The 72,089-nt window shown below is 37.5% G+C and overlaps 1 non-coding gene across 1 annotated transcript; it reads right to left on the bottom strand.

Moving 5' to 3' along the window:
• Positions 1 to 51,104: 51,104 nt before the first annotated feature.
• LOC141635113 (small nucleolar RNA R71) lies at positions 51,105 to 51,211 on the bottom strand. Its single transcript, XR_012539818.1, has one exon. It is a non-coding gene; the product is annotated as a small nucleolar RNA R71 (small nucleolar RNA).
• Between the last annotated feature and the right edge of the window lie 20,878 nt (positions 51,212 to 72,089).

Consider the following 72,089-nt stretch of genomic DNA (forward strand, 5'->3'; position numbering starts at 1 on the left):
GTTGAATTATGATAAGCATGAAGGGCACGTTATTTCCATCGGAATTAACCGTGTTCCTGAGTTGTAGTAGTTGATTATGGATTTGATACATTATCTTTTTCATATACTATTTATAACTTCATCGTTTTATTTCATATTTTGTTTTTCATGTGGATTGTACTGACAACATTGAACGACACAAAGTGAACTGAATTACATTATATTTGTTTTGGTACGTAATCGCCCATATGAGCTGATAACTCTGGCTATTATATTGTGCAGTCGATTAATGGTGGGTTCAACGAGCCATAAGTCAATCAGTTGGCTGATCGATCACAAATACGGGTTATAACGATACCTCATAGGATAATTTTTGTGACAACGTATTGGAGTCCTAAATGTTTAAAAACATTCGATGCCAGGTGACGTCCATTGTGTTTCTAGAGTCGATTCTTTTGACTATCGACAGTCTCTTGAGATTAAGGCAGTTTTTGGATGACTTTGGTTTCTTTCTCATGGTCTGCCGTAACAGAAGACTAAGTAGATTTTTTCTGGGTCATTTCATACTGTGCTTACATCTGCAGGATTCGAGTTGAGAAAAATATCCAACCTTTATCAGGTTTAGTTACTTCTCAGGGCCATTCGAGGAGTTGTAACTGAAAATGCATGGCCATGTTCGAATGAAGATTCGTTTATCAGTTAAGTTACTCTCTAGTCGGGGAAACAACTCTTGATACAGATCACTTGTAAAATACGACCTTTGTTAATACAGATTTTGCAAATTGTTTTACATTGAGTGGGAGAAATATTAAGATATGAGAATCGGTTATCGCACATACACTTGTGAGTACAAGTGGGAGTTTGTTGGAGCTTGTGTCCTCCACATTTAGTGTGATAACATTTATAAATCTCTTATAGGTTCACAAGGGTATACTTCGTATTTTATCAGTTGATTAACGATTACCTAATAACGGTTGGCTTGTTGGAAAGTTTGACGTTATTATCATACTGATGGCGGTGCTCAACTGGTCCCTTAAAGTCATACCTAAAGGATGTGTTTGAGAGATGTGATTATGAAAATGTAATCACATTGATGCCTAATATGACTAAAAGGTTAGTTCATGTATTTGACTAAACAGTTAGTCAATGTGATGATAAGACGATTATTTAATGTCGATTAAATAATATTAGCTGAGACGAATTAACTATCAATTCATAAATTGAATATAATATGTTATATTTAATTAATGTATATAATGTTAGCTTTAATGAATTAAGATGTTAATTCGTAATTATATGTAATCGGTTATATTTAATTAGCTAATTATAAATATGCGATATTTATAGTTAAAGTACATATTATACGATATTGTCATAATAAATTATAACAGACTAGCATTAATAAGTCGACTGCAAGCTGTTGTGTGTAGACTAATTAATACGGAATAAATTAAATGACAATTTATAATTTATACACTTTATATACATTTTGGAAACTACCAAAAAATAAGAAGATTTAATCACCTCATTTTGGTAGTTGTAAAAACCGAAAATAATAAGGAGAATTATCTCCATATTTCGGTTATTATGCAAAAAAGAGGGAAGAAAATATCTCCCCCTATTTTTCTCTAACCTACACGGTTTAAAGGGGAAATGGGACTCATTTTCTAACCTAATTTTTCCTATCATTTCTCTCATCAAAAATCACACACAAAACCCTAATATTTACAGAAAATTGGGGATCTCATTCTAGCAATTTGAGGGGCATTTCTCGGAGCAACTTGTGTGCAACGATTAGGCGGATATCATTGCGATATTGTTCTGAGGCCGATTTTGCTAGGACCAAATGTTGAATCTTAATCCTTTACTATTTTGTTTATGCAATTTTCTTTTATGACTAGTTATCATCTTTATAATTTCGTTATAATCCTTATAATTAAAAGGGAAGCATACAGATAATTCCCACATCAGCTGCATGTCCTCCACATAGCGCAACAGTTCATTGAACTTGTGGTAGTATTCAGTCACGGTCATACTATTAGTCATAGCAAAAGTGCCAAACTCGACCCTCATTGCCTTCTTTAACTCTGCCCAAGGAATCGCAGGTTTACCCAAGTTCTTATAATATTCCAGTGCAGCCTCTCTCTCTCTCTCTTTCTCTCTTTCTCTCTCTCTCTCTTTCTCTCTCTATCTCTCTCTCTCTCTCTCTCTCTCTCTCTCTCTCTCTCTCTCACAGTGCCACCATACCCCAATCTCATCTATCAGATAGAATGCAGCTTGTTCTATCTTCATATCCTCCGGACAGTTAATAACTTCCAACACAATTTCCATCTCCCGATGCCAGTTGTCGAGCAGTTTGGGCTCACTTGTGCCCTCATAGGTGGTAGGGTTAAAGCGGAAAATAGTGGTGCTCAAACGGGATCCATCAACGGCTATTTCCGTTCCTTTCTCAACGTTCTTTAGGGCCTCAGTAAGCGCCTCTTGTTGCTCGATCCTTCTAGCGATTTCATCTAGGCTAATTTCAGAAGCTTGGATATATGCACCAGATCTCTTTGGCGGCATTTTGAGCTTCAATAACCAAAACAAACGTAAGCACATAGCCTACGGCTCAAAATAAAATATCATATCCGTCAAAGAAGTACTCGGTCGAGTACAAGCCATTCGATCGAGTATGCTGACTCCTCGGCCGAGTGCTAAGACTCCAGTAGCTGATCCAAATCACAAATAAAGCATACTCGGTCGAGTACCTCAGGTACTCGGTCAAGTAAGCCCCACTCGGTTGAGTACTGTCTCTACTCGGTCAGTGGTCATATTCCAGTAGCTACTACCAAAATCATAACCCCTCCTACTCGGTCAAACGCCAGGATACTCGGTCGAGTACCCCCTACTCGAACAAGTACCCTGCTATACTCGGCCGACTCATGCATAATCGACTCCCAACACGTTCCAATATCATATACTGACAATTAAACTTCCTATTCACATGCTTCTATAATCAAAGTAAATGCCAAACATGAACAACTGAAACATACAACATGCCACACTTATGTCACACTATATACTTCAACTATCTCCTTCCAATTCATACCACAATTCTTCCAATTCATAATACACATCCACAGTATTCATGCATATATAACACACACACACAAACACACATAATGATCCCTATGACACACCCCGTAGTGACCGGCTCGTGGTTGTAAGGGCAATTTTGCGGTTTCAGAACATCTTCTAAACGTTTGCGGTAGCTCCAAGGAACTCCTACCCGGGTTCATTTTATTTAGACACCCTATGTTCATTTTGTTCATTGGTTTTAGGTTCCAAAATCGTCTCTCTGATACCACTTTATAACACCCCCATCTACCAAAGTTCCTTACCAAGGCCTACCTTAGCAAAACGGAGTGCTACCAGGTCGGTTGCCCGGGGTAGCGTATATCAAATAGACGATAAAAGAACATTTAAATTAAAATGAACAAAAGTTTAGTCGATTACAAGCCAAAACCAAAACTCCAAAACTGAAAATACAAATCCTACAAAAGAAATGATCGTGTAATGTCGACACAACAGCGGAAGCTAGCTAGACTCGGTGATTCTCCCATCCATCCCGCAATAAGCCCAATCAACCAAAACCTGCTAGATATCTACTCACCATCCCCCAACGGATCACCTCAAGTTTTGCAACAACAGAAAAAGGGCCAGTCAACTGCATAACAAAACATAACTACGACGATAATGATGCGTGTCCTAAATATGATGTTTTACACCCTATTTTACACGCATCATCGAATTTTAGGAATTAATTAGGGTTCTACACAAAGTTTGAACTTTTGATTAGTTTTAGTTTAATTCTCCGTCAATAAAGTTTACTTTCCGCACTTGTTTTGGTCTTTGCTATTCAATTCATCTTTACAGTATTCTCCTGTTCCTGCATTCAGTTTTGTTGCTTTAAATCCTCCGTAATTAGAATTGCCAGTTTAGTTCTCCCAAAGCCATATTATTGTTTCATGTTAATTGCTTATTCAGTTAATTTAAGTATGAATTTGTTTTCTTTACTAGTTAATATTATTGCTGTTATTATCATAATCATGAGTAGCTAAACCCCTTGTGCTAGGATGTAGGGGACCTGTAGTGTAGACGGCGTAGATTAGGTTAGTCTGAGTCGCGTCTTGGTCGATCGACCGCATACCCTGGTCGATCGACCAGCTCACGTGAAGTTTACTTCGTTTTAATTAATTTTATTGCTATATTTGACGAATCGAATGCACGCGACTAGTTGAATGCTTAGGAATTGACCGACCCAATAAGATCGAAAGATAGGGGAGGAAAATAGACTACCTAATTAAGACGACTAAATTAATAAGATCGAGAGATAAGTTAATTTAGACTTTTAAATCACTTTTCAGGACGAAAGTTAGTATTAGTGATATTAGGGACCCGTAGCTTAGGCCGAAAGGTTGTTACCTATTAAGAATGGACCGAGAGGACTTCTTATTTTACCGTCTTACGTGATTTTCTCGGACCTACCTAGGATACTGCCGTCGAAACTATAGTAAACCGATCATCTTAGCATTCTTTTAATTTTTGATTTCATATATTTTCATTCATTACTCATTTATTTGCTTAGTTTACTTTTAAATTTCGTTGCCATTAGTTATAGAACAATTCAAATCAAACCCCCTTACAACTGTTACCTTGGACTAAAATTAGACAACTAATAATTGCATCGCCTCTCTGTGGTTCGACCCTGACTGCCACTAGCTATAGTAGTAGTTTGGAATTATAAATTTATCTTTGGTACTCTACGACGGTATCAGATAACAAAAACCATCCAATTCAATCCTATAACAATACAATTTCCAACCTCCAAGTAAATTATCTGAACCGCACCCCAGATCTGCCAGGTTACCCATCGCAACAGATACCCAAACCGCCAGCAGGAGACCGCAACCTTACCACCTAAGCACCGCTAACGCAACGTGCGATCCCAGATCATTCATGTTCACATCCCCCTTGTGACGGGAGCCACAAGAGGCGAACATGGGGGTGAAGACCATCTCCCGACAATGGCTTCATAATCAATACCATTAATATAAATAACAACCAATCTCCACAATACTACCACAACAAGTAATCACACATTATCACAATACTTGAAATCAATTGTATGAAAGACTAAATAGGGAAACCCTACCTTATTTGAAAAATTCTGAAATCAAAACAACAACAAGGCTAGAAATGTTCTTCTATGAAATCGTCACCTACCAAGGATAATCAAACAATATTACATCACAATCCATCACACACTAGTCCTTTTCACCAAATCAACCCAAATTAGGGTTGCTTAACTTAGTACAACAATAACGAATCAATAATGGAATAAAAGACACTTACTACTGCGATGACACGGAAATAGAGATGCAAGAACTTACAACCGATCCACCCAAAGCTTGGAATTGATAAGGATGATTAGATAAATATTAACGTAGTTTAGGTTTTTGTAAAAATGTTTAGAAACTGATTAGGAGTCACTAAATCACGTTATTTATATTCTCTCGTCAACTTAATCAAAACCTCGGATAATAAATCATCAGACCGGATACTCGGCCGAGTACGCCCTACTCAATCGACTTCCTCACAACTCGGCCAAGTGCACCCAAAATAGTAGCCTGTCTAAAAGCACTCGACGACACACTCGGTCGAGTACAGCCTACTCGAATGAGTTCGCTGGACCAGAAAACCGTAATACTACACCCTGTAATACCACAGGTTTCTGACCATGGGGCACTCGGTCGAGTACATCGAGTAACCGTCTGACGAGTTAAAATCCGCGGTTTTGATTAAAATAGTTGGAGAAGTATATAAAGGCGTGTTAAAAGTTTCTTAATCATTTCTTAATCATTCTTTTAAAACCTAAACTACGTATAACTGCTCCAACTATTCTAATCACTACTAGGGCAAGATTGAAGGGTTTTACATCTTTCGTTCATGTCGATTTCGTCGGCAAGCATCGTACTTTTGTTATTATTGTCATGTTGTTATTGATAAACCCTAATCGGTTTTATTGGGGGGTTTTGGGTAGATTTTGATTGTATGATGTGGTTATAGGTGACGAGTTCGTAGAGGAGCCTTTCTGATTTGATTGTTGTGGTTGATTGGATTGCGAATAAGGTAAGGTTTCCCTACTCAGTTGGCTGTGTAATTAATTAATTGCTTGTGATTAATTGTTGGTATGTTATCTTTGATTGGAATTAATGGAAGTTGATTGGGTTGTATTGTTGGTTGGTTGATTGTTGTGGGACCATTTCCGGAGATGGTTCCATACGCATGTTCGCCTCTTGTGACTCTCGTCACGAGGAAGATGTGCACATTAAGGAGCGGGATCGCTCGTTGCGATGAGCGGGGCTTAGGCGGTACGGCTGCGGTCCTCACAGGCGGTGTGGGTTACCTGTTGCGATGGGTAATCCGGCAAGGCTAAACATTTTACTATGTAGCCAGTGATTGGTAATTGTTGGAGTTTGATATGGACTGGTTGTGTTGTTGTATTTGTTTCCGCTGCGTATATTGATTTGGTTATACAGTTGACTGGCCCCGTTTTACGTTTTCAAAACTGTGGTGATCCATTCGGGAATGGTGAGCAGTTGACTAGCAGGTGATGGATGTTGTGATAGCTCGCGGGACATAGATGAGCGGAGTCGTCACTTGTTGTGTCGATTAGTTGTAGCTGAGTTTATTTTCATGACTTTTGGTTTTGGTTGTATCGTTTTGGAGTTTGAGACTTGTAAACCTTTTTATTCAAGTTGATTTAATAAGAATTGTTTCAGTATGGTTTTTATGATGCGTACTACCTCGGGTAACTGTAGACACCTCAAAGTTGTCTACCGGCCTAATGGGTACCCGATGATGAGGCTAAAATTTAGTGACTAAATGAAAATTGATAATGTTATAATTAAAGTCTCTTTACGCTTATTTCATGAGAAACCGTTCATAATGGCATAAAACTACCAGAACTCCCTTCATATATATTATAATAAAATTGAGATGATATATTAGGATGATGTGCTATTGGCCCAAGACCAATAATAAACAAGGCTTACTTTACGTCCTTTTAAGAGTCCAAGTGATTACCTTGTGTAACCAAAATTTTACGACACTCCAACATGTTCAAGTAATTAGGAAAATAAATACTAAGGCCTCGTTTAGTTGCCCGTTGGAATACAACTCCACCGGAATATCAAATTCATGGGAGTTAAACTCCCACATGAAATTCACAAGAATAAGCAAAATTCCTTTGGTTGCCGAGGTAGGAATCCAATTACACCGGAGTTTGCAATTACCTAAGGGGACCTAGGTAATCCAACTCCTCCACAATGGAGGAGTTGGAAACCCCTTGAAAAATTGAATGCCTACATTACGACAAAAAAAAAAAGACAACCAAACAAGTTCCAATTTTGTAATTTATGGGATTTTTCAACTCCTATGATTTACAAGGGGCAACTAAACAAGGTCTAAGTGGGGAAATTGGCAAAGAGTTACGGAAATACGAAGTAGAGGACTCAACCGTGGTCACGTGTACAAGATAAAGAAATAGACATTGAGGTGAGATAAAAAATTGATTTTGTTAAACAAGTCCGAGAGTGATTAATAAGACTGAGTTTCGGTATTGGCATAGTAGTCGAATTACATGTTCAGCAAAGTATATTAAGAATAAAGAAATCAAAAGTCAACACAAACATCCATGATAAGTGGTAGACAGAACAAAGAGATGAGAAGCTAAAGTAGATTTGTTGTTTGTGCCGATCAAAATATAGTAGATGTTTGGAGTTAAAGTCTTATCTTTGTTAAATTCTATCTTTCAAAGACCGTGAGTTAGAGCCAACTTCTCCTCACTAGGTTACTATATATATATACATCTGTTTACGATTGATACGGGGGGCGAAAAACATAGGGAGGAGGAAACAAAAACAAAATTCTCAAGAGGACGTTTTACACAAATAAAACCGGAGAGACCCAATTCCAGTTCACAAATTCAATATTCTCATATACCGTCTTAAATATATTATCCCAATTTCAAATCAAACCATATACATATTAAATCGTTCCAGTTTTCATATAAGCGCATAAGAGCCATTAATTTACAATAAAGTCGAAATTCATTAATAGTCAACATCCACATAGGCCTTAGGGTACCAAAATTGAATAAGTTTTCTTTACTCTCTTTATTTCAGTCTTTTATTTATTTTCTCTGTTTTATCGTATAACTAGAATTTGTGCCCGTGCGTTGCAGGGGTTACGATATTGACTCACCTCTCATTATTATGGAACTTTTTAATATTATTTTAACGGATAATTCACACGGTACCCTTAAAGTTTGCCATATTGCACGAAATACCCAAATTTTTGATCCGTAAATCTTAAAGAGGTCATAACTCGTATTTACGAGTTCCAAAAGTGACAATTTTTTTTCCCAAATCGCTTATCTTTTCGAGAACTACAATTTGAAAAAAAAAATTGGTGCATTTGGATTCCGCTACTAGGAGTTATTGTGTGTCAAAGTTTTTTCGACCGAACAAACTTTGAGTGAGCATATCTCCTGGTCACGAGTTCCAAACTCGTCAAACCTTTTTTTCAAATCGTAATACTCGGAAAGATGATCGATTTGAAAAAAAAAAAATCTTCACTTTCTGAGTTCGTAAACACGAGTTATGGCCTCATTAAGTTTTCCGGATCAAAAATTTGGGTATTTTGTGCAAAATGACCAACTTTAAGGGTACCGCGTGAATTATCCGTTATTTTAAACATTCCATGTAGCTATTATGGAAAGTTTTAAATATGATATTATATCGAGTAAAATGTGTATATTGAAAAACAAATAATTATTTAGTTATTATATTGAAAAATAGAGCATTATTTAGTTTTAAATAACTATTGAGTTTGAAACGTTTAAAACTAAGTAAAATGGGTTTTGTGAGAAATTAAATTCCATATAGTTTTTAATATTAATTAGTCTTTTTGTAATACTACTATTTCATAGTACTATTATTATCTTATATATACTCCCTCCATTCCTCTTTCTGATATTAGTTAGGGAATTTTGACTTTTTTATATTGTTTTTCTCACCTCTTAGTTGTAGGTTAATTATTTTTTTGTAATATATCAGTATTGTATAAGGCTAATGATTTTACAACAGATTTGACATGACCATCCTAAATAATTAACTCGATAACAATATATCCGAAAATGACCTCGCATCTCACCCGACTTGAACTCTTAAAATTCTAAATGACATGATCCAACTTGACCTAACATGCGCCTGACTCGACTGAAACCGTTTGCTAGGTTTACTTGTAATACAGTATAAAGTATGTTGGCTAATATTATGAGTTCAAGTCCGATTCATAACAATTATATAAGATATTACGGAGTACCTTTTTTCACATAAATAGTTGAGCCAAACTGCTCCCTTGTACTTCCTCCATTCCATTCAATTATATACATTTGAATAACCCAAAAGGAATATCTTTACATTATAGAATTTGATCACCTTGTACGGGATATTTGCAACAATGTTTGTGAAGATGAATGTCCGGTTGAATAAATCTGCGCAGAATTTCCTACAAATTTAACAAAAAGGAAAATAATATTTAGATTTACAATCAATATGACGAAATTAACTTATACGGAAAATAAATCCTTACAAATATGAACTGAAATCTAATAGAGTATATAGGATGAGTAACTATTTAACAACAGTATAAAAACAATGTTAACAATACAATAAAAAATGGCGGAGGAGAAATGATCAGAGATAGGACTCGATAATGGTGTTTTCATCGTTCTGGTCCATTATTGGGTGGGGAGTTGGTTTGTGGGAATTGGACAGACTCGAGAGAGGCATGAGTATATATATAAATATAGACCTGACAAATAGGTCAAATCATGTTGAACTGTGTCTCTTTCTATCAACTTTAATGATGTTAATCGGGAGCCCTAATCACACAACTTTTCTATAACTCAACCCGGCTCGTTTAATACATTCTACTTTACCCATAAAAAGTAGAATGTCCACTTAATCGGTATATATATATATCTATCGAGCTCATTAATCTAGCCAACAAGCATATCGAATTAATCCATAAGCAATAAATATGTAAAGTTTTGCGTAAATTTGAATAGAATTACAATTTCAAGGCACTGAATCATCATTTCATAAACTAAAAAGAAATTATGTTGATCTCAATAATGGATCATCAGAAAATACAAAGGATACTTGAAGAGGAAAAAAATGGAGTTTGTCAAGCAGGAAGAGAGGATGTGGGAAGAGGGTAAGGACCAGTAGGTCTTTGTTGCTTGTATATTCTATCCTTTTCGGCCGTGGCTGCTGTAGATCCCACATAATAAGCTACAAGAAACAATCAATGAATAAAGCACAAAATCCCACCTATGACGAACAAGTGCTTGTGTGAGAATCCGCATGATTGTCTTGATTGCGAATTTGGAAAACTACAAAAATCATATATATATATATACATACACATCTACATGAAACAATAAAAAGAAACAATGCAAAATATAGGTATTGTGATGATGTGATTTGAGGGACGAAAGATGAGGCACTGTATAATTATATATACTGTTGCAGAAATAATGCTTGTAGTATTTGTGTTAGAGACAAATACCGAAAGATAATGTTTAGAGATAAGTTCTGCCAACTAAATATTAGTAGTCTATGGAATATTAGTAACTTAAAATTAAAGATTTTATTCGAGTCTTTTATAAAAGTTGGTGTAACACCCCCATACTCTAAGTGCCTTACCAGGACCATTCAGGTATAAGGATGCTACCATCTCGGTTACTCGAGGCAATGATAATCATCAGACAGTAACGAAACAACATTTAAATAGTATAACTTTAGTGAAAGGTTACAATCCGAAACCAAAAACCAAAATACGAATACAAGTTCTCAAACCAACTGTCTAATCAGCTAAATGAAATGTTTATTAAACTACTAAAGCTACAGCGGAAGACTTCTATCATCAGACGGTGGCACATCCCAGCTATCCCATGTACTCGACTCATACCTGCTCAATAACTGCTCACCATCCCCGAATGGATCACCACAGTTTTAAAACATTAAACGGGGTCAGTACTAATCACACAATTTATACAAACCAACAACATAGTAAACAAACAGCTCAAACGATCACACACACAATTACACCCACTCCAATCAATCTCTGTCACCGACTGTCCACTAGACCAGCCCTACCAGTGGGGGACCGCAGCCGTACCCACCAAATCCCCGCTCATCATACCGAGCGATAACCCTGTCCCATTAATGTGCACATCCCCTCCAGTGGCGGGTTCCACGGAGGGCGAAACTAGGGCGTGAAGCCACTCCCGCAAATGACTCCACTCAACCGATAACGCATCTCTAGAACTAGAGACAAACAATCACAACCATCAACAGCAATCAGTCAACAACCGTTACAATACCAATACGATAATATTCAACAATCACGAAACACCAACAATGCATTATGTGATTAATACTGAGTAAGGAAACCCTACCTGGAAAGCAACACAATCAGACGGTCTCACAGCTGATATCAAAAAGCTTCCTCTACGAATCCTCCTCCTAACATACAACATATAATCACTACCAATCACGAAATACAACAAAACCCCCAAATCCCCATATTAGGGTTTAACCAACTTTAACGAAATACTATAAAAACGGTACGTAGATCTTACCCTCGACGCAAGGATCACAAAGGTATAAAGAAAGGTAAAATCCGACCTTTCAAACTCCGGGATTTGCCAACAATGCGATTGATGCGAAGAACGTAGTTTGATTTCTCTTTTTGAAAGCAATTAGGTTTTAAAAGTGTTTAAAGAAAAGTGACGGAAGTAATTATATACTTAATCGCATTATTAACAAAACCCGACAAATCATCCCCCGTAAACCGGCTACTCGATCGAGTAGCTGAGGTACTCGATCGAGTGCCCCCTTACTCAATCGACTATCAAAGTTACTCGATCGAGTACCCAACAGGTCAGAAACTATTTTTAAAACGTAACACACCCTTACTCGACAGAGTAAGGCCTACTCGATAGAGTACCCAGAGACTCATAAATCCGTAGTATTACAGTCTTCCCTCCTTAAAAAGAACTCCGTCCCCGAAGTTCAAACCATAACAAAACAAAGACACACACTACAACACTCCCGACTCAACAACCAAAACAACACTCTACACAAAACATGTTACTAACCCAAACTCAACCCGACTCAACCACAACAAACATACCGACACAACGTAAAAAGGTATAAAAAGCTCTTTAAAAACTCTTCGTGATCATCTCCTACCCCCCTAAAAGAAACAAGGTTACGTCCTCGTAACCATACATACCTGATCAAAAAGGAAAGGGTAACGCTCTCTCATGGCCCCCTCTGCCTCCCATGTAGCTTCCTCAGTCTCGTGGTTAGACCAAAGGATCTTAAGCAAAACTGTCTCACCACTCCTAGTCTTCCTAACCTTCCGGTCAAGAATATGCTTAGGTACTTCAAGATATGATAAGGACTCGTCTAGCTCTAAGCTCTCTGCCTCTAGCACATGTGACGGGTCACTCACATACTTCCGCAGCTGAGATACATGAAACACATTATGCACTCTCTCTAACGCAGCTGGTAAAGCCAGACGATATGCAACCTCTCCAACCCGCTCTAAGATCTCATCAGGCCCGATGAACTTCTGACTCAGCTTGCCTTTCTTCCCAAATCTCATAACCCCACGCATAGGAGACACTTTCAGAAGAATCTTATCCCCAACCTGAAACTCTATATCCCGGTGATGTAGATCTGCATAACTCTTTTGCCTATCTTGAGCTGCTCTCATCCGTTCTCTAATCATCTTAATCTGTTCAACCATCTCATGTACCATCTCTGGTCCTAGACCCACTACCTCAGCACTGTCGTCCCAACAAATCGGACTCCTACATCTCCTCCCATATAAAGCCTCAAACGGTGCCATGCCAATACTAGTGTGATAGCTGTTGTTGTAAGAAAACTCTATCAAATCCAACCTCTATTCCCAGCTACCACCAAAGTCCATCACACAAGCTCGTAACATATCCTCAAGAGTCTTGATCGTTCTCTCAGTCTGACCGTCTGTCGTAGGATGAAACGTTGTACTCATCTTCAAAGTTGTTCCCAAAGATTCCTGCAACTCTTTCCAAAACCTTGAGATAAATCTCACATCTCTGTCAGATACTATGTCCTTAGGAACTCCATGTAACTTAAGCACATTCTTCCGATAAGCCATAGCTAATTGTGTTTTGGTCCATGTATCTTTCATTGGCACAAAGTGAGCTGACTTGGTCAATCGATCCACTATTACCCATATCATGTTGTTACCATGTTGGCTCTTTGGCAAACCCACGATAAAATCCATAGAAATGGATTCCCACTTCCACTCAGGTACCTCTAAAGACTGAATCTTACCTTGTGGTCGTCGCTGTTCCCCTTTAACTCTCTGGCATGTCAAACAACGGGCCACAAACTCAGCTGTTTCTTTCTTCATCCCAGGCCACCAAAACGTGTTCTTCAAGTCCTTGTACAGCTTGTCGCCACCTGGATGTACTGAATATGGTGTACAATGTGCTTCTGTCATAATAGTCTTTTTCAGCTCCTCATCATTAGGGACACACCACCTACCATCAAACCTCAAACTACCATCTGTATGAATAGAGAATCGAGGCACTGTCCCTTTCTCTACCCCAGCTCTCCACTCAACCATATTAGGATCCAACGCCTGTTTACCTCGAATATCGTCATAAAGATCAGACTGTACTGTCAAATCTCCCACGGCATCCCCTCTCTGCATCATATGTATCCCAAACTTCCCCACCTCATCTCTCAACCTCATCAAAGATAGAGCTGTAAACAAAGAATACACACTCTTCCTACTCAAAGCATCTGCAACATTAGCTTTCCCTTCATGGTAGATAATATCCATGTCATAATCGCCAATCAGCTTCATCCACCTCCTCTGTCTCATATTCAACTCCTTTTGAGTGAAGATGTACTTGAGACTCTTGTGATCCGAAAATACCTTAAAGGTCGCCCCATAAAGGTAATGTCTCCAATTCTTGAGAGCAAACACCACTGCACCCAACTCCAGATGATGTGTAGGGTAGTTCTCCTCATACGGCTTCAATTGCCTAGAAGCATAGGCAATCACCTTACCATTCTGCATCAACACACATCCCAACCTATTCTTTGAGGCATCTGTATAAACCTCAAAGTTCTCGATCCCTTCAGGCAATGCTAAGATAGGAGCTGTGGTCAAACGCTCCATTAATGTTTAGAACGCCGTCTCACAACTCTCATCCCAACAAAACCTGTTCTCTTTCCTCATCAAACCTGTCATGGGTCTAGCTATCTCGGAGAAATCTTTCACAAACCGTCTGTAGTATCCAGCTAAACCCAAGAAACTCCTGATCTCAACAACATTCTTTGGTGCTTCCCACTTTGTCACTGCCTCAATCTTTGCCGATCCACAAACCTACTCCTCCTTAGAGATCACATGCCCCAGAAAAGCAACTTTCTCTAACCAGAACTCACACTTGGACAGCTTAGCATATAACTCATGCTCCCTCAAAGTCTGCAACATAATCCTCAGATGCTCCTCATGCTCCTCCTTAGTCTTGGAGTAGACTAAAATTTCATCGATAAACACCACCACAAACTTGTCCAAAAACTGTCTGAAGATTCTGTTCATCAAATCCATAAACACAGCCGGTGCATTAGATAACCCAAACGGCATCACCACATACTCATAATAGCCATACCTCGACGTGAAAGATGTCTTTGGTATGTCCACCTCTCTAATTTTCACTTGATGGTACCCCGACCTCAAATCAATCTTGGAAAAGACTGATGCACCACTCAACTGATCAAACGGGTCATCTATCCTTGGCAAAGGATACTTGTTCTTCACCGTCACTCGGTTCAGCTCTCTATAGTCTATGCACAACCTCAAACTCCCATCTTTCTTCTTCACAAAAAGAATTGGTGCTCCCCACAGCGATACACTAGGTCTAATGTATCCCTTCTCTATCAGATCATCTAACTGTTTCCTGAGCTCCTCCATCTCTTTAGGACCCATCCGATACGGCGCCTTAAAAATTGGCCCCGTCCCCGGTTAAAACTCAACTGTGAAATCTATCTCCCTCTTCGGTGGCAACCCCGGAATCTCCTCTGGAAAAACATCTGCAAACTCTCCCACCACCGTATCGATCAATCGCTTCGGACTCTCTATCCGGTCATCTCTCACATGGCACAAGATCAAAGGGCATCCCTTCCTCGATAAGACTTCAAGGTCACAAAATTAATCAACTTAACTTTGGGTTTGACCACAAACCCACGATAAGACACACTAACACCCTTAGGACCTCTTAAAGACACTTTCTTTTGATGACAGTCTATCTTAGCTTTATACTTTCCCAACCAATCCATCCCGACTATCACCTCAAAACCGTCAAAAGGAAACTCTAGCAAGTCTACAGGTAGATCAACTTGCCCAACTATCATAGACACATCTCTATACAACCTCCCACATGATACAGACTCACCCGAAGGTAAAAAAACTTTCTCACTTACAGACTCATATACCCTCAAACCCAACCGTTTAACATGACTCGAAGATACAAACGACTGAGACGCCCCCGAATCAAACAAAACAAAGGTATGAATACCGTTAACAAGAAAAGTACCGTGATAACATGTGCATCATCCTCACCGCTTTCTTGTCCATCATGAACAAACTTTCCACCGGTCTTCTGTCCACCTCCTTGACAAGATCTTGGTGATGTGGTCGGCTTAGCACCCGACCCCCGATTGTTGTTGTTGTTCGTAGCTGGTTTCTGATAAGAATTACCGCCATTGCGGTTACCTCCAACCTGATAGCTCGACTTCCCGGTTAGACCATGACCTGACGGTCTATTGCTCGCATAACTCGTGCGGGTCCCCGAGAATAGCTCCCCCAAGCCGATCCCTGAAAAGCTCCAGGCATACTCGTGCACTCATGTCTCTTGTGGCCTACACCGCCACAGCCATAGCAAGTCATCCCCCAACTACCACTACCACTCACACGGCCACGCCCAAAGGAAGCCCCAGCACTGAACCCTGACCCATAAGAAAACCCTCTAGCTTGATTGTGGTTGCCTTTCTTGTGACTAGATTGGCCACCACCCTCACTCTCAGCCTTTCTTTTCTCCCCCACTCTCTCCTGAGCCATCTCCACCAACCTCTCAGCTCTCCCAGCCCTCTCATAAGCTTCCTTAACATCAGTAAGGACACCCACAGGTAGCTTATCCATGATATTATGGGTCAACCCCCTCTCAAACCTCAGCGCCAGGATCTCCTCTCTCAAACCCATATCCTCGGCATACCTAGACTTCTCATTAAACTGCTTGTAGTACTCAGTAACTGACATATTAGATGTCATCTTAAACCCATCAAACTCCTCTCTCAGCTTACTCCTCACATGTTCCGGTACAAACTCTTTCCTCATAGCCCTCCGAAACTCTTCCCAATGTATGGCAGGTAAGCCCTGGTTCGCATACATCTCCCTAGCACTCACCTTCACCTTATCCCACCACTCGCCAGCTGCTTCCCTCAGGTAGAATGCGAGCTTGTTCTACTCTCATCTCATCGGACGGTGAACCGTGGTTTAGTATGTTCTCCATCTCACGATGCCAGTTGTCAAGAAGGTTCGGTTCCCCGGTTCCCTTGTACTCTTTTGGGTTAAACCTCGCTATATAAAGGCTGATCTTAGAGTGATCAACCTCCTTGTCCTTTCCCACTTTCTTTAAAGCCTCTGTAAGAGCATCCTGATGCTCCAACATCTTAACGATATCATCTATGTTCATGGTCTCAGCTCTCGCATACAAAGCGTTTCTCTTGGGCGGCATCTTGAAACTATATAAGAAAGGGTAGATATAAACATACGCCCTAAAACCTCAAAACACGAAAGCAGGCTGCCCAGAACACACTCGATCGAGTGCCTAAACCTACTCGATCGAGTAGAGGCTACTCGATCGAGTGCCCACCATACTCGATCGAGTGCCTCGACATCAGACCCAAAACAGACCTTCTCTAACATACTCGACCGAGTAGCCCAGCTACTCGATCGAGTGACCCCCTACTCGATCGAGTGCCCTATGTACTCGATCGAGTGCCCAAAAACACGATTCTGGTTGTAAAAACATCAAATACCCACTCGATCGAGTCAGACCCACTTGACCGAGTATCTCACCTACTCGATCGAGTACCCCCCTTACTCGATCGAGTCATGCGGACTCGTATATACTACCCGCATGTTATCTCACATATCCCAACATATTCTATGTAACTTTATAAACTCAACATTATAATATAGTTAAGCATGCAATTCTACCAACTCTTCATACGATCAACAAAACAATTATATCATATTATCAAACGCCACATAGTAAACATCCAACATGCTTCTTGTTCAAACAACAGTTATATGTGTTTCACCAGCCTTTCATTCACAAACTCGACCTTCTACTCCAAACATCCAACAATTACAACATACATCATCACATTCACATACGAGCTAACAAACATCACATACGACCTTGACATATACCCCCCATGTGACCGGTTTAAAATTGTAGGGCGAGTTCGCGACTTTAGGACGTCTCCCAAGCCTTTGCATTAGCTCCTACAACCTTTACCCCGGGTTCATTTTAATTGACTCCCTATGTTCATTAGATTCATTGGTTACAGGTTTCAGGATCGTCGCTCTGATACCATTTTGTAACACCCCCATACTCCAAGTGCCTTACCAGGACCACACAGGTATGAGGATGCTACCATCTCGGTTACCTGAGGCAATGATAATCATCAGACAATAACGAAACAACATTTAAATAGTATAACTTTAGTGAAAGGTTACAATCCGAAACCAAAAACCAAAATACGAATACAAGTTCTCATACCAATTGTCTAATCAGCTAAATGAAATGTTTATTAAACTACTAAAGCTACAGCGGAAGACTTCTATCATCAGACGGTGGCACATCCCAGCTATCTCATGTACTCGACTCATACCTGCTCAATAACTGCTCACTATCCCCGAGTGGATCACCACAGTTTTTTAAACATTAAACGGGGTCAGTACTAATCACACAATTTATATAAACCAACAACACAGTAAACAAACAGCTCAAACGATCACACACACAATTACACCCACTCTAAGCAATCTCCGTCACCGACTGTCCACTGGACCAGCCCTGCCAGTGGGGGACCGTAGCCGTACCCACCAAATCTCCGCTCATCATACCGAGTGATAACCCTGTCCCATTAATGTGCACATCCCCTCCCGTGGCGGGTTCCACGGAGGGCGAAACTAAGGCGTGAAGCCACTCCCGCAAGTGACTCCACTCAGCCGAGAACGCATCTCGAGAACCAGAGACAAACAATCACAACCATCAAACAGCAATCAGTCAACAACCGTTACAATACCAATACGATAATATTCAACAATCACGAAACACCAACAATGCATTATGGGACTAATACTGAGTAAGGAAACCCTACCTGGAAAGCAACACAATCAGACGGTCTCACAGCTGATATCAAAAAGCTTCCTCTATGAATCCTCCTCCTAACATACAAACATATAATCACTACCAATCACGAAATACAACAAAACCCCCAAATCCCCATATTAGGTTTAACGAACTTTAACGAAATACTATAAAAACGGTACGTAGATCTTACCCTCGACGCAAGGATCACAAAAGTATAAAGAAAGGTAAAATCCGACCTTCCAGGCTTCGGGATTTTCCAACAATGCGATTGATGCGAAGAACGTAGTTTGATTTCACTTTTTGAAAGCAATTAGGTTTTAAAAGTGTTTAAAGAAAAGTGACGGAAGTAATTATATACTTAATCGCATTATTAACAAAACCCGACAAATCATCACCCGTAAACCGGCTACTCGATCGAGAAGCTGGGGTACTCCATCGAGTGCCCCCTTACTCGATCGAGTATCAACGTTACTCGATCGAGTACCCAACAGGTCAGAAACTATTTTTAAAACGTAACACACCCTTACTCGACAGAGTAAGGCCTACTCGATAGAGTACCCAGAGACTCATAAATCCGTAGTATTACAGTTGGAGACTACCACATGCCTTGAAAAAAGTCTCTTTTATATATATATACTAGATTTAATGCCCATGCGATGCACGGGCCTGTTTGTAATGCTCTGTCCTGTACAATGTAATAGCTAAAAAATGTTTTCACGATTAAAATTATATGCTACTTTGTTTGTGTGGTGCTCAAACCATGTATGAGATTAGTTTTTTTATCAACTAACTGCAAATCTATCATACATTTTATTGTTATACCTTTAACTTAAGAATCTCAGATATATAATAGTACTCCTCAGGTAAGGTTTTCTATATCAATTTGATGAGATTGTCAATATTTACCAAAATTAAATTTCGTTACGTCACACGTATGGGAAAACAGTCTTTTAAGGAAACAACTTTGAAATAGAAATTAATTATTACTTTATGTGATGTAATTAATCAGTGGAATAATTCTAAGCTTATTTGTTGTAATTAGTTTGCACTAAATTATTTTCCTCTTGTCTAAGAAAACAATATACGTTTGACATGTGCCATGTTTTATTCATGCTCAAAGTTGTACTTATAGTGTGAAACCGAAATAAATTGAGTATTAGCGAGTCAGTATTAGCGAGTATGATTGTAGGTGTAACACCCCCATACTCCAAGTGCCTTACCAGGACCACTCAGGTATAAAGATGCTACCATCTCGGTTACCCGAGGCATGATAATCATAAGACAATGAAGAAACATACTTTATTAAACAAGTTAAGTGATTACATAACAAAACCAACTGTAAGCAAAATACAACTGCTCTCAAACTATAAACCAACTGAAAGGAACTGTCCTAACAAACACAGCGGAAGACTAAAGACTCTGATATGTGATGACTCCATCCCCAGCTAGATCCCACGCGTATCCAAGATATACCGCTAAGCAAATCGCCACCACCCCGAATGGATCACCACGATTTTAAAACATTTAAACGGGGTCGATTAATCACACAATTTATATACATATCAACAATCCGATAAATGACATACTCACACCGTCACACATACATTCACACCAATCCCAACAATCTCAATCACCGATCGTCCACCGGACCAGCCCGCGGGGGGACCGCACCGTACCCACTAAATCCCCGCTCTTCATACCGAGCGATAAACCCATGTTCATTAATGTGCACATCCCCTTCCGTGGCGGGTTACACGAAGGGCGAAACCAGGGCGTGAAGCCACTCCCGCAAGTGACTCCACTCACCGAGAACGCATCTCGAGAACCATAGGCAACCAAATACAATCACAATATCAACAACCGTCCGAATCTATCAACAATGTACAATCACAATCACAAATAGTCACAATACAATTACTATAGCAAACAATCAATCTCAACACATCAACAATCATCCCATTATGGGACTAATACTGAGTAGGAAATCCTACCTGGTAAGCACACAATCAGACGGTCTCTACTGCTGAGTCAAAAAGCTTCCTCTATGAACCCTCCTCCTATCATACAACATATAGAGGCTACCAAATCACATACTACACATAAACCCCCAAACCTCTAAATTAGGGTTTAACCAAATCAAAGGAAAGACAATAAAAAGGGTACATAGATCTTACCCTCGACGCAAGGAACTCAACGGTATAACCAACGACGCGAACTGACCTTCCAAACTCCGGGGATTGCTAATTATGCGATTAGAATGAAGAACTTGCTTGCTTTCTCTCTTAAACAGTAATTTAGGTTTTGCAAAAGTGATTTAGAACAATGACGACAAAGCTTATATACCTTAATCGCATAATTAACAAAACCCGAGAAAACTCCCCTCAGAAAAAACCTGGCTACTCGATCGAGTAGCTAAGGTACTCGATCGAGTGCCCCCTTACTCGATCGAGTACCCACGTTACTCGATCGAGTACCCAACAGGTCAGAAACTATTTTAAAACGCAACACACCCTTACTCGACAGAGTAAGGCCTACTCGATAGAGTACCCAAAGACTTATAAATACGGAGTATTACAGTCTTCCCTCCTTAAAAAGAACTTCGTCCCCGAAGTTCAACCCATACATAAAAACAACCATAATGACTCGACCAAGACACAACAACTTAGCTAAGGACTCAAGAACTCGACCGAACATAGAACATGAACTCTTGACACCCACTCCACCAACTATTTTTACTTCCACAACATGACTCACTATATCGTATCTACCACATATATATCTCTCACGACACCAACTCCATGCATAACCAACTACCATCCTCTAATGCTGCTAGCTCCATAATATCATCAACTATCAAATCCAATACTAAGACACTCATAGACATCAAAAGGAATGTTACATTCTACCACCCTTAAAAGGAACTTCGTCCTCGAAGTTTACTCACACTCGTAACCTCATCATCCAACTGTCAACACTAGTGAAATATTCTCACACTCCTAAAAATCACGCTACTACAAGCACGGTCATGACCTTTAATAAAATCACCCACAACACGAATCGATCTTATATTCTACATCAAGACTCAACTTCCGAATATATTATCATATGTACAACCATCAAAATCTGTTTTATCGCATTCTACTCCTCTTAAGACAAATGTTTCGTCCTCGTAACTCACTAATACCCAAACCATATCTATATCTCATTACCCTCTGTACCACCACATGTCAAAGATAACCGTCTATAAACCAAACACTCACCATTCTTATATCCAAGGCTCCCATACATAAACATTTCTCATTCCTCAACTCATTCGGCATAGCACCTAACCTATACCATAAACTCGTAGCAAATCACCATACCCACTCTTCATTATTACTTTGCCAAACAACATACCTCTCTATGTAAGGCACTTATCTCCCAGAAGCATAACTCACGATCCGTACTCGTTACGTACACGCACACTAGATCCTCAAGTTCTTTCTTTCATTACCGTAAAACTCATACACAACTTAACATGACACTAATTCCCCAAACACCCTACACTCACTGTCTCAACAAAAGATTATGAACTACCTGCCGCTTTCAGATCATTACAACACATGTTCCACGAATCATTTTCCATTACCATGTCTACCGATGTCTCATCCGAAAACAAGATCAAAATTATCAGAATAACCTCTCACAATCAGTCCCATCAACAGTAATATCACTATAACATGACAACAACGAAAACATATACAACTCTATTTCATATCATATTCTACCTCATTCCCAATTTAACCCGGTAAAGAAAACATCAATCAACAGACAACCGTCTATCTCGCACAAACCGAAACTCATGCAGGAGCAACATCAAACAAAACAACAATCTATGTATAATCGTATGTACTTTCAAACTCGAATCATAATCATCCCGCCTACTCCACCACAACCGGTGACGGCATCACAACACCGCCACCAACAACCACACCGTAGTGCGAAAATACCCGCATCACAAAGACTATGTACCGTGCCCGGATCACCACCCGAGGCACCACAACCACACCGATAGACATCACAATCGCATACAATTCCCATAAATACCGACTCAAAGATAACTTCTCGTGACAAGAAAAACTTACTCAAATCGACTTTATTAAATCACCACGCAACATATTATATGGATAAACAGATAAGCATCTCATGAACATCATTTCAACCATTTCACGGAATACACATGTGTTATCAATACACATAAAATTATAACTAGCCATGTCAAATCAATCAAATAATTACCTTTTTGGATATCATTCAATTAAATTACCGTGTCCAACATATATATTACCGAACATTCATAAAACAACTTTATAATTACCACACCATACCACTTCTTGTGAGGTCAGAACCTCACACTAACATTTACACATAACATAGACTCGTAATCACAACCAACTAGTCAATCCTGACCACGTAAGTTACCACTCGATAAAGGTTACCTGTCGCCTGAGTTTAACTCATATGCCCCTCATAACATATTCCCCCATTCGCACAACCATCACTTCCTGCCAAATATAACCATACCTTTACTATTCAACTATTAACATCCGCCTCATCTAACCACATCTTATACCCTCTCCCAATCATACACAACAATCAGGTCCCTACCAAATCAACCTCTTTAGAATTGCTACCTTTCTAATATACCATCACTCTTAACCACTAGTGACAACACCACAATGCCACCACTGTCAGATATCAACCTCTTACACTCATATCAACATAACATGGTTTTTCTCCTATTTTTGGTTAACATTCCAAATAACGAACATCAAACCCATCCACAAAATTATCTCAACATTATTCCCAATACCATCTTATTTGTATTGTCATCCAACTCTCCACCAAATATCTCGTATCGTGCTAATACTCCACCAACTTCTTACTCCCTTAATTCCTCGAAACTCATTATCAATCATGTTGTCCTGAAACTCCTATATAACCTTTAGCTAACATCCTCGTGATACTATCACACATTTCGATGATTCCTTACCTTTATATCACATAACTCCGGTGAACATTTTCCTCAGCTTACTTTTATCCTTCTTTCCTCTTTACACTCAATAATACCAATTAATAGTCCAACTCCTTATTCCTTCTAGCTAACTCTTTAGAAATCCAGTTACCCCTTCGTTGCTCCAAAACTCAAATTCCATTATTTTCTACCGACATCATCTCACTCTTTCTTACCATGGATCTTCTCTTATTATGCTATCACTAACACTTGCCACTAATCTATCCATAGAATCAACGTTTAATGTTCAAACAATTGCATCTCCCTTTTTACATCTCTAGAAATCAGAATTCATTTAATACCGTTAATTACCCAAGGAAATCACACAGTAGTTTCATCTTTTAATAAACCAAACCTCCCAAACTCACTCACTGTCTACAAATACACCTCGTGACATGTCTCCACAAAGTTCACTATATATTACTCTTCTCAACCCCTTTAAACGAACTTTCACTACATATATCCATAACCCACACGACTCCTAACCATTTCCCTCCATAATTCTTTACACATCTCAAGCTGCCACTATCCACATCCTTACATTCAATCTTTTATTCTCACGTTCATTATACTCACATCGTCCCTTGCCCATATTCACTTACTTTTACATTACTCAACACACAATCATATCACTCATCCTGTCTCGCAAAACGTGCGCCATGCCTCAATAAACTATACCAATCTTCCTTTTCTTTTTCCACCGTCTATCATAATCACATATAACTCATGTCCTCCCCACCGAACTCATACTCATCATAAGTGCCACTCTTTACATCATAAGATTGGGTAACTTACGCTTCAGGACCAACACATACGTAAAACAATGCATAAAGAAGTAATACAACACCTTTGAATTAAACATAATATGCAACGAATGTCAAAAGATAAACATATGACCAAACACGATATGACTCTGCACAGACCCCACTCGATCGAGCACCGCAACCTACTCGATCGAGTTGAGGCTACTCGATCGAGTGCCCAATCATGCTCGATCGAGTGCCCCGACTCCGTAACCCAAACGGACCTTCGATCTCGACTTACTCGACCGAGTAGCCCGGCTACTCGATCGAGTGACCCCTTACTCGATCGAGTGCCCGAGGTACTCGATCGAGTGCCCAAAAACACGATTCTGGTCAAAATAACGACAAATACCCACTCGATCGAATCAAACCCACTCGATCGAGTCATGCAGACTCGTGAATACTACCCGCATGTTATCTCACATACCCCAACGTACTATGCATTCATTATTATTTCAACATTATGATTACAACTACGCATTCAAATCTGCGCGACTCCTCATACAATCAACAAAATAATCTACTTCGTGTTATCAAGTGCCACGTTATAAACAACCATCATGCTTTTCATCCAATTCGTTATACAAAACACATATCATTGAACCTCTATTCTTCATGTTACTACTTACCAAAAGCCAAACATTACAATCTATCATGCTCATATAACATTCAACTTTCAATCATGTATTACCCGCATGTTTTAAACTTTCATAACTTTTTATTGTTGGGGTTGGTGTCCTTAACAGTTAGTGCAAGGACTTATAAACCTCTAAAAGGATCAAAGGGTATACTTTGTATCATAATCAGTTGATCCACGTTTATCAATAACGGTTGGCTTGCTAGATAAGTTTGACGTTATTGTCATACAGATGGCGGTGATCAACTGGTCCCTAAAAGTCACACCTATAGGATACGTCTTGAGTGATGTGACGGTATGAAAATACAGTCATGTAGATGCCAAATCTGACTAACCAGTTAGTCTGAGTTATTTGATTAATAATTAGTCAAAATATGATGTTGAGATATTATATTTAATACGGATTAAATATCATGGGCTAAAGGCGAATTAACCAGTTAATTCGTAAAATTAAATATAAACGATTTATATTTAATTAAATGTATATTGAATATAATTATACAATACTGCTTTGTCGGACACGAATTAATAATTCAGCTAACCCGTATTATTAGCCGATGCCTTAATTTCCGATAACCGATAACAGTTTATAATATAAACCCGTCATATACATTTTAGCATTTGCGAATCGGACCTCGAGCTAAAATTAAGAGGAAGTGGAAGCCCACTTCCCCATGCATGCACTCGGTCCGGCCGAACCAAACAAAAGGAGAGACTCCCTCTCCTTTTGACCTAGACAATTTCATTTGCGAAAAAACTAGGGTTTTGAAGAGCATTCTCCTCCAAAAACCCGAGATCTCTCATCTCGACAAAACTCACATCGCTTCTCCCTATATTGCAAGGCAATCGGAGAACACTGTTCTAGCACAAGGGCATATCTCGGACAAAGTCTTGGGTGTAACGATTAGGAGGAAATCGCTTTGATTTACTTTTTTTACGCCGCAATTTAAAGGACCCGAGGTTATTTCTATACATTAATCATTTCATTGTGTTTATCGTTTTATGACTATAAATTGCATGTCTAAATTTACGTTATAGTCCTGCAATTAAAGGGTAGTATACGGATATTAACCTACAAGTGGTATCAGAGCGAGGCCACGTGAATTTTTCATGTGTTTTTCATAAAACGTTTTTGAAACGATGATTTTCTGCTTTGAAAACCGTGCCTAGTATACACGGCAGATTTTTTTTTCAAACCGTGTCATGTATTACACGGTAATTTCATGTTTTTTCGATTTGGTTTTTGCATATTGTTGTTTTATACAGAGATTATAACAATATGTCATGTTTTGTCAATTGTCAAATTTGTTTTAATGCGTTTTTGATCATATTTGCAATTGATTTTGTCTCGAAATATGTTTTCACGAGGGTTTTGGATTTTCCAGAGATTTTTGCACTCGATCGACCATGTTTTTAATCGATCGAGTGGCTTTTCTGTATAATTTTTGCTCGATCGAGTCCCTGCTGTACTCGATCGACCCTGTTCCAAATTTTTTGCTTGATCGAGTCCTTGCTGTACTCGATCGACCTGCTTTCAAAACCCCTCTGCTCGATCGAGTTGTCCTCGTACTCGATCGAGTAGTTTTGCTGATATAGGTACACGATCGACCTCCAGTTTAGTCGATCGAGCACCTCCTGGTTAGCATACCTCTCGATCGACTTGCAGTTCACCGATCGAGTTTTTCCTCCCCTCGATCGAGCACTTATGTCCCTGGATCGAGGGATTTCGTCTTTAACAGCTTTGAAAATTTGTTTCTTTTGATTTAAATTTTCTTTTGGCTTAAATATGTACTTTATACGGATATAGTACACTCGCTTAATAGTGAATTGATTCACTCACGTACCATATAGTTGTTTTAAAGCGTCTTTAAAATGACGGATTATAATGGATTAAAATTAAATGATAGAAGCGGTTTTATCACATGAATTTTAATCATTAAAAGGTGGTTTGGATAAATTTAACATAATTACGGAATTATGTCACGAATGAATTTTTTTTTAGTTGATGCTTTTTTATTTATCGTTAATTTATGAATGCCGTGAATGCCTTTTAATTACGTATTTAATTTTTACAATTGATTGTAACTTAGTGTGGCCTTAGTAGAACGTGTTACCGTAATGATGGAACACGGTCTTGGTTGTATTTTGAGATCTTGTATCTCCGTTTTGGATTTTTCACTTGTAATTACAGTTTTAATTAGAATGTAAATAGGTTTATATTTTGTAATTATAAATTTGTAATTTTTGAGAAGACCAAAGATGGAGACCAGATGCTCACTCCCGCTACTTGATCAAGATGGAACATCAAGACAAGCTTTTCTGTCCAACGGGGATTCCAAAGTTGTATTATGTTCTTTTACTAGGATAGGCCACACTAGGAAATTTTTTTATTTACGTATTGCATTACTTTATTTATTCATTGTTACGATAATTTGCATCATTTTCCGCCTAAAACCAAACCACCTAATTATTACATGAAAACTGACACATATAGAGGTCACGAGTTAGTTTTCTTTGACATTCGTATGTCACACGATCATGTTAAGCCATCACCCAAATTAATTCATTCACGCAGACGCTAGTTATTCGTTCACTTAAAATGAATTATAATTTAGTTGATGGGATCTTCCTCGTATAAACAAAAATTGAGAATGATCTTTATAGGTCAAACTCCAATGAGTCCCTTCTTCGTCGGTAGGCATACTATGACCCCTTCTACGTCGGGTAAGTTGGAACCGATTGACCTATTTTATCTCAACACTATGGTCACTCGTACGATCCTGTGACTATGGTGGACTATAGATAGGATTTACGGAAATCTATCGACCAAGAGTTCTTCCTAAGAATTAGCTAAACAAACAAGCTTATCGGTTTACGAAATTGAGTCTTGGGATCACTTGTATCATTCTTGAGGGAGATCAATTATGCAAGTGGGAGAGTCTACATGTTTAAAATGAATTTTAAAATAGACTTAAATCACCTCGATGAGTTGCTTATTTCGTTTTGTTTTTCCTTCTTTTTCGGTGTAGATCACGTATTAAATCGCTAAACATCAAATGGCTGGTTCAAGTGATAACCCAATGCCAAGTGCCACATTGGACCGTGAGTCCTGGCTTAGGATCTTCATGAGTCGATGAATCGCCTACTCGATCAAGAATGACGGATCCAACTTCGGGACCGGGAGGCGGCATTACGGAATGCTGCCGCTGCTGACGGAAAGCTCAGATATCTGCTTGAGCCCATGCCGTTAAACCCAGGCCCCACGGCTGGAATAAACGAGATCGACAAGTATAACGATTTCGCTTTAGAAGCGGGTGCGGTAAAGAACGTACTTATTTTTGCAATGGAACCCAATTTGCAGAAACGCTTCATAGCCCAAGGTGCAAACAAGATTTTCACCACGCTCACTAAGGAATTCTCGAAAGCACCGAGAATCGTGACCTATGAGCATACCACTCGCTTCTTTGATGCGAGACTCCGAAAGGGCCAACCTTAGCCCACACATTCTCGGATGATTGAGAATGTCGAGAAACCGGAGACCTTTAATCGTAACATCGCAAGAATATTGTTATCGACCGTATTCTTCACTCACTCCACGATGGTTATTCGCAATTCGTGAGCGAATTACTATATGAATGATTTGAAGAAAACTCCCCATGAATTGCACTCCCTCCTCGTATGCACCGAGAAGGACATGAAGTTCAGTGGGAGCTCGAAACAGGATGTTCTCGTTGTATCAAATAAAGGAAAGGGTAAGGGCAAAGCTCGTGCAAACCTAGCAGAGGTAAGGCGAAGTTCAAGAAGTCGGGCTCGGTAAGAGTGGTCCCGGTGAGGCGAGCAACTCATCGTGGCACGACAAAGAGCAAGAGTGAAAACATGGAATGCCATCATTGCCACAAGATCGGGCATTAGAGACGCACATGTCCTGTTTATCATGAGGACTTAAAGGCAGGTCGTGTTAAGCCTGTTGGTATGTCTTCTCTCTCTTCTACTTTTATTCATATGATTGAGATTAACCACGCAAGTTACGGAACTTGGGTACTTGATACTGGTTGTGGTTCTCATCTGTGTAATCATGTGCAGGGGCTCCGAAACATCGAACCCCTCGTAAAGGGTGAGGTGGACTTGCGTGTTGGGAATGGAGCAAGAGTAGCCGCCATCTCCAAGGGGACATATGTGATCCAGCTTCCTAGCGGATTCGAGTTGTCATTATATGACCGTTATTATGTTCCTAGTCTTTCGAAAAACATTATTTCGGTTTCGCACTTGATAAACTTGGTTTTTCATTTGTAATAGAAAATAATACTTGCATTTTCTCATTACACGATATGATTTACTGGCAAGGCGCCTCCATGAACGGAATTTATGTTTTAGATCAGACCACGTAAATATTACACGTAATGAATAAAAAGTTAAAGGTTGGTGACAAAGATCAAACGTATCTATGGCACTGCCGTATGGGACACATTAATGAGAAACGCGTAAAACAGCTCATCAAACATGGAGCTATCTCGGCCTTTGATTTTCAATCATTTGGCACGTGTGAATCATGTCTCATCGGTAAGATGACTCGTATTTCCTTCAAAGGTGTTGGAATGCGCGCTGCTGACCTATTAGGACTCATACACACGGATGTATGTGGCCCTATGTCAATCACCGCACGAGAAGGCTATAGGTATTTCATCACTTTCACGGATGATTTAAGTAGATATGGCTATGTCTACTTAATGAAGCATAAAAGTGAATCCTTTGAGAAATTCAAAGAATACCAAAATAGGGTACAGAACCTACTTGGTAGAAAGATAAAAACACTACGTTCAGATCGTGGTGGCGAGTATCTTTCTCACGAGTTTGATCAACACCTTAAAGACTCCGTGGGATCGCCCTACGCTTAACTCCACCTGGAACACCTCAGCTGAATGGTGTGTCCGAACGGAGAAATCGAACACTACTTGATATGGTTCGATCCATGATGAGTCACACGGTTTTACCTGATTCATTATGGGGTTATGCTCTTTTGTCAGCCGCTCTAATACTTAACCGAAGTCCGTCTAAAGCTGTTGACAAAACTCCATATGAACTATGGAAGGGAACGGTCCCTAATTTGTCCTTTATACGGGTTTGGGGCTGCGAGGCTTATGTCAAGTGGAGACTCAAGATAAGCTCGGCCCGCGATCGGTCAAGACATACTTTATAGGTTATCCTAAAGGATCACGTGGTCATTACTTCTATTCGCCAACCGAACAACGTGTTTTTGTTGCGGCTAGTGCGACATTCTTAGAGAAGGAATTTCTCGAGAATGCAAAGAGTGATAGAACCTTCGACCTGTCGGAGATTCCTGAACCAAATACCGAGCAACTATTGGAGGAACCTATTCCTTCAATCCCGCCGCGTGAACATTCCCGAGGAACCTAGGAGGTCGGGAAGAGTCTCTTTTCCTCCGGACAGATACATCGGTATGGTCGAGGAACATGACATAGATGACGTTCTACTCTTAACGAGTAGTGAACCCGCAACCTATAAAGGTGCCATGACTAGTTCTGACTCGAAACTATGGCTTGAGGCCATGAAATCCGAGATGGACTCTATGTATGAGAACAACGTATGGGATCTTGTTGACTTACCTGCTAAGGTTCGTCCCCTTCAATGCAAATGGCTTTACAAGATAAAGCATTCCGTGGAAGGTCAACAAGATATCTACAAAGCACGACTAGTTGCTAAAGGTTTCACCCAAGTGCCAGGTTTGCACTACGATGAGATTTTTGCACCCGTAGTCATGTTGCGTTCCATCCGGATTATCTTAGCGATTGCCGCTTTTCATGACTATGAAATTTGGCAAATGGACGTGAAAACCGCCTTCTTAAACGGCTTTTTGGAGGAAGAGTTGTACATGGTACAACCCGAAGGTTTTATCGATCCAGCACATCCTAAGAAAGTGTGCAAGCTTAAGCGTTCCATTTATGGACTTAAGCAAGCATCAAGGAGTTGGAATCATCGCTTCGACCAAGTGATAAAAGAAAATGGATTCACTCGATCAGTCGAGGAACCATGTTTATATATCAAGTCGAGTGGGAGCAAGATTGTCTTCCTAATATTGTATGTTGACGACATACTCCTGATTGGGAATGACATACCTCTCTTAACTTCGGTGAAAGTATGGTTGAAAAACCATTTCCAGATGAAAGATCTGGGAGAGGCACAAAGAATTCTAGGCATCCGTATCTATCGAGATAGATCACGACGGATGCTATCTCTCGCCCGAGTCTTACATAGACAAAGTCCTAGAGAGATTCAACATGACTAACTCCAAGAAGGGGTTCCTTCCTATGTCTCCAGGGGTGCATTTGAGCAAGTCTCGGCACCAGAGACACCGAAGAGAAAAGAGCGCATGGCACGGATACCTTATGCCTCGGCAATAGGATCTATCATGTATGCCATGATATGCACACGTCCGGACGTGGCATATGCATTGAGTATGACAAGTCGATTCCAACAGCAACCAGGTGAACCACATTGGCTGGCTGTCAAGAACATTCTTAAGTACCTCCGGAGGACTAAAGATTGGGCATTGACTTATGGAGGCTCTCAAACGCTATGCGCAACCGGTTACGCAGATGCTAGCTTCCAAACGGATCGTGATGACTCGAAATCTCAGTCAGGATTCGTTTTTACTCTTAATGGCGCTGCAGTCAGCTGGAAGAGTTCGAAACAAACTGTTACAGCAGATTCTACGACTGAGTCCGAGTACTATGCCGCGTCTGAAGCTACAAAGGAAGCGATATGGATGCGTCAATTCTTACATGGGCTATCTGTAGTGCCTAGTTCGAATGACATAAACACTTCCATAATCAAGAAATTCATATCCTTACGAAATTGCCACTTCATCTTTTCCAATCAATTCATCTAGTTCAATCATATACTTCATCTAACAAGCGCATATGATACGATAGTAGACAATTATACGAACTTAATATATAGCTTTACGCAAACAAAACTACGAAAACAAATCTTATCACACCCCCTAACCACATGTTATTAGGATTGCCTCACTATAAACCATTCGTCCTGCAACATCATTATTCATCACGCATCATCATATACGAACTACTTTCTTTTTCTACCATATCATTCGTCATTCTCATATACTTTTCCAACGATTCCAACCAACATGTAAACCAACTATCATGCAACATGCTTTCAAGAAACCATATACAAAATCACATCGTCACCATCTTTGTCTACACATTCCCCATTCTCCACAATCATACATCCACTGGTTCATACCACACATTACTATATAGATACACAATACACAAGGTAAACACATAGCGATCCCGACTCGTATCCCAAGGTGACCGGTTCAAAATTGTAGGGCGAGTTCGCGACTTTAGGACGTCTCCCAAGTCTTTGCATTAGCTCCTAGAACCTTTACCCCGGGTTCATTTTAATTGACTCCCTATATTCTTTGGATTTATTGGTTACAGGTTTCAGGATCGTCGCTCTGATACCATTTGTACAACCCCCATACTCCAAGTGCCTTACCAGGACCACTCAGGTATAAAGATGCTACCATCTCGGTTACCCGAGGCATGATAATCATAAGACAATGAAGAAACATACTTTATTAAACAAGTTAAGTGATTACATAACAAAACCAACTGTAAGCAAAATACAACTGCTCTCAAACTATAAACCAACAAAAAGGAACTGTCCTAACAAACACAAATGAAGACTAAAGACTCGATATGTGATGACTCCATCCCCACTAGATCCCACGCGTATCCAAGATATACCGCTAAGCAACCGCCACCACCCCGAATGGATCACCACAAGCTTTTAAAACATTTAAACGGGGGTCAAGACTAATCACACAATTTATATACATATCAACAATCCGATAAACAGACAGCTCACACCATCACACATACATTCACACCAATCCCAACAATCTCAATCACCGACTGTCCACTGGACCAGCCCTGCCAGTGGGGGACCGCAGCCGTACCCACCAAATCCCCGCTCTTCATACCGAGCGATAAACCCATGTTCATTAATGTGCACATCCCCTTCCGTGGCGGGTTCCACGAAGGGCGAAACCAGGGCGTGAAGCCACTCCCGCAAGTGACTCCACTCAGCCGAGAACGCATCTCGAGAACCATAGGCAACCAATTACAATCACAATATCAACAACCGTCTGAATCTATCAACAATGTACAATCACAATCACAAATAGTCACAATACAATTACTATAACAAACAATCAATCTCAACACATCAACAATCATCCCATTATGGGACTAATACCGAGTAGAAATCCTACCTGGTAAGCACACAATCGACGGTCTCTACCGCCGAGTCAAAAGCTTCCTCTATGAACCCTCCTCCTATCATACAACATATAGAGGCTACCAAATCACATACTACACATAAACCCCCAAACCTCTAAATTAGGGTTTAACCAAATCAAAGGAAAGACAATAAAAAGGGTACATAGATCTTACCCTCGACGCAAGGAACTCAACGGTATAACCAACGACGCGAACTGACCTTCCAAACTCCGGGGATTGCTAATTACGCGATTAGAATGAAGAACTTACTTGCTTTCTCTCTTAAACAGTAATTTAGGTTTTGCAAAAGTGATTTAGAACAATGACGACAAAGCTTATATACCTTAATCGCATAATTAACAAAACCCGAGAAAACTCCCCGTAAAACCGGCTACTCGATCGAGTAGCTAAGGTACTCGATCGAGTGCCCCCTTACTCGATCGAGTACCCACGTTACTCGATCGAGTACCCAACAGGTCAGAAACTATTTTAAAACGCAACACACCCTTACTCGACAGAGTAAGGCCTACTCGATAGAGTACCCAAAGACTTATAAATACGGAGTATTACAGTAGGAGTATACAAATTACCGTATAAGCGACTTTACCTTCTAAATTTTAAATTTATAAAAAAATATATAATATTAACTATATATTTTCATTTAAATATTTGATTTAACAAATCCGTTTTACACAATTTGTATCTAAGATTTCTTCAGAAAAGAATAACTACTTGTAGCCTGTAGGCGTATATCTCCAGTTGCTTAATTTAATTCTTGTCGTGGACTTATTTTAAACTTGTGTTTTCTTATTCCATCTTAGCATGCGACTTCTGGAGAGGTTATTCCACAAATACTTATGTTAAGTCACAATTTCTGACGGCACGACTATCTCAAACTATTCAGCGTTTTTTCTCATACTTTAATTAGTGCTAGAATACCTCGTCTTCTATTTTCTTTGAAATTTTAACCTTAAAAAACCTACAGCCATTGTCTTCACTATCTATCAAAAATTCACAATTATAAAATTTTGCGTACAACTTGACTTCTGTTTTCCTATTGCTAATAAATGAAGGATGTCTCACCTAGATTGAATGTGCTGAAATTCTATTCATAATAAAATTATGGACCTGTGCCAAAAAAGAAGCATATGCTCAATAATACTTCCTCCGTTCCATATGATAGTTTACGTATGCTTTATGCACGTATGCCAATGCTTGTTTTCTTTTGTTCATATATTTAGTTACATATCATTGGAAATTATAAAAATTTGATATTCATAATGCACTCGGTAAGACAATTTAAACAAAATCTCACGTGACTATCTTTTATGTTATACATTAGAAGTTATATTGAAGATTCTTCTCACTTATGAATAGTGCCCAAAAAGCAAACGTAAACAATTCAGTGGAACGGAGGAAGTAAAAACAAAACTTGTAGAAGAATATGTATGAAAACAAATAAACTATAATCTCAAAACTAATATACGTGAATAGAAAATTACCAATAGTCGAACTACAACAATGAGTACTAAAATTGTCAAAAATCATCAAAAGATTCATTTAATATGCTTGAAAAATGTAGGTATTGAAGGAAATGTAGATTCATATACATACTAACATACTCATATATGTCGAAATTAATTTGTCATAAAATTAAATGTGGATTTTATGCATGCAAACAATATAATAAAATAGAGAAGAAATCATATCCTTACATTGAAATTTCGGTTCAAATGGGCACAAAAGAAATCTCCTTTTCTTTTGTTCTTGAGCTTTCCTTTAATGGAAGAACAAGATCCAAGTGTAGGATCTCTCCTTAGGAATAATACCCAAAGCTAACCCTTAATCTAATTAATATTATTTGATCTAGTATAATATTAATCTTGTGAAAAATTGAACCAAAAATGTTTGGTTTTTAGCTCCTAAAACCGGGTAGAGGAGAAGGAATTTTGGAGTATATTATCTCTCTAATTTATCATTAAAATGTAGAGAGGAAATTTTTATTTCTTACACTAGAAATTATGAATGTGAATGAATGAATAATTTAGAGGAGAAAAACTCTCTAAATGCTCTAGGAAAAACCGGTGGGGGGAGGAGCTTTTGGGGAGCCAATGCATGCCCATATTTGTCTTCACAAGGTAAATAGGGTTGCATGGCTACTCTAGCTTTTTAATCATTATGTTTTCTATTTAAAATATAAACACAATTTTAGCCTAATACTCCTCTAATATTTCGGCACTTTTAGTTAATATGGATTCCATATCATTTTTGTCAATTGTCAATATGTCACATGTCACATGTCACATAAATTTGTTATGTATTTTTAACATATTAAAAATCAACGTATTAATAAAAATACGTCACATACAAAAATCGACTTAGTAATTTCATAATTACTTGTGCCAAAATATTTTACCAATTTATAAATCACAACAGATTGTATTTATAATAATTCATTCAATTCCGATTGTTTCTTTAAACAATAATTTCATCCGAGTAATGATACAATTCGATTACTCAGACCGTATCTCATTTAATCACATTTCAATTTGATACGTAAATTTCACTTCCAAAATCGTCCGTCAATTTTTCAAGTAATTTAATTAACTCATAACGTTATACGATTAATTAAATAATCAATTAAGAGTGTTGCCCTATAGGTATGACCTAGAGGGTCAATCGATCACCACCGTCAAGCACGACGGTAATGTCAAACTCTAGTCACCAATCATTACCGATATATGTTGACCAGTTGACAGTATAAATACTTCCCAATTGTATTCTTTAAAATGAGATTTAATAATGATATTTAAATCATCTAATCGCACTATTGTTGAGGACACTTTTCCCAACAATCTCCCACTTGTCCTCGACAAGTGTGCGTCACCAATTCTCTTGTCCTATTACTATCTCCCACTCAATGCAAGGTCTCTTTCAGTCGTACTTGCAAGTGATCATATCGAGAGTGGTTTCCTCGATCCGAGAATAACCGATTGACCGGACTTATCTATCATAGATACTTTCCGAGCGTGGCCACGCATTTCCCATTACTCCTCGAGTGGCCCCGAGATATTGTTTTAACCCTGACAAGGGGATGGACAATTCCTATCGCACTCATTCCCTTCGACTAGCCACAGCCATCATAACCCAAAATATGCCCATTTGACCCCATTTACGAAGGTCGTAGTAACACAAATCAAAGTTAATCTGAAACTGAGCCATCTTAGGTGAATAGTCTTTAGTCAAAAGAATCGACTCATTTGAATACTATAGCAGCTCTCGCCACGACCAGGCTATATAAATTTGCCAGAACTCTATAAGCGGTCATAAGGCCGACAAAACGTTCCTAACAGTCTGCCTATGTGATCGACTAGTCATCTCACATGACTCTATGGCACTTGAACTTGCCATCAATCGCATCACACTCTAGTCACTTCGAGACGTCACCTCATACAAGTGACTATGGGCAAATACTATGTTAATCCGTGTTCACTTTAACGGGGTTCAATTGTCTTTACAACCCGTTTGGATGTAACAATGTATAAATTTAAGGATAAAAGACAAATGTGATTGTGAACATGAACAAAACAACACTTTTATTTCATTTCAAAATCTAACGAAAACTTGGTACACGTTTAAGTCCCATGGACGTAACATGTCCATCATGCTTAGCCTGTGATAAAGGCTTGGTGAGCGGATCGGCTATGTTGTCATCCGTCCCAACCTTACAAATCGCAATTTCCTTTCTTTCAATGAAATCTCTTATTACATGATATTTTCTAAGTACATGTCTAGATCTATTACTAGACTTTGGCTCCTTAGCTTGGAAGATCGTCCCACTATTATCACAATAGAGAGTGATGGGATCATTGGCGGTAGGTACTACTTTTAGACCTTCCGTGAATTGCTTGATCCACATAGCTTCCTTGGCAGCTTTTGATGCTGCTATGTACTCAGCCTCCGTTGTCGAATCCGCTGATTCTGACTTCCTTGAAGCTTCTCCACTTTACGGCACCACCATTGAGCATGAAAACAAAACCAGCTTGTGATTTCATGTCATCTCTATCTGTTTGAAAACTTGAGTCCGTGTATCCATTAACACGCAACTCAGTGTCTCCTCCAAACACAAGGATAGAGTCCTTAGTTCTTCTCAAGTACTTAAGGATGTTCTTGACAACAATCCAGTGACTCTCACCTGGATTTCCTTGATATCTACTCGTCATGCTCAAGGCATACGAGACTTCAGGACGTGTGCATATCATGGCATACATGATTTATCCAACAGCGGAAGCGTAAGGGATCAACTTCATGCGTTCAACATCATGGGGTTCGGAGGGACATTGAGTCTTGCTCAATATCGTCCCGGTTACCATAGGTACCAAACCCCTTTTGGATTTGTCCATGCTGAATCGTCGAAGAATCTTATCAACATAAGACTCTTGACTTAGTACCAATATCCTCTTGGATCTATCTCTATAGATTCGGATACCTAATATGCGTTGTGCCTCTCCTAAATCCTTCATTTGGAAGTGGTTACCTAACCACTTCTTAACAGAAGACAACATTGGAATATCATTTCCAATGAGTAGTATGTCATCGACATACAAGATTAGGAACACAACATTGCTCCCACTGAATTTCATGTATAAACATGGTTCCTCAATATTTCGAGTGAAACCATTTTCCTTTATAACATGATTGAATCGATGATTCCAACTTCTAGATGCTTGCTTAAGACCATAAATGGATCTCTTAAGCTTGCACACTTTGTTAGGATTTTTAGAATCAACAAAACCTTCGGGTTGTATCATGTACACCTCCTCTTCTAAATGCCCATTTAGAAAAGCGATTTTGACATCCATTTGCCAAATTTCATAATCATGAAATGCGGCGATCGCTAACAAAATCCGTATGGATCTTAGCATGGCTACGGGGGCGAAGGTCTCATCATAATGGAGACCTTGGACTTGGGTAAATCCTTTTGCCACTAGCCTAGCTTTGTAGACATCGTCATGTCCTTCTATGCCATTTTTGACCTTGAATATCCATTTGCATTGGAGGGGTCTTGCCCCTTTAGGCAAATCTACCAAGTCCCAAACTTGGTTTTCATGCATAGAATCCATTTCGGACTTCATGGCTTCAAGCCATAAGGAGGAATTCGGACTAGAGATTGTGGTCTTGTAGGTGGCGGGCTCGTCACTTTCTATAAGTAACACATCGAGTGTTCCATCTTCCTCGATAAGTCCCACATATCGATCAGGATGGTGAATTACTCGACTCGTCCTTCTTAGTGGAGGAGGTACAACCGCGTTAGACGACGAAGGAACATCTTCTTGCGTCTCTACCTCGGTTTGTGGCTCTTGAACTTCATCAAGTTCAAAATTTCTCCCACTCTGTCTCTTAGAAATAAATTCCCGTTCTAAGAAGACAGCCTCGCAAGACACAAACACTTTGTTCTCTTGAGGTTTATAGAAATAGTAACCTCGAGAGGTCAAAGGATAGCCTACAAAGATGCACTTTTCAGATCTTGGGGCAAGCTTATTGTCGGTTTAGTTTTGACGTAAGCATCACATCCCCGCATTTTCATGTAGGATAGATTAGGAACTTTTCCTTTCCATGTTTCAAATGGAGTCTTTTCGGTGGTTTTAGTGGGACTATTATTTAAAGATAGAATTGCAGTTTGGATTGCAAATCCCTAAAACGAGTTAGGTAACTCGGTTTGACTCATCATGGATCGAACCATATCAAGTAGGGTTCGATTTCTCCTTTCGGCAACACCATTCAGTTGTGGTGTTCCGGGTGGAGAAAGTTGTGATATGATACCACAACCTTTCAAGTGTGAATCAAATTCAAGGCTAAGGTATTCACCACCACGATCGGATCGTAGTGCCTTAATCCTCTTGTTCAATTGGTTCTCTACTTCGTTTTGAAATTCTTTGAATTTCTCAAACGCTTCACCCTTATGTTTCATTAAATAGATATACCCATATCTACTTAAATCATCGGTGAAGGTTATGAAGTAGTCATAATTACCACGAGCGGTGATAGTCATTGGTCCACATACATCGGTGTGTATGAGTCCTAATAGCTCACTAGCTCGTGTCCCTTTACCACTAAAAGGATTACGAGTCATTTTGCCAAGTAGGCAATATTCGCATGTATCAAATGATTGATAATCAAATGGTGTAATCACATTAGTCGAAACTAATCTTTTGATGCGATTCTCGTTTATGTGACCTAATCGACAATGCCAAATGAACGCTTCACTTGGGTCACTTGTTTTGAGTTTCTTTGATTGAATGTTATAAATATCATTTGTCGGATTTGAGGTCTCTAAAATGTAAATGCCATTGATAGAGGAAGCTTGGCCTATGACCAAGTCGTTCCTAGAAATAGTACAACGATTGTTCTTAATGACAAAACAAAAACCGTCCATGTCTAGCATGGCGATTGAAATAATGTTTTTAGAGAGCGTAGGCACATAAAAACAATTATGCAAATACAACTCAAATCCATTAGGCAAAGCTAAAACATAAGTTCCCTTGGATTCGGCCGCTACCCGAGCTCCATTTCCAAGGCGTAGATCCACATCTCCCTTGCTAAGCCTCTCCACATCTCTTAAACCCTGTAAATGATTACAAAGGTGAGAACCACAACCGGTATCTAGTACCCATGTCGTAGTGGAAGTATAATTTATATCAATAACATAAATTTCTTTAGGAATTGTACCTTTTGGAGCAATGAGTCCTTCCCTTATATTTCGCAAATACATGGGACAATTCCTAAGCCAATGTCCCATGCCATAGCAATAATGGCACTCATCATTAACTTGCTTGAAATTTTTGATTTTCTTTCCTTTCTTCTTGAACCTCTTGCCCTTTGAAGCAAGAACTTGATTGCTAGAGCTCCAACTAGGTTTGGCATCCTTATCTTCCAGAGATAAAGACCCTATAGATCGTATGAGGTAGTCTTCCTGAGACGGACTCACACGAGGTCTAGTAGAAGTGGGTGGTTTAGAAGAGGTGATGAAGTTAAGGTTTCCATCCGAACCTATCCCGAAATGAAGTTCTCTAGTTGTATCGAAATTATTGTTGGAGCATACGTCGTTAAGAACATGGTGATATGACTCAATAGTTATCGGTGCGGTAGCATTTGTTGGATTCATTGTAATGCACTACAAATATGGAGGAAAGGAAATATTAACATTTGTCTTTTTTAAATCATACTTGCAAATTAACAAGATATGAACATTTATATAGTGACCTCTACCCAACTATTATAAATGATTCCAAGACCCAAATTCATATCAACTTAGGCACGAGGTAGCCGATGCAACCTTCATTAATATAACTCGGTGGATTAACCTTTTAATCGATTCTACTTTTAGAACTCTTGGTCGATAAAATTACTCTAATGTTTATCTATAGCCCAAAACACATCAACAAGGGCACGGGGTAGCCGATGCAACCCTTATCAATAACTTTTGTTGAGTTCAATCCAAATTTCGAATAAATGTGTCCATTATCCAAACCCACATCAACTTGGGCACGGGGTAGCCGATACATCCCTTATCAACATGAATTCGGTGGATTAACATTCATCACCCACTTCCCCTACGTAACAAGGTTTGTACCCCGGGGTAGCCGAGTGCACTCCCTCGCGAAATAGGTTTTCATGGTATCTACTATTTGGTAAGGCTATGTCTCAATTAATTGTTTTAGCGAGAGGTCATGCCAATTTATTATCTATCACGTTTTAAGTGAACTAAAGCGGTGAACTACGATAATTTTAATTGACACGGTCGATAAACTCGATAAGATAAAAATGCATGTTTTAGTTATGGCGATTTAGCGATGCATGTGACATAAAATAAAATGCAAGCATAAAGATAAATAAATCCTAGTATGGCCTTTCCTAAAATAGAAAAACTATTTAACTATTACATATTCGGAAACCAAATCCATTGGTCCCTTGAACGTCGGTTGTGGCACGCATCTCGAGGTAACACCGTCTTTATGTATCGTCATTCTTGAAGAAATCCGTCTTTTGGAACTCCGGAATGAATAAAATTACATAATAAATTACATAATTTCCTATTATACATTTGTAACTAAAATAAAATAAATCTATTAAATTACAAAACGGTGATACGAGATCACAATAAAAATTACAACCGAATCGATATTCCCATACATTTCGGGAAATACCAATTAAAATTTAAGGCCATACTAAGTAAAATTACATAATTCAAAAATTACATAAATTAAAATTATGACAATCATAAAGAAAATGCAGCATTATAATATGTAAGAACATGCTCAATTTTATGCTAAATCGCCTTTTAATTAGCCAATATCGTATATTACTCTTGTTTTTACGATTTGCGTGATTTCAACATTTTATAATCACAAAAATGCATAAACTCATATTTATGCATAATTTAATTACCCTAACCTCTTAGGACTCAAAATTTAGTCTTCACTAATAATTTGACCATAATTAACCCATATTTTATAAAAAATTGTTCATAAATGGACCAAAAATTACAAAAATAAGCTATTAAACTTCAAATAAATCACAAAATTTCAAATAAAATCAAAATTTGAAATTTTAAACTCATGAACATTCTGGAAAAATTCCATGACACTCATAATGTTCAAAATCTTAGGTTAAAAATTTCGAAAATTTACCGGAAAAACAATGTTGCGGATTATCGATTTTTAATAAAATAATCATAAAAACATGGAAAAATTATTTTCACTAACTTTTAAATTTTAGATCTGAAAAAGATAATAAAATGCAACATTAGACGTTTTTCCTAAGTCATAGATTATGTTTTATTAATTTTTCACTAATAATGTCACTATTTATGCTATTTTTCTTCAAAAATCCATAAATCATGCAAAAAGACTTCTTTATAGCCAATTATTTTACACACATCTTGTAAAATTGCATGTGACAACATATTAATTTTCTATGACCAGATTCGAAATTTAACTCATATTAACCTATTTTTCACCTAAATCCGAATTTAATAATGAAAAATTCATTTTTCGAGCATAACAAGTCCAAAAATTATGAAAATTTACAGGTTATCTCAAAATAATATATGTGACAACATATCCAAAAATTAATGGAAAATTCGAAGTATAGCTAATTTTAGACCAAAAATGACATTTTTACTCATAAAATCACATTTAAATGTCATTATAGTAAAATATGAACAATAAAAATCCGAAAAATTAACCAAAATATCCTAAAACATTTTAGGACCAGAAATATTAACATGCATGGATTAATTTCGTGATATCTCATAATAACACAAATTTTACAAGTTTTATTTGTTATTCTTATAACTCGGAAAAACTTTTAACCGATTTGCATGCAAACAACCGTGGCTCTTGATACCGATTGAAGGAAATGTAGATTCATATACATACTAACATACTCATATATGTCGAAATTAATTTGTCATAAAATTAAATGTGGATTTTATGCATGCAAACAATATAATAAAATAGAGAAGAAATCATATCCTTACATTGAAATTTCTGTTCAAATGGGCACAAAAGAAATCTCCTTTTCTTTTGTTCTTGAGCTTTCCTTTAATGGAAGAACAAGATCCAAGTGTAGGATCTCTCCTTAGGAATAATACCCAAAGCTAACCCTTAATCTAATTAATATTATTTGATCTAGTATAATATTAATCTTGTGAAAAATTGAACCAAAAATGTTTGGTTTTTAGCTCCTAAAACCGGGTAGAGGAGAAGGAATTTTGGAGTATATTATCTCTCTAATTTATCATTAAAATGTAGAGAGGAAATTTTTATTTCTTACACTAGAAATTATGAATGTGAATGAATGAATAATTTAGAGGAGAAAAACTCTCTAAATGCTCTAGGAAAAACCGGTGGGGGGAGGAGCTTTTGGGGAGCCAATGCATGCCCATATTTGTCTTCACAAGGTAAATAGGGTTGCATGGCTACTCTAGCTTTTTAATCATTATGTTTTCTATTTAAAATATAAACACAATTTTAGCCTAATACTCCTCTAATATTTCGGCACTTTTAGTTAATATGGATTCCATATCATTTTTGTCAATTGTCAATATGTCACATGTCACATGTCACATAAATTTGTTATGTATTTTTAACATATTAAAAATCAACGTATTAATAAAAATACGTCACATACAAAAATCGACTTAGTAATTTCATAATTACTTGTGCCAAAATATTTTACCAATTTATAAATCACAACAGATTGTATTTATAATCATTCATTCAATTCCGATTGTTTCTTTAAACAATAATTTCATCCGAGTAATGATACAATTCGATTACTCAGACCGTATCTCATTTAATCACATTTCAATTTGATACGTAAATTTCACTTCCAAAATCGTCCGTCAATTTTTCAAGTAATTTAATTAACTCGTAACGTTATACGATTAATTAAATAATCAATTAAGAGTGTTGCCCTATAGGTATGACCTAGGGGTCAACTCGATCACCACCGTCGCACGACAGTAATGTCAAACTCTAGTCAGCCAATCATTACCGATATATGTTGACCAGTTGACAGTATAAATACTTCCCAATTGTATTCTTTAAAATGAGATTTAATAATGATATTTAAATCATGTAATCGCACTATTGTTGAGGACACTTTTCCCAACAGGTATAGTCTCATCGGTTTTTCTAACATTTGCCCTAAGGACAACATTAATATGCTAATTAGAGTAAAATTTGCAAGATTATATCATGACAAATTAATAATTCTAAATATACCACAAATAGTTAAGGATTTTATACAAAAAAAAATCTAACCGTAATAGCATAAATGTCGTGAGCACAATCAATGAATCCGACTTAATATACGCCGTGCGATCCTGATGTCAAAGAAGAAAGTATGAGATTAATAACGAATATATAATATACATACGTAATATATATTAATACAACAATTAAGAATTTATAAGAATAAAACTACATATATTGTATAATATGCTAATGACGATAAGCAACAATGGTCATATATATATATATATATATATATATATATATATATATATATATATATATATATATATATATATATATATATATATATATTGTGATGACCATGATTGTATTACATTAGAAGTCTACCTTGGCCTAACCTTTTGTAGACTTGTGTTTTACTTCTTTTTTTTTGTTTAATATAATAATTTTAGTAGTTCGAAAAACTTGGACTCTCTGTAATCGCTCGATAAAAGCTTCATTGATTAATATAGACAGATATTGACTAGTTTTAATCCTGTGCAAAAATGCACGGGTTACTTTTAAAATTGTGATATTTTTTCATGCAAAAATCAACGTTATTTTTATTAAGGTGCGTAATTGTTTTCATGCAAAACTAACACTTTTTTTTTCAGGCCATTTCGATTGTTGAATTTTTTATTTTAATTATAATATTTATCAAAGTTATTTTTCTAGAGGAAAATATATAAATCATGTAAAATAACCCAAATGTTATATTGATTCTGATACATTAGAATTGTAGATTGGAGATTTCTTAAGAATGAGAAATTAAATCTCCTAAAAAAAAAGGAGTCCCAACTCTCACGTTTAAAATTAAGAAGAGCATTATTTTCTTTCCCTATTTTCAAGGAGCCAATCAAAAGTCTTTAAAAGACTTGGCTTTTATACTGTAGAGATTTGTATAATTGTATATAAACTAACCTATTTAACTTGTCTTTGTAAATATTTTGTATCGCTTTTGTTTTATAACCATTTTTATTGTTAATTTTCAACAAATATATAATATTATAAATAAGTAGTAGGGGCCGTCAGTTTGATGCGTGTCCGGGTGCCTAACACCTTCCCTGGCCGTTCCTTTACCCCCCGAATCCGCAATCTTTGGTTTAGGCCGGAGTAACAGATCATTCCCCATACCATGGATTAAAAGGGCTTTTCCATTAAAATTATTTTTTGTATTTTTTTTTATAAAACATACTGGCGACTCCTTCATATTATTTCTTTTCAAATAAAAAAGAAACTTTTCATTTGATACTAATTTAAAATATTTTCGAAATCAACATTTGCATTCATCATACATGCATTATATCTAGGACATGCATTTGCATTTTAGGTGTCATATATTTGTTACTAACTACTCCAGTTTTTCTCACTAGTTATTCCTAGTCGACTACTTTGTCATTCATCTTCCAGATTCATCCAAAGTGGGGGCTTTCATAAAGTCTCATTTTTCTCGTAAAATAAAATTTTGCGAATTTCAAAATCAATGATTGTGAAAATTCCAGTCTAATCTTTTTGCGAAATAAAATATTGCAATTCTCCAGCCCATTTTACGAACTAAATTTTGCAATTTTCAAATCAATTGGTCGGCAGGCCATGACATGCATTTGAGTTCTTAAAATAAAATTTTCTGAACTTGTCTTTTTGCGAAATAAAATTTTGCAATTTTCAAATCACTTTGCTGGCAGGCCTTGATATGCATTTGAGTTCTAAAAATATAATTTTCTGAACTTGCCTTTTTGCGAAATAATATTTTGCAATTTTCAAATCAATTGGTCGGCAGGCCCTGACATGCATTTAAGTTCTTAAAATAAATTTTTCTGAACTTGCCTTTTTGCGAAATAAAATTTTGCAATTTTCAAATCAATTGGTCGGCAGGCCCTGACATGCATTTGAGTTCTTAAAATAAAATTTTCTGAACTTGCCTTTTTGCGAAATAAAATTTTGCAGATCCTAGTTTGTAAAATTATATTTTACATTCTAATCCCTTTTCAAAATAAAATTTTGAATTCCTAGGTCGGCGGACCCTGACACGTATCCGAGCTTGTGAAATCAGATTTTGAAGGTTCACCTTTAAGCGAAACAAAGTTTTGCTTTTCCAGATTCAGACCAGTGAAATAAAGTTTCACTTTACCAGTTCTTAGATTCCAGATTCCAGAACAGCTAAACAAAGTTTGGCTATTCTAGATTCCAGACCGGCGAAACAAAGTTTTGGCATGCCAGATTGGTGAAACAAAGTTTTACCAACTTAATTTCAAATTAGTAAAATAAAGTTTTGTTAAGCCAGTCTTAGTTTTCAGCTACTCTAGACAGGTAATTTAAGAGGCCTAGGTATGTTTCTTATCCTTTATATATATGTCCCGGCCATACTACTTTGACCTTCGTCTTACTCAGACTCGGTCAAAGTGGGGGCTTTTGGAGACACCTCAAAGTTGTCTACCGGCCTAATGGGTACCCGATGATGAGGCTAAAATTTAGTGACTAAATGAAAATTGACAATGTTATAATTAAAAGCTCTTTACGCTTATTTCTCGAGAAACCGTTCATAATGGCATAAAACTACCAGAACTCCCTTCATATATATTATAATAAAATTGAGATGATATATTAGGATGATGTGCTGTTGGCCCAAGACCAATAATAAACAAGGCTTACTTTACGTCCTTTAAAAGTCCAAGTGATTACCTTGTGTAACCAAAATTATACGACACTCCAACATGTTCAAGTAATTAGAAAAATAAATACTAAGTGGGGAAATTGGCAGAGTTACGGAAATACGAAGTAGAGGACTCAACCGTGGTCACGTGTACAAGATAAAGAAATAGACATTGAGGTGAGATAAAATTTGATCAGTCGTTTAACAAAATCATGCCAATTCAGTTGTATACGCAAGTCCGAGAGTGAATAAGACTGAGTTTCGGTATTGGCATAATAGTCGAATTACATGTTCAGCAAAGTAAATAAAGAAATCAAAAGTCATCACAATTCTCAAGAGGACGTTTTACACAAATAAAACCGGCAATTGGTCTCCCTTGTGACGGGTTACCATTTGTGACGGATATTTTGTGAGATAAAATGGTAATAAAATGGGTTAGTGGAGAAAGGGGACCACATGAATAGTGTTGCAGAGAGAGAAAAAGTGGGTACATTGTGAGGTAAAATGGTATCCGTCTTCAGCTTGTGACGGATATGTCATGTCTTCAATGAGAATTTGTGTAAAACCGGAGAGACCCAATTCCAGTTTACAAATTCAATATTCTCATACACCGTCTCAAACATATTATCCCAGTTTCAAGTCAAACCATATACATACATATTAAATCGTCCCAGTTTTCATATAAGCGCATAAGAGCCATTAATTTATAATAAAGTCGTAATTCATTAATAGTCAACATCCACATAGACCTGAAGGTACCAAAATGGAATAAGTTTTCTTTACTCTCTTTATTCCTGTCTTTTATTTATTTTCTCTGTTTTATCGTATAATTTATATAATTATATATAAACAAACCTATTTAACTTGTCTTTGTAAATAATTTGTATCGCTTTTGTTTTATAACCTTTTTTATCGTTAATTTTCGTCAAATATATAATATTATAAATAAATAGTAGAGGCCGTCAGTTTGATGGGCGGTCCGGGTGCCTAATACCTTCCCTGACCGTACCTTTACCCCCAAATCCGCAATCTTTGGTTTAGGCCGGAGTGACGGATCAGTCCACATACAATGGATTAAAAGGGCTTTTCCGTTAAACTTATTTTTTGTATGTTTTTTATAAAACCTACTGGCGACTCCTTCATATTATTTATTTTCAAAAAGGAGATTTTTTCAGGGATCTCAGAGTAACCGAGATGGTAGCACCCTTATATGCTAAGGTGGTCCTTGGTAAGGCACTTTGGTATATGGGGGTGTTACAAAGTGGTATTAGAGCGACGATTTTGGAACCTAAAACCAATGAACAAAACGAACATAGGGCGTCTAATAAAATGAACCCGGGTAGAAATTGTTTGGAACTACCGCAAAGGTTTAGGAGACGTCCTAAGACCGCACTATGGCCCTTACAAGTTCGCACCGGTCACTACGGGGTGTGCCGTGGGGATCGGTGCATGCTTATTTTATATTTGTGCTCTATAAAGATATGTGCATGTTGTGGTTGAGATGATATGGCATGAGTTGGCTTATGTGTTGTGGAATAGTTGAGGTAATAATAGGCCTGATTTGTATGCTCGTAAGTTTTGTTTTACTTGTGGTAGTAATATGAGAATAGGATGTTTTGTCGTGTTTCGGTACCTTACTTGGTTAACTATGTGGTTGGGATGTCGTGTCGGCATGATTCGGCCGAGTGGGGGAGGTACTCGACTGAGCAGAGGGACTCGATCGAGTACCGGTCACTCGACCGAGTGTAGGAGTGTGTGTAGTTGATAGTAGCTTCTGGAATATGACCACTCGACCGAGTGATAGGGAAACTCGACCGAGTGGGGCTTACTCGACCAAGTACTCCGTGTACTCGATCGAGTATGCTTTATGTGGGATTTTGATCAACTTCTGGAGTTTGGGTACTTGACCGAGTAGTCTATGTACTCGATCGAGTAGCCTCTACTCGATTGATATGTTCATTTTATATACACTTTTACCCCTCATTTTAGATCGGTTTCTATTGATTATTATACTTTAATTAGTGTATTTTTGAGCTAATCTCGTGTTCTAGGTGTATGGTTGTGTTTGTTATATTTTTGTAGGAATCTAAGCATTTGAAGGCTTTTTCCTATCATTTTATACACCAAGTTCACTAAGCTAAACAAGGCCAAATATTGGACTAAGTGTGTGAAGATTGCTTGAGTTTTGCATGGAGAAATTTATGGATCAATATGTGTAATGCAAATGATGCCAACAATCAAAGTCAAAGCCCAATGATCAAGTCCAAGTCAAGATGGAAAGCTTAGGATTCCAACTTGCATGGGATACTTTTTGGAGGCTCTAAAGATGATAGATGAGGCATTTACCCGGGTGATTAAGGAGCATTAAAGTATAAACTTTGGATTCCTCAAGCAATTAAGAGAAATTACCCGGAAACACACGACCCCGATCGGGGTGGGGTGGCCCCGATAGGGGTTACATGCCCCTTGGTGATTTACGTTTCACTCTCCTCTCCTATAAATAGGAGAGGCATTTCAAGGCTTTAGGCATCCAATTTTACGTCCAAGTTTACTTACAATAAGCCTCAAACATTATATTTTCTCTCATTAGTTTTCATTTCAATTTATAAGTTGTTAAGCATTCCATAGTTAATCTTTCAACATTTTGTGCTACAAACTATTGTTCAAGCATTTGATATTCAAGCTTTTGGTTAATTGTTCTTCCATATAAGTTTTCCTTTATAAGGTATTTCTAATTCCAAGTTTACATTTTACATTATTGTTTTAGTTATCACATAGTTATTATAATCAAGTATCTCATTTTACATTAGCTTTATTCTATTCACATGTTATATCCTGTCATTAATATAAATCATATAACCATGCTTAATATTTCTTATAATTTAGTTTGCAATTTACATTTTAGTATGAGGAGCTAAATTTTATAGTCTAAAGGCTAGGGGAGCCATGCAAAATCAAATATACAACATGATTAAATAAGTTCATAATAATATTGTTCAATTGTTTCCATCACATGTTTGCTTTGTTACGCTTAATCTTTGATTATCGGTCGTAGTCGTAGATTAAATTTTTTCTTTCGTTCTAAAGTCGAGAGGCACGGAATTGAATTAGACTAAGCATGTGTGGTAGGACGACCTAGTCATGGACGAGAGTTTTTCTAGGACCCGGTCTATGGTTGATACTAATGTCGTAAGGTGGGTATCTTTAAGCCTAAACAATTGACAAAATTATTAGTATCAAGTTTATCATGTTCATATGTTTACCTTTGCATGAGTGACCTGAACCCTTTAGACTATATTTTATCATATTATTATTTACATTGCATTTTTATTAATCATCAACCAAACAAACCAAACCCAAATCGTAATCGACCTCGATAAAAATCTACCCATAGCAATTCACGACGTAATTCCCATTTCCTTGTGTTCGACCTCTGTTACTACATTAATTTGTATCTAGGGAAATTATCTTTGCATAGGTACGCGATAAGCCTATCAAATTTTGGGGCCGTTGCCGGGGAAACGGTTTTATTGCTTTTTGAATTGTCGATTTTTATCTTGTTTTCCTTTGTCTTGGGGAACAATTGTTCCTTAAGACCGTTACTTATCACTTCTCTAGAAATTGTTGTCTTATGCCCAGGTCCTCACGTATGGGAGAATTGCTTTCATCGGATTCCGATCCCAAGAGAACCTTTAGGAGAAGACGACGGTTTTGGAAGGAAGTGAAAGAAGCCTCTTCTCCCGTACAAGCCGAAAGTGCTAGAAAGTCTTACTTAGACGATCTAGAAGCCCTTGAAGAGGAGGAGGTTTCAAGTTCATCATCTCCACCACCATCACCATCTACTACCAAAAAGATGGTAAAACTTTCCGATCACTCAAAGCCCACTGCGGCCATGCTTTCGGCCGGAATCACAACCACTCAAATCACCCTGCCGGACTTCGAGATCAAACCGGCTTTTATTAGCCTTGTGGAGAGGAAGCAATTTGGGGGAAGTCCTTTGGAGGATCCCAATTTGCATGTGCAAAACTTATGTGACTATTGCTCCATGATCCGTCAAACGGGCATCACCCAAGCCCAAATAAGGGAAATACTTTTCCCTTTCTCTTTGAAGGACAAGGCCAAGCTTTGGATCAATAGCCTTGACCGCACCGCCATGGGAATCACCAATTGGGAGACTTTGGCTCTAGCCTTCTATCAAAAGTTTTTTCCACCGGAGAAAACTCAAACTTTGAGGAGCCAAATTACCGGATTCCGTCAACAAGCTCTTGAGAGCTTATATGAGGCTTGGGAGAGGTACAAAGAGCTTCAAAGGCAATGCCCACATCATGGGGTAGATGATTGGTTTCTATCAATAACATTCTACAATGGATGTTGTTGAAGGAAAGTAGATCTATATACATACATATTCATATATGTTTTTAATTTAATTTGTCATAAAATTAAATATGGATTTTATGCATGCAAACAAAAGAGCAAAATAGAGGAGAAATCATGTTCTTACATTGGATGTTTCGGTTTTATGGGCACAAAAGAAATCTCCTTTTCTTTTGTTCTTGAGCTTTCTTTTGATGGAAGAACCAAGATCCAAGTATAGGATCTCTCCCTAAGCTTAATAACCAAGGCTTTCTCTTAATAAAAATTAATATTATAGGAACTAGTACAATATTAATCTTAGTAGAAAATTGATCCAAAATATTATATAACACTTGAATATTTCGTTTTTTAGAGAGAAGAAGAGGAGAATTATTTTTCTCTCTAGAATACTAATTTTGGATGAGTAGTAGAATGAATCTCAAATAACAATAACCTTATTGTATATTAGGTAAAATTAAGAGAAAAACCAATTGGTTTTTTCTCTCTTAAAAACCGGACAAAGGGAGTGGGAGGGGAGCCAATGCATGCACACATTTGTCTTCACAATGTTCAATAGGGTTGCATGGCTAGGCAATTAGGTAATCATTGTGTTTTCCATTATCTTAATCAAACACAATATTAGCTTAAACCACCCCTTAATTTCGGTACACTTGATAATATGGGATCCATATTATTTTTGTCAATTTGTCAATATGTAACATATCACATGTCACATAAATTTGTTATGTATTTTTAACATATTAAAAATCAACGCATTATGAAAAATACGTCACATACAAAAATTGACTTAGTAATTTCATAATTACTTGTACCAAAATATTTTACCATTTATAAATCACAACAGATTGTATTTATAATAATTCATTCAATTCCGATTGTTTCTTTAAACAATAATTTCATCCGAGTAATGATACAATTCGATTACTCAGACCTTATCTCATTTAATCACATTTTAATATGATACGTAAATTTTACTTCCAAAATCGTCCGTCAATTTTCAAATAATTTAATTAACTCGTAACGTTATACGATTAATTAAATAATCAATTAAGAGTGTTGCCCTATAGGTATGACCTAGGGGTCAACGATCACCACCGTCGCACGACGATAATGTCAAACTCTAGTCGCCAATCATTACCGATATATGTTGACCACTTTGACAAGAACAATATTACTTCCCAATTGTATTCTTTATAATGAGATTCAAACATGTGATCATCATGATCAACAGTCGTGATCGTATTATTGTCGGAGGACACATATTCCAATAGTTGTGCCGAGTCCCGAAGGATTCTTGATTCCGCCAGCAATGGGCGGTTTGATCAAATTGACACCGACCTTGCGCATGCCACGATCGAATCTATGGCGGTCCATGATGCCCAATATGTCAATTCCCGAGTTGTGCCATCCAAAGGTAAAGAAGAATCCTCTAACAACTCCGTTTTGCTAGCTCAAATTGCTTTCCTCCAACAACAATTGGCGCAAAGGGATGCTAGAGATTCCATTCAACAAGCCAAATCGTTGTGTGTGAAGGTTGCGGAGGCGCGGGACACTATGCCGCTCATTGCCAAGCTCCCATTGAAGAGGTAAATGCCTTTCTATCTTTAAGACAAAATGCACAAAATGCTTATCCACCGGGTACATTCTCAAACACATACAACCCAAACTCAAGATTCCACCCGAATATGTCTTATAGAAGCAACAATGTGCTAAATCCTCAACCACAATCCCCACCCCAACAAAATGCCTATGTCCCTCAACAACAAAAATATATCCCTCCACCGGGTTATCAAAATCAACAAAGGCCCCCACAAAACAATTTCCAACAAAATCAACCTCCACCACAAAATGCCCAACAAAATAACCAAGAGGGAGGTAAGCTTGAGGGCTTGATAATCCTTATGCCAAAGGAATTGTTGGCTCAAATCCAAAATAATGAGCAAGCTCAAAATGCCGCAATCAAAATGTTGGAGCAACAAATGGCTCAATTGGCCTCATCTAGCTCTTCAAGGAAATCGGGTCAACTACCCCCTTAAGGTGAGCAACCACATGCTACCCTTAATGCTATCTCCTCAAGAAGTGGTACAAAATATGATGGGCCATCCATGCTCAAAGATGATGAGGAGGTGCTTGTTGAGTTGGAGGTCTCTTCAAATGATAAGGAAATTGAAGAAATTCCCAAGAAAGTGGATGATCCACTTGTTGTTGAGAAAGTCAAGGAAGTGGAGGATGCTCCTCCAAAGAAGGTTGTTGAAGCAAAGATTCCGGAAAAAGTCAAAGTGCCATTTCCTCATAGATTGGCAAAGCATCAAAAGAATTCTCAATTCGGTAAATTCATGGAAGTTGTGAAAAATCTACAGGTAACCGTTCCTTTTGCCGAATTAATCACTCAAATTCCATCTTACACTAAGTTCATGAAAGATATTTTAACTAAGATGAGGACTTTTGATGAGGTTGAAACAATAGCTCTCACCGCCGAGGTGAGTGCTCTTTTGCAAAACACGTTCCCTCCTAAGTTAAAAGACCCCGGTAGCTTTTCTATTCCATGCACAATTGGCACCTACCAAATTGATACACCTTTATGCGATTTAGATGCTAGTGTGAGTGTAATACCTTACTCTATTTGTGCTAAGCTTAATATGGGAGTCTTAAAATTCACTAGTGTCACATTGCAAATGGCGGACCGTTCTATAAAACGCCCTTTGGGAGTTTTGGAGGATGTTCCCGTTAAGGTTAGTAAGTTTTTCATTCCGGTTGATTTTATTGTTCTTGACATGGCCGAAGATGCCCAAATCCCAATCATTTTGGGAAGACCATTTTTACACACCGCGGGTGCGTTGATTGATGTCAAGAATGGTAAAATTACATTGGAAGTGGGTGACGATAAAGTCACATATAATTTGAATAGTGCCATGAAGAGTCCTATGATATAAGAGTCTTGTTATTCTATTGACATTTTGGATGTTGTTGACATTGTTATAGAAGACTCTACACCTCGATCTTTATCTAAAGATCCCTTGGAGGCACTCTTGCTTTTAGAATCATTTGCAGGTGATGATGAGATTGGAAATGAGGAGATGGATGCTTTGGAGCAAGAATTGGATGGAGAAGAGCTATCATTGGAGGAGAGCTCACACTTTATAGGCTTGGTTGCTACACCTCAAGATGTTGAGGTACAAAAACCCGAGCTTAAGCCCCTTCCTTCCAACTTGAGGTATGCTTTTCTAGATGATGAGGGGATGTGTCCGGTAATCGTTAGTGCTAAATTAGATAGGAGTAAATTGGCTAAATTGCTTCATGTCTTAAGGTCTCACAAGAAAGCCATTGGTTATAAACTTGACGATTTAAAAGGCATAAGTCCCGAATTTTGCATGCACCAAATTAATCTTGAGGAAGATCATAAACCATGTGTCCAAGGTCAAAGACGACTAAATTCTAACATGCAAGAAGTGGTCAAAAAGGAAGTGCTTAAATTGTTAGATGCGGGAATTATCTATGCGATTTCCGATTCTAAATGGGTGAGTCCGGTCCAAGTGTTTCCTAAGAAAGGAGGAACCACCGTAGTCAAAAATGGTAAAAATGAGTTAATTCCAACTAGAATTGTGACGGGTTGGAGAATGTGCATTGACTATAGGAGGCTAAATCTAGCTACCAAGAAAGACCACTACCCATTACCCTTTATTGACCAAATGTTGGAAAGGTTAGCATGTCACAAATACTTTTGCTATCTAGATGGTTATTCCGGGTTCTTTCAAATACCCATTCACCCGGATGACCAAGAGAAGACCACGTTTACATGTCCCTATGGTACATTTTCCTACCGTAGAATGCCTTTTGGTCTTTGTAATGCCCCCGCCACTTTCCAACGTTGCATGATAAGCATCTTTTCCTACTACATTGAGTCTATCATGGAGGTGTTTATGGATGATTTTAGTGTATATGGTTCTTCTTTTGATGCTTGTTTGACTAACTTGTCCAAAGTTTTGAAGCGTTGTGAAGAAGTTGATTTGGTGTTGAATTGGGAAAAGTGCCACTTCATGGTGAATTAAGGAGTGGTGCTTGGTCATATTGTTTCGGAGAGAGGAATTGAAGTGGACCGTGCTAAGGTCCAAGTTATTGAGCAACTACCCCCACCGGTAAATGTGAAGAGTGTAAGGAGTTTCTTAGGCCATGCGGGTTTCTACCGCCGTTTTATTAAAGATTTTTCTAAGATTGCCAAACCCCTTATGGAGCTTCTTTTAAAAGATGCTCCCTTTGTGTTTACTAACGATTGTCTTGAGTCTTTTAATAGGATCAAGAAGGCTTTGATTTCCGCACCTATCATCTAATCACCGGATTGGAACTTGCCATTCGAGCTCATGTGTGATGCAAGTGACTATGCGGTAGGTGCCGTGCTAGGACAAAGAAAGGACAAGGTTCTCCATGATATATACTACGCTAGCAAAACCTTGGATGCGGCTCAAATCAATTATGCCACCACGGAGGGTGATTGGAACTTGTCATTCGAGCTCATGTGTGATGCAAGTGACTATGCGGTAGGTGCCGTGCTAGGACAAAGAAAGGACAAGGTTCTCCATGCTATCTACTACGCTAGCAAAACCTTGGATACGGCTCAAATCAATTATGCCACCACGGATAAAGAGCTACTTGCCATTGTCTATGCTTTAGACAAATTACGCTCTTACTTGATCGGTTCCAAAGTCATTGTTCAAACCGATCATGCCGCATTGAAGCATCTCCTAGCAAACAAGAAGCTAAGCCTAGGTTGATAATATGGATCTTACTCTTGCAAGAATTTGATCTTGAGATTAAAGACATGAAGGGGGCCGAAAATGTTGTTGCCGATCACCTATCCCGTTTGAAGTTCAATGATGAAGGTATTGAGTTACCTATTGATGATTCCTTCGCCGACGATGTTCTAATGATGTTGGAAGCCAATACTCCTTGGTATGCCGACATAGCCAACTACCTAGTTGGAAGAGAGTTGCCACCCAGCCTTTCATATCAACAAAGGAAGAAGTTCTTACATGATGCCAAGTTCTTCCTATGGGATGATCCACATTTGTTAAAACATTGCTCCAATGGGCTACTCCGGAGATGTATCCCATAATGGGATGTGAAAGGGGTGTTAGAAGGATGCCATTCTTCTCCTTATGGTGGTCATCATGGACCATCCAAGACCGTTGCAAAGGTGTTGCAATCCGGCTTCTATTGGCCAACTATGTTCCAAGATGCCAAAAAATTTGTGATGGCTTGTGATGTTTGCCAAAGGGCGGGTTCCATATCAAGAAGACACGAGATACCTCTAAATGGAATCTTGGAAGTAGAGGTGTTCGATGTTTAGGGCATAGATTATCAAGGACCGTTTCCTTCCTCAAAAGGGAATCGGTATATTTTGGCTGCCATTGATTATGTCTCCAAATGGGTAGAGGCAATTGCTACTCCTACCAATGATGCTCGCAACGTGATTAACTTGTTCAAGAAGATCATATTCCCAAGGTTCGGTATTCCAAGAGCAATCATTAGTGATCGTGGTACTCACTTCGGTGAGAAACAACTTGATGCTTTGTTGGAAAAATATGGAGTCTATCATAGAAGAGGCTTGGCTTATCATCCACAAACTAGTGGCCAAGTGGAGGTTTCCAACCATGAGATCAAGTCCATACTTGAGAAAGTTTTTGCCAAATCACGAAAGGATTGGAGTATGAAGCTCGATGATACCTTATGGGCCTACTGTACCGCGTTTAAGACACCTATTGGTACCTCACCGTATAGGTTGGTCTATGGAAAGGCGTGCCATCTTCCCGTTGAGATGGAACAAAAGGCTTTTTGGGCAATTAAGGAGCTTAACATGGACCCGAAGTTGAGTGAAGAGAAGCGGTTGTTGCAACTCAATGAACTCGATGAATTCCGCTTGCAAGCTTATTAGAGCTCCCGTCTCTACAAGGAGAAAACAAAAATATGGCATGACAAGAAGATCTTGAACAAGGAATTTTAAATTGGTGATAAGGTCTTGCTATTCAATTCCCGATACAAGCTATTTTCGGGAAAGTTACGATCAAGTTGGACCGGTCCGTATACCGTCACAAATGTCAACAAGTTCAGTTCCGTTGAAGTGATGACCACCAAGGGCGAAAAATTCAAAGCAAACGGTCATCGTTTGAAGCCCTACTGACAGGGCAGTCGTATACCTATCAAAAATAACCAACTGGCTCTAACTAATATAGCTAGGGAAGTCGGGTCGATCTCCACAGGGAGATGGGAAAATGTCAGCTTTTTCTAAGTTCGTCACGGTAACCAAAATGGGGGTTTTAATTGGGTTGTTGTTCTAAACTAATAAGGATGAGAGAGGGAAAAGGCAAAGAAAAAGGATTAAACAGATAAGGAAAATAGCTAAGACAGACGGTTTACCATGATCATTCAGTCAAGTAGTCTAAATCTCAGGTCAATGCAGGTATGGTCTAAGGAGCAGTGAATATCTCCTTCTGGTCTCAATTCGCCCTAAAGCACAGATAGCTTAGCTTCCTCCCTCACTACAGTGCCCTAATGTTCGCTACGAGTCTCACCCTTTCCAACCTTCCGGTCCAGGTCAAGGTTTACTATAATAAAAATGCCTGATTGCATCGACTCAATTAGACGGATACAGTTAACTGTGGCGATTAACAACAAAGACTACACATGCATTAACCGAATATGGAAACTACTATTCCTTGATAATCATGGATCCCCTAGCCTTAGCAAAAGGGAATTAGCTACACATTACTGAATCAACAATAATAACATATAAATAATAAGAATTAAACATGATAATGATAAATTGAAATGGAAGTAAAATGACAATAGCAAAATAATGAACAGAGGAATTAAAAGCACTAATAAATAATTAAGAACAAGAACAAGAATTAAAATAGAATAATAATACCAAATAGAAGTTCGAATCCCAATAGCAAAAGGGTAGAAGGAAGGTAAAAATAAAGGAACAGTAGAAGTTTTTCTAGTGAAAAGTGAATGAGGAAGAGTTACGCAGTCTACTGTATTAGTAGTATACTAAAATCCCCCTCTAAACCTAATCCATAACTAAATTACAAAAGCCCATACGAAAATAGGCGGAAAAACTCTATTACAGGCAGAACCACTCGATCGAGTGGAAATAAACCACTCGATCGAGTAACTAAGCGTCAAACCCCTCGATCGAGTGGAAATAAACCACTCGATCGAGTAACTCTTTGTATTGCCTACTTGATTGAATACTGGGACTGCTCAATCGAGTAACCTTCAGTATATAAAGCATTCGATCGACTAGAAAAGTAGTCGATCGAGCTATCTTGGTACGTTTAGGCACTAAACACCCTTCGAAACCAGCTCACGCGTCTTCAAAGTGATAGATTCCAAGCTCCGGCTCCTTGTTCTCCATAAATGCACGCAAATGGGACGAGTTTAGGTTCGATTTATCTCCTCTTTGGCTTATTCCTGCAATTTACATAAAACGAACCAAAGTAGAATATTCGGGGATATTTTTAGCTAGATGCCACGTAAATAATACAAAAATGCGTGTAAAAATGAGGCAAAAACCTTATATAAAATACACGCATCACCTACCATGAGAATGTGATCGTTGGTGTGATAGAGGAAATGACCGTTCAACCTCTACCAAAGAAAGCTTAAACCGACTCAAGCTTTTTCGTCGTGCGGGACGTTTAACCAGCACTTCTTGGGAGGCAACCCAAGCTTTTTATTGCTTTTGTTTATTTTTGTTTTTAATTTTCTGCAATTTATTGTTTTTCGTAGATTAGTAATAAAATACTGGACTTAACGATGTTTCTTTTTGTGATTTTTAGGTGAAAATGAAGAAAGGAGAATTTGGAGTACATTTGACACGCAACCCCATGCAAAAAAACCCGTTCGGGGACGTGGTTTTCGAAAAAAAAAAAACAATTCACGTCCATAAACGAGGAAGTCAAAAAGCGGGATTTGCAGTCAACCCCGATCGGGGTCGTGGTTCTGTGGAATTATTATTGTTATTTGACGGGTAAAAAATCATTCTGATTCATACCCGACGGTACTCCCTCTTCCCTTTCTCCATTATTTTCTTCATTTTTCTACCTAAAATCACAAGGAAACGTCAAGTTCTTCATTGATTTGCAAGCTTTATTCATCCATTAGCATCAAATTGGTAAGATCTCTTCTCTTTTCTCTTTAAATTCATCTATTGCAATCAATTAATTGGATTGTGCAAACCCTAAATCGATTTGGGGGAATTCGATTTTGTGCCTTTTGGTACTAGAAATTGGTTGTAGAATGTTTATTACATGTTTGTAGTGTGAATTAGTTCACTAATTCATATTATTATGCCTATTAGGATGAATTTTGGTTTGCCTTAAGATGAATTTTGTCTTAAAATTTCAGAAAAATGGCACCAGGAAAAGCTCCTTCACAAGGTGCTTCTAAGAGAAGGAGAGGTGAGGCGGAGCCTTCAAATGCAGCAGCGGATGTCCAAATGGAGGAAGTCCCACAATGGCATGAATCGGAATACCCAAATGTGATCTTTAATTCCCAAGCTCAATACAACAATTGGGTTATTTTGAAAAGCAAAGGTATGGAACCAACAAAATTCATTAACCACGCATCTTTAAACAATATTGGAATAGAGAAAAATGTTAAAGCTTTGTTTAAAAATCCTGGCATGAAATCTTGTTATACCATGAATTATAAGACCTTCCCCGAACTCACCCTTGAGTTCTTGAGCTCTTTCGAGTTTCATAGGTCTAGGAAACCCGGTTTTGTTGTTTTTGTTACCTTTCGCTTGTTTAATGAAGATTATAGGTTGGACTTAGCGGACTTTGCCGCTATCTTTGATTTGCCTCACAGAGACTTACCCACCGAATCACCCGATGATTATAACCCCGCTTTGACTTGGAATGCCATTTCTCACTTGCCTTTTCCGGGTTGGGATCATACCCCTCATCAATTTATTCATTACCCTGACATAAGGATTTGGCAAAGGTTTATGGGATGGACCTTTTTTGGGAGAAATGAACCTCACTCGGTGAGGAAGATTGAGTTATAAATCTTGGGTGCTTTCTTGAATGTTAATGGTGATGAGAAGTGGGGAATCAATATCCCCTACCACTTTGCGGTCCACTTGACCAAACAATGTAATATCAAGAATAGTTGCATTGTCTTAGAAGGTTTGGTCACTAAAATTGCTCACCATTTGTGTAGGTTTAACCAAGAGAATACCGATTTGAGACCATTGCTTGAGTCTAGGTCTAAGGGAGTTGGTCTTGATTATTATTACTTTCTTTCTTGTAATTGGTTTAAAGATGCTCATCCCAACATGATTTGGAAGATAGGTAGGCAAGACTCCATTCGTCTACCCGAGGAAAAGAAAGAAATAAAGGCTTTGGTTCACACTAAGCCTCGTCGTGGAAGTGACCCCTTTGTTAGACCTACCTACCATTGAGAGACGTGTGGGAGGTCAATCCTCCCAAGCACGTCACTCCACCTCTAGCATTGAGTCACCATCTAGCATAGAAATGATGAATATGATGCGGGAAATGAACTTAGGTGTTAATCAAATTCGTGATGACCAACGACTTGGATTGCATCCTATTTATGATCATTTTGCTAGGCAAGGAGTTATCCAACCCGAGGGGCCACACCCTTCATTCTATACTTATCCTCCGGGTGGATTTCCTCCTCCATCTCCTATTCCCCGTCCCTCTCCAAACAATGATGCAGGTACATTTGCTCAATATGAACCCGGCCCGGATTTTTGTGGTTCGGATTATGGGGTTGAGGCATTGCAAGGAGGCTATGGTGTTTATGGTGGCTATGGTGGATATGGTGGGATTAGTAGTTATGGTGATGGTCTTGGTAGTGGCCAAGATATTGGTGAGTATGTCACTCCTCTTGAAGGGGATGACTCAAGTGGAAGCGGCCAACAAGGAGAATCAAGTGGTAGTGGTAAGAAGAAGAAGAAAGGGAGGAAAGGGTTCAATTTTGGGCCCTTTTCTTAGTTGATTAATGAAGAAATCCCCCGAATTCAAGCTAGCTTGGGGGGGCTAGCAAGTTGAGTAAGTTTTTAATTGCTTTGCATATTAGTTTAGATCTTGCAACCCATTAAACATAACCTCTAGTCCTTCTTGTTTTGTGCTTTGAGCCATTTTCATGGTTTGATTGGGTGATTTGGATAGTTGGCACATTGAGGACAATGTGATATTTAGCTTGGGGGGAGATTGCATTTGCATATAGTGTAGTTTGCATGTAGTGTAGAAAATTTGAAATTTTTGAGAGAAATTTTTGCTTTGTGCTCGCTTGTTGCCTACTTTCCTCTTTGCTTATCCTAATAATAGCTTGTTGCTAATGATTTATTCTTTAATGATGGGATATTTGCTACATGGGGATGTCTTGACATAGTAGGTGGGAGATGGAGAATGAACCGAATAGGCTTGATCTTGACTTTTGGCAAGCTACAAAATTGGTAAGGTAGAACCTCCTTTAAGGCCATTTCATCTTTATTTGGTCTCACTTAAGTGAGTGTAGGTGTCTCCTTATAATGTGTGTTACATCAAAACGCACAAGTATGGTTCTCATGATATTTCTTGGTGAGCATGCATTCATTTGTTTTAGCATTTTGGAGCCATTCACATGATGTTTTAGCCTTTTTGACAGCATTTTGGAGCCATTTACATGATATTTTAGCCTTTTTTACCCCTTCACAAAATTTATCCTTAGCTACATCATTGAAATTGCCTACCCTTATTGAGCTAGTAGCTTAGTTGGATAGTGTTTGGGTGCTCATTGGGATATGTTTTCTTGTTTGAGGTCATGTGAGCTTGGTCTTAATGCTCAAAAAAGAAAAGAGAAAAAAAAAAAGAAGTGAAAAATTGAAAAAATGAAAATGAAGAAAATGAAAAATGAAGGAAGGAAAAAATGAATGAATGAGAAAAAGCATGAAAAAAAAGAAGTATGCATTGAAAAAGAAAAGAAAGAAAAGATATGAGAAATTCTCAAGCATTATTTATATCATTTTGGAGAATTTTCTTATGGTTTGAATTGCAAAATTGGGTTAGAATTGGGATTGAGCATCCTTGTATTTTGGTAGTTGCTAGCTTGACTTAGCTCCACATTACCATAATTCATTTGTTCCCCTTTCCACCCATGTCTTATTTACCTTCTTCCTACCCATTTGGCTTCTTTATCATGCTTACATTTGATTGTCTTTGCTTGCTAATTTTGACATGTTTACCATATTAGATTGCGGGCATATTGTTATAAGTTGAGGATAGTTGAGTGTTCATTCACAAAAATTGTCCTTTCACATATAAAAGAGTTTGAGTGTCCCGTGAGAGTCCATAAGTCAAAAAGATCATGCAAGAGCTTAGAGGTTCATTCAAAGTTTTCTATGCTACGCTGTCGTGTAAATCTCATCCATGTCTTGCTTTATTCCTTGCCCATGTTGTTTCGGGTTTTTAAATCATTATGCTTAGCTTGTTTAGGATATAGCAATTGATGGGATTTGGTTTCTTGCTTGAGGACAAGCAAGGGTTTAGCTTGGGGGAGTTTGATATGTTCATTTTATATACACTTTTACCCCTCATTTTAGCTCGGTTTCTATTGATTATTATACTTTAATTAGTGTATTTTTGAGCTAATCTCGTGTTCTAGGTGTATGGTTGTGTTTGTTATATTTTTGTAGGAATCTAAGCATTTGAAGGCTTTTTCCTATCATTTTATACACCAAGTTCACTAAGCTAAACAAGGCCAAATATTGGACTAAGTGTGTGAAGATTGCTTGAGTTTTGCATGGAGAAATTTATGGATCAATATGTGTAATGCAAATGATGCCAACAATCAAAGTCAAAGCCCAATGATCAAGTCCAAGTCAAGATGGAAAGCTTAGGATTCCAACATGCATGGGATACTTTTTGGAGGCTCTAAAGATGATAGATGGGGCATTTACCCTGGTGATTAAGGAGCGTTAAAGTATAAACTTTGGAATCCTCAAGCAATTAAGAGAGGAATTAAGAGAAATTACCCGAAACACACGACCCCGATCGGGGTTACATGTCCCTTGGTGATTTACGTTTCACTCTCCTCTCCTATAAATAGGAGAGGCATTTCAAGGCTTTAGGCATCCAATTTTACGTCCAAGTTTACTTACAATAAGCCTCAAGCATTATATTTTCTCTCATTAGTTTTCATTTCAATTTATAAGTTGTTAAGCATTCCATAGTTAATCTTTCAACATTTTGTACTACAAACTATTGTTCAAGCATTTGATATTCAAGCTTTTGGTTAATTGTTCTTCCATATAAGTTTTCCTTTATAAGGTATTTCTAATTCCAAGTTTACATTTTACATTATTGTTTTAGTTATCACATAGTTATTATAATCAAGTATCTCATTTTACATTAGCTTTATTCTATTCACATGTTATATCATCTCATTAATATAAATCATATAACCATGCTTAATATTTCTTATAATTTAGTTTGCAATTTACGTTTTAGTATGAGTAGCTAAATTTTCTAGTCTAAAGGCTAGGGGAGCCATGCAAAATCAAATATACAACATGATTAAATAAGTTCATAATAATATTGTTCAATTGTTTCCATCACATGTTTGCTTTGTTACGCTTAATCTTTGATTATCGGCCGTAGTCGTAGATTAAATTTGTTCTTTCGTTCTAAAGTCGAGAGGCACTGAATTGAATTAGACTAAGCATGTGTGGTAGGACGACCTAGTCATGGACGAGAGTTTTTCTAGGACCCGGTCTATGGTTGATACTAATGCCGTAAGGTGAGTTTCTTTAAGCCTAAACAATTGACAAAATTATTAGTATCAAGTTTATCATGTTCATATGTTTACCTTTGCATGAGTGACCCGAACCCTTTAGACTATCTTTTATCATATTATTATTTACATTGCATTTTTATTAATCATCAACCAAACAAACCAAACCCAAATCGTAATCGACCTCGATAAAAATCTACCCATAGCAATTCACGACGTAATCCCCGTTTCCTTGTGTTCGACCCCTATTACTACATTAATTTGTGTCTAGGGAAATTATCTTTGCATAGGTACGCGATAAGCCTATCATTGATCAAGTACCATCGTGTACTCGTCTAAGTACCGTCGTGTACTCGACCAAGTATCGTCATGTACTCGACCGAGTACTGCTGTGGGCGGTTGCGTTCTTGTTTTGAGTCGTAGGCTACATGCTTACGTTTATCTTCTTATATCAGCTCAAAAATGCCGCCAAAGAGATCTCTTGCGTACCTTAAGGCTTCGGAGATGACTCTAGATGAGGTTGCTTGGTTGATCGAGCAACAAGACGCTCTTACTGAGGCTCTTAGGAATGTGGGAAAGGCGAAGGAAGTGGTCATTGACGCCACTAATATGAGTACCACTATCTCGCACTTTAATCCCCCTACCTATGAGGGCACAGAAGCGCCTCACTTGCTCGATAACTGGCATCGAGATATGGAGAGTGTTATTGAGGTGGTGAACTGTCCAGAAGAGATGAAGGTGGAACAAGTTGCGTTTTACCTAAGGGATGATGCTAGAGTATAGTGGAATGGGGAGAAAGAGGGGGCTCGTGAGTATTATAAGAGCAAGGGTCAATCTTCTATTCTGTGGGCAGAGTTCAAGAAGGCTATGAGGGTCCAGTTTGTTCCCGAGCACATTCGAAATAAGATGAGGGCCGAGTTCAGCACTTTCCGTATGACTGAGAGCATGACTGTGGCGGATTATTACAAGAGGTTCAATGAGTTATCATGCTACGTGGACGATTTGGAGCTGAGCCCATTGACTTTGGCTCTTCGATTCGAGCAAGGGCTGTCACTACAGATTCTGGAGAGGTTTGTTGGAGTGTCCCCGACAATAATGCGATCACAATTGTCGATCATGATGATCACATGTTTAAATATCATTTTAAGAATACGTAAGGGATGATTCAATTATATAGTCAACTGACCAACATTAATCGGTAACGATTGGCTTGCTAGAGTTTGACGTTACTGTCGTTGGACGGTGGTGATCAGTTGATCCCTTAAGGTCACACCTAAAGGATGATGCCCTTATCTGTAAAGTTGATTAATTGTATGACGATGCAAGTTGATCAATTCCTTAAAATTGAACAATTCCATTTGTGAGAGAGAATAATCATCTTATTGTAATGGGATTAAATAAGATTTATTTACGTAATAAAATGCTTTGTTACTAAAATTGTTTATTGTTTAAGAAACAATAGAGATAAGAATGAATGGTTAATTATAATTACAAAATGTTGCGAATTATAATTATATGACCCTTTTTATTTATGTGATCAAGTATCACTAGTCAATTTGTTGTATGTAATTTAATTAATTCATGAATTGATATTTATGTGATAAATATGCATTAAATTAATTAATAACATGTAACATACTACATGTGACATATTGTGTGACAAATGACAAATTGACAAAATAAAATGGTAGTCCATTTTATGGAGGATGGACCGAAATAATGAGAGTGATGGGTGTTAGTGGGTGAATTATTTTATGGGATAAAATAAGCTAATAATGCCTAATCTACACCTAGCCTTACATGCCTAAGGTTTTGATAAGAACAAAAGAAAAAGTGAAGGACCAAATATTGGTCCTCCACCCCTCCAAAAACCGGTGACCATACACACTCACCTACAAGCTTTTGTTCTTATTTTTACTCTTCTCAATATTCCATTCATTAGATGCAAAAACCTTTCCTCTCTCTTATTCTTGTTCATCTTTCTCTAAAACTAGAGAAATGATGATTAAATTTGTTCAATCACATTACTAATATTATTAATGTAATATATGAGTATTAGTAATCAATTTTAAGGTAAACTACTAAACAAATATCTAGCACATATTATTTAGTAGAAATAAGGGATAATCCTGGGAGCAATCAAGAGGAGTGGCTTCTATACTTGAAGTCTTTGGAGGATCAAACTAACATATGGATAGCTCAAGAACAAGTGAGGTCGGAGACTTCACTTGTGCCCATTTGGCCGAATTTTTGATGGTGAGAAAACGATTTTCTCATCTCTTGTTATTTAGTTTGCATGCATAAGATCAACAATTTATTTTATGACTAAATAAATTAATTCATATATGAATATGTAAATTAATGAGATTAATATTCCTAAAAAGCGGCATCAAGAGCCATAGGTTGTTTGCAAGCAAATCGGTTTATAATTTTTCCGAGTTATATGATTAACATAAAAAACTAATTAATTTGGTTTTATGAAGATAAACCTAAAAATAATCTTGCATGTTAAAAGTTTCTGGTCCTAAGAGATTTTTAGGACATTTTGGTTTCTGTATGGATTTTATTGTTCATTTTATATAATATTGGCATTAAAATGTGATTTTTATGATAAAAATGCCATTTTTGGACGAAAAATAGCTAAACTTCGATTTTTTTCAGTGGTTTTTGGATATGTTTTCACATATATTATCTACTGATGGCCTGTAAATTTTTATGATAAAATGAGTTGTTTTGCTCGAAATATGGATTTTTTAAATTAAAATCGTATTTAAATGGGTAAATAGGTTAATATGGGTTATATTTTGAATCTGGTCATTGAAATTTAGTATGTTGTCACATGAAATTTTACAAAATATGTGTAAAATATTTCGCTATAATGAAGTCTTTATGCATGATTTATTAATTTTTGATGAAAAATCACATAAATAGTGACTATAATTAGTAATAATGCTAAAACATACTTCATGACTAAAGGAAAAACGTCACATGTTGAATTTTATCATATATTTCAGATCTAAAAGTGAAAAGTTGATGAATATAATTTTTCTCATATTTTATGGTCATAATTGTTAAAACCGATAAACCGCAACATTGTTTTCTCGATAAATTTTCGAAATTTTTAACCTAAGTTTTGAATATTGTGAGTGTCATGGTATTTTTCAGAATGTTCATGAGTTTAAATTTCAAATTTTGAAATTATTTGAAATTTTTATGATTTAATTTGAGGTTTATAGCATGAATTTTGTATTTTTGGGTCCATTTATGAACAAAATTAAGAAATCAAGTTTAATTATTGTTAAATGTTAGTGGAGACTAATTTTGAGTCCTAAGATGGTTAGGGTAATTAACTTGTACATAAATATGAGTTTATGTAATTATTGTGATTTTAATAAGTTAAATCACGCAAATCCGTAAAAACCGATTAATATACGATATTGGCTCTTAAAGGCGATTTAGCATAAAATTTGGCATGCTCATACATATTATAATGCTGCATTTTATTTATGATTGTCATATTTTAATTTTATGTAATTTTTGAATTATGTAATTTTACTTAGTATGACCTTAGTTTTAATTGTATGGGAATATCGATTCGGTTGTAATTATTGTGATCTAGTATCACCGTTTTGTAATTTAATAGATTTATTTTTATTTTAATTACAAATGTATAATAGGAAATTATGTAATTCATTTTGTAATTTATTTATTCCGGAGTACCTTGAAGACGGTGCCATTCAAGAAGGCGACCCATCAATGAAAGTGTTGCCTTGAAATGCGTGCCAAGACCGGAGTTCAAGGGACCAAAGGAGTTGGTTTCCGAATTTGTAATAGTTTATTAGATTTACTATTTTAGGAAGGCCATACTAGGATTTTATTTTTATGCTTTGCATTTTATTTATATGTTGCATGCATCGCTAAATCGCCATAACTAAACATGCATTTTAAATCGAGTTTATCGACCGTGTCAATTACAATTATCGTAGTTCACCGCTTTAGTTCACTTAAAACGTGATAGATAATAAATTGACATGACCTCTCGCTAAAATAAACAATTGAGACTTAGCCTTACCAAAAAGTAGAAACCATGAAAACCTATTTCATGAGGGAGTGCACTCGGCCCTACCGGGGTACAAACCTTGTTACGTAGGGGAAGTGGGTGATAAATGTCTATCCACCGAATTTATAAAGATAAGGGTTGTATTCGGCTTTACCGATGCCCAAGTTGATGTAAATTTGGATCATGGACACATTTATTCGAAATTTGGGTTGAACTCAACGAAAGTATTCTCGACTGTTGCCGGATGTGTTTCGGGCTAAAGATAAATATTAATGTAATTTTATCGACCAAGAGTTCTAAAAGTAGAATCAATTAAAGAGTTAATCCACCGAGTTATATTGATGGGGGTTGTATTCGGCTTTACCGATGCCCAAGTTAATATGAATTTGGATCTTGGAATCATTTATCATAGTTGGGTAGAGGTCACTATGTAAATGCTTTACTTGTTATTTACAAGTATTAATAAAACGATGAATGTTAAGTTTTCCACTATTTCGTTATCATATTGTTCTATTTCTTTACCTCAATTTATATACGATATCATTTCGATTTTAATTCAAATCTCCATTAAAACATCGTAACTAAAGACAAATATGAATTTTCTTCTAAAACCTCGTGTTATCCATTGGAAGGATCTCTTGTGAAGAGTATAGATAAAAGATATTCATAATCAAAAGGGTTTTTGATTCTTGACTAACATATCTACTTACAATGAATTATTTCTCATATGCTTAATTGAGTTAAGTACTTTGAAACGTTAAATTGTTTTGGTAATTAGAATTGTAAGAAATCGTAATTGACCAAAAATAACGCAACCACTTCATTGAAAGTTTTAAGACTAAACGAATAAATTGAAGAGTAGTCTTCATGAAATTAAATTTTTGCTTCTCTAAGCAAAGATTCATTGAAATAAGTGGGAGCATTCTCTTAATCGTTAAGAAAGGACGAGGTTTAGGAATTAAAGATTGGAAAGGAATTGACAAGATAAAGGCAAAAGTAAAGTTATTGGGAATAACATTATTAAACCTTTCAATTTCGACCGATAAAAGTTCCCATTTTGGAAGTGTTGGACGCTAGAAAGGAAACTACTCCAAATTATTGAAGAATCAACAAGTTAGTTATGGGACATCTAATGGGACCTTCTTCTTTAAATGTTTATTCGATTAACATAAATTTTGCTAGTACTACTTCGTCAATATTAGAAACCGATGGTGGTTTTCATCATTGTATTTGATACATAGGATGATTAGAATATGACGACTAGCAACAATGATGTTGAGAGATAGAGTCATTGTGTACTCGATCTAGTTTTTGGGTTTAAAGTTGTACTTAATTGTGACTATTAAGTGCATAAACTCTAAATAAGAATATAAACTTGTTAAGATACAAAATAGGTTTCACTTTTATGACCCTATACACCATGATTTGATGTATGGCTAGCCCATTATCAAGGTGATTATATTCTAAACCAAACTAGAATGATATATCATGTAGATGATGCAAGACTCAAATTGGTAACCCAAGATTGAACCTTAGATTCTGGAATGATGAACGCAAAGAGTTATCGAGTACTCTTGAAACCATTAGATCTTATGGTATATGCATATCTTGTATTCAAAGCAAGATGTCTCGTGCCTTTTGGTTGAAAAGGAGATCGAGCTTGTAAATCATTGATCCAAAATAGGTTGATCATTTTCTTTTACCAACGATTTAAGTTGACGCTAATGTGTTCACTTAATAAGGTAAATAGAGAAATCTTTGAAGAAGTTCAAAGAGTTCAAGGAATCACGATTTAGTCGTGATGGGATTATCAAAGTGAAGACTTTGATATAAGCCAAAGGAAATGTGATATAGTATCACAAATTAATCTCTCTTAGCACGCATAATGGGATAATGTGTGGTAGGATGAAGAAATCAAACGCTATTCGATATGGTTTGGACATTAATCAAGTTACCTTGAGTTACTTGATCTAATTTTGGGGATTTTATCATTTTGTCTAAGTTGTTTTTCCACTAAATCTAAACGATTCATATGAGATATGAAATGGTAGAGTACCATGTTTGTAAGTTTTCAAAAGAAACAAATGCTCATTTTTCCTTACTATAATCACGAGTACAACGGGTTTGCGGCTCGTGAAGCTGTCTTTCTAGAATACAAGTTTATTTCTAGAAGACAGAGTGGGAGAAATTATTCAAGAGCCACAAAAGAATTGTATGTCGCAAGAAACTGGTCTTTCTTGGCTACATGAGACGTTTTGTACGTTTTGTATAAGACGTTGTTTCTTCAAAACCTAGGAGGTTAAAGTCATCACTTGCTGAAGATGATGAATTCATGTTACTTTTAAGAAAGTAAAGAGCTTACAACTTACAAAGAAATTGTTTGATTCAAGTTAATTACTTCTGGAAAGTAATGAACATATGACTTACATGAGAATGTTTAAGTCACAACTCAATACAAGGCTTAGAGCCATGAAAATCCGAAATAAAAGGCTTGATTAGTGACAAAGGGTTTTGCACTAATAAAGAGAGATTTCAAAGCTTGATTGGTAGCAAAGGGTTTTGCACTAGTTGAGAAGCTTAAGTCTAAGGATTGTATTTCATTATGATGAGATATATAGCGAGTGAATCCAAAAACCCACTTCTTCAAAGAAGAAATGTACTCGATACATGTTATGAGTTTTTGCAATCCTAAGATAATGTGCAACTTAAGAGATGGTCTTGAGTAGGACATCAATGAGTTGGAATCAATGATTTGATCATGGTATAAAAATTTTCCCGATAAGTCGAGAAGTTGTGTTTATACATGAAGTTTAGTGGGAGTTACGAAAATTTTAGTAGTCTTATATGTGGATGACATATTGATCATTGCGAATGATTTAAGACTTTGGAGAAATATAATACGTCTTTAATATCCGGATTTATGGAGATAAATCTACATGATATTAATATCAAATAAGGAGTCTTATGTTGATAAGATTCATGACTAGTTCAATCGAATTGAACATATTTGATTGATTCCATTTGCTTCCGCTGCCGAATCAATTAAATAGGAAATGATGTATAACACTTCATATATTTTGAGTATGATGAATTGTTTCAAATCGAATTTAAGTAATAGTTACCTAGTAAGCCATAAAGATTACCCTTAAGTGCTTGCAGAAGCATTAAGGATGGAAAGTTAAGTGTTTTTGATGCAATTAACTAATTTGTGTAAGGGTGTTACACAAATGACAATTGAGATTGCGAAAGGTTTCAGACAAAAACCATATTCAAAACACGTGAAGATGGTTAAGGAACCATTGTGGCTATGTTATTTAAGAAGTGGATTTGCTATAATTGTTCTAGGCAATAAAGAACAATGAGAGATGCTTACAACGGAAATTGAGTACACTTGCAATCATGAGATGTGCAAGAGGATGGATCCCGCACACTGTGAAAATAGTGGGAGCTATTCTATGACTAGAGAGCTTTTGTCTAGATTGGATCTAGACACGTACTCAGAAAGTTTTGTAATACAAGGTATGCATTACGAAAGGAAAACGAGTATGTAGCAAGGTTGAGCAAGGAGTTGCTAAAACCTACTTAGCAAGGCCTAATCATAGGCTAAACATGATGAGTCATGTCATTTCAATTGAATTGAAATGAACAACTACATACAAGATCAAAATAGATTATAGAATATGAAATAGTAATCAGGCATTGACTATTCATATGTGATAATCGCATTTGTCGTTCGAGTTTTTACTTTAAAAACTCTTTTCTTATACTTTGTTACATCCAAACGGGTTGTAGAGACAATATTGAACCCCGTTAAAGTGAACTCGGATTAACATGGTATTTGCCCATAGTCACTTGTATGAGGTGACGTTTCGAAGTGACTAGAGTGTGATGCAATTGATGGCAAGTTCAAGTGCCATAGAGTCATGTGAGATGACTAGTCGATCACATAGGCAGACAGTTAGGAACACTTTGTCGGGC

This window comes from Silene latifolia, chromosome Y (genome assembly GCF_048544455.1).
Source record: "Silene latifolia isolate original U9 population chromosome Y, ASM4854445v1, whole genome shotgun sequence".
NCBI lineage: Eukaryota > Viridiplantae > Streptophyta > Magnoliopsida > Caryophyllales > Caryophyllaceae > Silene > Silene latifolia.